Source organism: Arachis hypogaea, chromosome 17 (genome assembly GCF_003086295.3).
Source record: "Arachis hypogaea cultivar Tifrunner chromosome 17, arahy.Tifrunner.gnm2.J5K5, whole genome shotgun sequence".
In the NCBI taxonomy this organism is placed as follows: domain Eukaryota; kingdom Viridiplantae; phylum Streptophyta; class Magnoliopsida; order Fabales; family Fabaceae; genus Arachis; species Arachis hypogaea.
The window spans coordinates 23,436,255-23,508,343 of record NC_092052.1 but is presented as its reverse complement, the minus strand read 5'-3'; the positions used below and the strand labels follow the sequence as shown (position 1 = coordinate 23,508,343).

Below are 72,089 nucleotides of genomic sequence, written 5' to 3'. Positions count from 1 at the left end.
AGAAAACATGAAAAATAAGAATTAGATAAACATTGGGTTGCCTCCCAACAAGCGCTTCTTTAATGTCAATAGCTTGACAGTGGGCTCTCATGGAGCCTCACAGATGTGCAGAGCTTTGTTGAGACTCTCCAACACCAAACTTAGAGTTTGACTGTGGGGGCTCGGGTTGACTCTGCTTGGAGAGAAGCTTTTCCTGCTTCCTCTCCATGGTTGCAGAGGGGGATCCTTGAGTTTTAAACACAAGGGAGTTTTCATTCCATTGAAGGACTATTTCACCTCTGTCAACATCAATCACAGCTCTTGCTGTGGCCAGGAAAGGTCTTCCTAGGATGATGGATTCATCCTCTTCCTTTCTAGTATCCAGGACTATGAAATCAGCAGGGATGTAAAGGCCCTCAACCTTTACTAATACATCTTCTACTTGTCCATAAGCCTGTTTTCTTGAGCTGTCTGCCATCTCCAGTGAGATTTTAGCAGCTTGCACCCCATAGATTCCCAGTTTCTCTATTACAGAGAGGGGCATGAGGTTTATCCCTGAACCAAGGTCACACAGAGCCTTAAAGATCATGGTGCCTATGGTACAAGGGATTATGAACTTTCCAGGATCCTGTCTCTTCTGAGGCAATGTCAGTTGATCTAGATCACTTAGTTCATTGATGAACAAGGGAGGTTCAACTTCCCAAGTATCAATGCCAAATAATTTGGCATTCAGCTTCATGATTGCACCAAGAAACTTGGCAGTTTGCTCTTCAGTAACATCCTCATTCTCTTCAGAAGAGGAATACTCATCAGAGCTCATGAAGGGTATAAGGATGTTCAATGGAATCTCTATGGTCTCTAGATGAGCCTCAGAGTCCTTTGGTTCCTCAGAGGGAAGCTCCTTATTGGTCACTGGACGTCCCAGGAGGTCTTCCTCCTTGGGATTCACGTCCTCTCCTCTCCTCACAGGTTCGGCCATGGCACTTATGTCAATGGCCTTGCACTCTCCTTTTGGGTTCTCTTCTGTATTACTTGGGAGAGTACTAGGAGGGATTTCAGTGATTCTTTTACTCAGCTGGCCCACTTGTGCTTCCAAATTTCTAATGGAAGACCTAGTTTCATTCATGAAACTTACAGTGGCCTTAGATAGATCAGAGACTAGATTTGCTAAATTAGAAGCATTTTGTTCAGAGTTCTCTGTCTGTTGCTGAGTGGATGATGGAAAAGGCTTGCTATTGCTAAACCTGTTTCTTCCACCATTATTAAAGCCTTGTTGGGGCTTTTGATCCTTTCATGAGAAATTTGGATGATTTCTCCATGTTGAGTTATAGGTGTTTCCATAAGGTTCACCTAAGTAATTTACCTCTGCTATTGCAGGGTTCTCATGATCATAAGCTTCTTCTTCAGAAGATGCCTCTTGAGTACTGTTGGATGCAGCTTGCATTCCATGCAGACTCTGAGAAATCATATTGACTTGCTGAGTCAATAGTTTATTCTGAGCCAATATGGCATTCAGAGTATCAACCTCAAGAACTCCTTTCTTCATAGGCGTCCCATTACTCACAGGATTCCTTTCAGAAGTGTACATGAACTGGTTATTAGCAACCATGTCAATGAGTTCTTGAGCTTCTGCAGGCGTTTTCTTTAGGTGAATGGATCCACCTGCAGAAGTGTCCAGTGACATCTTTGATAGCTCAGATAAACCATCATAGAATATATCCAGGATGGTCCATTCTGAAAGCATGTCAGAAGGGCACTTTTTGGTCAACTGTTTGTATCTTTCCCAAGCTTCATAGAGGGATTCACCTTCTTTCTGTCTGAAGGTTTGAACATCAGCTCTAAGCTTGCTCAGCTTTTGAGGAGGAAAGTACTTGGCTAAGAAAGCCGTGACCAGCTTATCCCAAGAGTTCAGGCTGTCTTTGGGTTGAGAATCCAACCATAATCTAGCTCTGTCTCTTACAGCAAAAGGGAAAAGCATGAGCCTGTAGACTTCAGGATCTACTCCATTAGTCTTAACAGTATCACATATCTACAAGAATTCAGTTAAGAACTGAAAAGGATCTTCAGATGGAAGTCCATGAAACTTGCAGTTTTGCTGCATCAGAGAAACTAATTGAGGTTTCAGCTCAAAGTTGTTTGCTCCAATGGCAGGAATTGAGATGCTTCTTCCATGTAAATTGGAATTAGGTGCAGTAAAGTCACCAAGCATTTTCCTTACATTATTATTATTTTCGGTTGCCATCTCCTCTGCCTGTTCAAAAATTTCTGAAAGGTTATCTCTGGATTGTTGTAATTTAGATTCTCTTAATTTTCTTTTTAGAGTCCTTTCAGGTTCTGGATCTGCTTCCACAAGAATGTTCTTATCCTTGCTCCTGCTCATATGACAAAGAAGAAGGCACAGAAAAGTAATAATAATAATAGAGATCCTTTATACCACAGTATGGGGATCCCTGTGTGAGTGGAAGAAGAGGGGGGGACAAAGAATGTAATATAATGGAAGAAACACAACTGTGAGGTTGGAAGAGATGTGAGATGAGATGTTAGGATATGAATGAATAAATAAATAGAATAAGATGAGAGAGAAGGAGAGAATTTTCGAAAATTATTTTTGAAAAGGAGTTAGTGATTTTTGAAAATAGTTTTTGAAAAAATGTTAGTGATTTTCGAAAATTAAGATTTAAAAATTTGAAAATTAAATTAATTACTAAATTAAAAGAAATTTTGAAAAAAGGGGGAGGATATTTTCGAAAAATGAGAGAGAGAGAGAGTTAGTTAGGTAGTTTTGAAAAAGTTAAGAAACAAACAAAAAGTTAGTTAGTTAGTTGGAACAAATTTTAAAAAGATGAGAAGTTAGGAAGTTAGAAAAGATATTTTGAAAAGATATTTTTGAAAAAGATAAGATAAGAAGATGTTTTTGAAAAGATATGATAGGAATTAGTTTTGAAAAAGATTTGATTTTTAAAATCACAATTAATGACTTGATTCATAAGAAATCACAAGATATGATTCTAGAACTTAAAGTTTGAATCTTTCTTAACAAGCAAGTAACAAACTTCAAATTTTTTGAATCCAAACATTAATTGTTTATGTTATTTTCGAAAATTTGGTATAAAAATAAGAAAAAGATTTTTGAAAAATATTTTTGGAATTTTCGAAAATAACTAATAATTTTGAAAAAGATTTGATTTTTGAAAAAGATTTTGAAAAAGATAAGATTTTCAAATTGAAAATTTGATTTGACTCATGAGAAACAATTTGATTTTCAAAAATTTTTGAAAAAGTCAATCCAAATTTTCGAATTTGATGAGAGAAAAGAGGAGAGATATTTTTTGATTTTTTGAATTTTTTTTTATGAAAACATGAAAATTATGCAATGCATGAAATTTTAAGATCAAAACAATGAATGCATGCAAGAATGCTATGAATGTCAAGATGAACACCAAGAACACTATGAAGATCATGATGAACATCAAGAACATATTTTTGAAAAATTTTTAATGCAAAGAAAACATGCAAGACACCAAACTTAGAATTCTTTAATGCTTACGCACTAAGAATTCAAGAATGCATATGATAAACATGAAAAGACACATAACAAAAAAAAATCATCAAGATCATACAAGAAGACTTACCAAGAACAACTTGAAGATCATGAAGAACACTATGAATGCATGATATTTTCGAAAAATGCAAGATGCATATGCAAGTGACACCAAACTTATAATGTGACTCAAGACTCAAACAAGAAACAGAAAATATTTTTGATTTTTATGATTTTCTAATTTTTTTTGGATTTTTTTTTCGAAAATTATATGAAAAAGAAAAATAAGGATTCCAAAATTTTTAATATGAATTCCAGGAATCTTGCATTCTTAGTCTAAAGCTTCAGTCCAGGAATTAGACATGGCTCACTAGCCAGCCAAGCTTTCAAAGAAAGCTCCAGTCCAAAACACTAGACATGGCCAATGGCCAGCCAAGCTTCAGCATTTAACACCAGAGTATATTGCTCTTTATAACAAATTGCAAGCCTCAGTCCAAATAAATTTAGACATGGCTTTACAGCCAGCCAGGCTTTACATGCTCCATGAAACACTAGAATTCATTCTTAAAAATCTTGAATAAAATTTTTGAAAACATTTTTAAATTTTTTTTTTCAAAAACAGATGAAAAATTTCTTTGAAGATATTTTTGAAAAATTTTTGAAAAGAAAACAAAACGAAAAGAAAATTACCTAATCTGAGCAACAAGATGAACCGTCAGTTGTCCAAACTCAAACAATCCCCGGCAACGGCGCCAAAAACTTGATGCACGAAATTGTGATGTCCAGGCTCGAACAATCCCTGGCAACGTGAGCAACTTGGTGCGCGTGATCGTGATTACACACTCATAATTGGTCACAACTTCGATACAACTAACCAGCAAGTGCACTGGGTCGTCCAAGTAATACCTTACGTGAGTAAGGGTCGAATCCCACGGAGATTGTTGGTATGAAGCAAGCTATGGTCACCTTGCAAATCTCAGTTAGGTAGATATAAATGGATAATGGTGTTTTCGAATAATAAATAATAGAATAGGGATAGAGGTACTTATGTAAATCATTGGTAGGAATTTCAGATAAGCGAATAGAGATGCTTTTCGTTCCTCTGAACCTCTGCTTTCCTGCTATCTTCATCCAATCTGTCTTACTCCTTTTCATGGCTGGCTTTATGCAAGGGCATCACCGTTGTCAGTGGCTACATCCCCTCCTCTCAGTGAAAGATATGCTCACATGCTCTGTCACAGCACGGCCAATCATCTGTCGGTTCTCGATCATGCTGGAATAGGATTCACCCTCCTTTTGCGTCTGTCACTAACGCCCAGCACTCGCGAGTTTGAAGCTCGTCACAGTCATTCAGTCATTGAATCCTACTCGGAATACCACAGACAAGGTTTAGACTTTCCGGATTCTCTTGAATGCCGCCATCATTCTAGCTTACGCCACGAAGATTCCGGTTAGGAGATCTAAGAGATATTCATTCTAGCTTATTTCATGTAGAACGGAAGTGTTTGTCAGGCACGTGTTCATAGGGGAGATGGTGATGAGCGTCACACATAATCATCACCTTCATCACGTTCTTGGGTGCGAATGGATATCTTAGAAGCGAAATAAGATGAATTGAATAGAAAACAGTAGTACTTGCATTAATCTTTGAGGAACAGCAGAGCTCCACACCTTAATCTATGGAGTGTAGAAACTCTACCGTTGAAAATACATAAGTGAAAGGTCCAGGCATGGCCGAGATGGCCAGCCCCCTAAACGAGATCAATAGTCTCCTAAGATGAACAATGGATTAAAACTGAGACCAAAGATGCCTAATACAATAGTAAAAGGTCCTATTTATAATAAACTAGCTACTAGGGTTTACATGAGTAAGTAATTGATGCATAAATCCACTTCCGGGGCCCACTTGGTGTGTGTTTGGGCTGAGCCTGAGTGTTGCACGTGCAGAGGCCATTTGTGGAGTTGAACGCCAGTTTCTGTGCCAGTTTGGGCGTTCAACTCTGGTTTTGGATCCTTTTCTGGCGCTGGACGCCAGATTTGGGCAGAAGGCTGGCGTTGAACGCCAGTTTACGTCGTCAATTCTTGGCCAAAGTATAGACTATTATATATTGCTGGAAAGCCCTGGATGTCTACTTTCCAAAGCAATTGGAAGCGCGCCATTTCGAGTTCTGTAGCTCCAGAAAATCCACTTTGAGTGCAGGGAGGTCAGAATCCAACAGCATCAGCAGTCCTTCTTCAACCTCTGAATCTGATTTTTGCTCAAGTCCCTCAATTTTAGCCAGAAAATACCTGAAATCACAGAAAAACATACAAACTCATAGTAAAGTCCAGAAATGTGAATTTAACATAAAAACTAATGAAAACATCCCTAAAAGTAACTAGATCCTACTAAAAACATACTAAAAACAATGTCAAAAAGCGTATAAATTATCCGCTCATCAGGCGCTTTACAGAAACCGAGGTCAAACACATAACTCGGGATCTAAATAGCAGATCAGACGCCCTATCCAAGTTAGCAAGTACCAAGCCAGGAGGGAATAACAGAAGCCTGATCCAAGAAACTCTCCAGGAACCCTCCGTGGTACAAGAAGAAGGCAAGCAAGAAGTCCTTGAGGTAGTCGGACTAAACCTCGGATGGATGAACCCCTTGGTCGAATACATGAAGTTCGACATCCTTCCCAAGGAGGAAAAAGAGGCTAAGAAAATCTGTAGGGAAGCACAATACTACACCTTGGTGAAAAATATTCTCTACAGGAGGGGGATATCAACACCGTTGTTAAAGTGCGTACCGACCTCAAAAACCACCGAGGTGTTAGAAGAAGTCCATAGTGGGATCTGCGGAAATCATCTCGGAGCAAGGTCATTAGCCAGGAAAGTGATCCGAGCTGGATTCTACTGGCCGATCTTGCAGAAATATGCGACCGAATTTGTGAAAAAGTGTCAACCGTGCCAGATGCACGCAAATTTCCACGTGGCTCCCCCGGAGGAGCTCATCAGCATCACTTCTCTATGGCCCTTTGCGAAATGGGGAATGGATTTGTTAGGTCCTTTTTCCCAGGTGCCAGGACAAGTCAAATACCTGATAGTGGGGATAGATTACTTCACAAAATGGATAGAAGCAGAACCATTGGCCACCATCACCGCACAGAGAAGTCGGAGGTTCCTCTACAAAAATATCATCACAAGATATGGGATACCCTATTCCATTACTACAGATAATGGAACCCAGTTCACCGACTCTACCTTTAGAAGCCTAGTAGCCAGTATGAAAATCAAACACCAGTTCACCTCGGTAGAACACCCGCAAGCCAATGGACAAGCTGAGGCAGCCAACAAAGTCATACTGGCAGGGCTAAAGAAAAGGCTACAAGATGCAAAAGGAGCCTGGGCTGAAGAGCTCCCACAAGTGCTATGGGCCTACAGGACGACCCCCCAATCCGCCACTGGAGAAACACCCTTCCGACTAGTTTATGGGGTAGAAGCCATGATCCCAATAGAAGTCAACGAGCAAAGCCCAAGAGTGATTCTCCATGACGAGATCGGAAATATACAGGGACACAAAGAGGAGCTCGACTTGCTCCCCGAAGTCCGAGAAAAAGCCCAGATAAGAGAAGCAACGTTGAAGCAAAGGATGGCTACAAGATACAACAAAAAAGTCATTCGAAGAGCATTCACCCTAAGTGACTTGGTCTTGATCAGAAATGACATTGGAGTCAACAAATCAGGGGAAGGAAAGCTCGCTGCAAATTGGAAGGGACCATACAAAATCAATGAGGTCTTAGAAAAAGGCTATTATAAAGTGACCGACCTGGACGGCACCGAGTTACCAAGGTCGTGGCATGCTTGTAATATGAAAAGGTACTATAGCTAAAAGCGAACTCTACTCCCTGATGTACTCTTTTTCCCAACTTCATGATTTTTTCCCAAAACCAAAGGGTTTTTTACAAATATCTCTTAAATTCCTTTGTTGTTTTCTCTTTCTACGAAACGCGCCGACTTAAGCTCGACAAAACGTGAAAATTCCATGAACCGACCTAGATGGTCGTCAAGATAAAACGACGAGGTACAAGTCGGTGTAAAGAGGTTATAAAAGGTGATCGTAAGAAACTCGGAAATATTCTGACTCATAAGTCGAAGTGAAAAGACCGAGTAGAAATAGAAAACGAATCGCAAAAATAACCTAAGTCATGAAAACTCAATAAAACAAAATTGAGTGCGAGGAATAAACAAAAGAGATCAAAAAACCCAGGAAAATATCAGAAAACTGTCCTTAAAATCCTTAAAACAAAAAAGGTGCAGAAAGACAGACAAGCCAAAGAAAGGGTTTTTCCTTTAGAAAAAGATCAAGGGGAGTTCGAAAAGTCACTATCAAAAAGCATGCACACATAAAGTAACTTAAAAACCCTTATCCAAAAAAGGGTACTTATTTTAACTTAAACCCTTATCAAAAAGGGGTATTTTTTGTTTACGGCCTTAAAAGGCCAGAAAGAAATTGTTCAACAAACAAACATAAAGAGTTTTAAAAAGGGGGGACCCACAGGCCGGGCCCCCATATAGCCAACGAAATTATTTTTTCAAAGGAAGAAGAGACGGATCACCACCACCAGAGTCAGAAGGAGCACCACCAGGACCAGGAAGAGAGGCATCCATAGGAGAGGAAGTTGGAGGAACATTAGAAGAACTCGGAGCGTCTTTAGGGCGAGGAGGGGACTCTATGATCCTCTGCCCCCGAGTCTTCAATTCTGACTCAGAAATAATTACGGGGACATGGGGATCCACAATGGCACCGTCAATAACAACTTTATCAGGATCTAAAGGAGAAAGGTCCAAGTCAGGAGCAATGACTCCGACCTGCTCCTTAAAGACCATCCAAGCTTCCTCGGCGCCATCAGCAATGGAGTCCTCCAACTCGGCATAGGCCTTCCGAAAATTCAGCAGATCATTCTTCACAGCCACAAGATCTTCAAATAATTTTTGATAGCTGCCCTGCGCTGTCTTCCTCAAGTCTACCTCCATGTTGCATTGGGCTTGCAACTTCCTCCCCTTCTCTCGGAGATTATCTCTCTCCTCCTTCAGTTTGGCGACTTCCTCCTTCAACTCCCTCTCATGCTCTTGATATATACGAAGTCTTCCTTCCAGCTCCTCGACCCTCGAGGTCATTCCTAAAGAGCTGAGAGGAGCCTTCTCAAAAATATCCAAGAGTTTGCCACAAACTCCCGCCGCCTTGAGACTCTCCTCAACCAGAGTGGTAAGGTGGTGACGAACAGACACATCATCCATGCTTATACGAGCATGGGGGTAGATGTTCTTTCGGACGAATGCAAGAGCATCCGCCTTTACCTCACCAGAAGAGCCAGACTCTAAGGTCTTGTGCTTCTTATTCTCTGGCTCAGGAGAAGGTCGGGCAGAGGGGGGCGGCTGAGAGGAAGCAGAAGAAGAAATCACAATGGGCTGGGAAGGAGTCCCAACGTTTCGAAGAGGAGGAGGAGGAGAGATAACCGCCCGGGTGCCACCAGTCCTGGCGCGAGACCTTGCTTTAGCCTCCTGAACTCTCTGGTAAGACTCCTGAGCGTTTGCCTTCGCCATCTCTGAAAAAACAATATATAATAGATTAAGACAAGTCGGGAAGGCCAATCAGACAAGTCGGTAACCTAACAAACAAATAAAAGCTACCTAGCTGCGCCTGGACAAAGGTCGGGGACCCCTGGAGAAACTTTTTAGTGTCCAAATATGGGGCCCTCCCCCACACTTCTCGGAGGAACCCCACAATGGCTGCTTATACCTCGTCCAGGTCGTCCAGACCATATTTCTCGCAGGGGGAGGCCTCCAGCCAGTATAAAGGAAATCGGGGAGAAGAATTATCATCCAGAAAAAAGGGGTGGTGACCCTCTATAGCTTGAACTTTGAAAAAATAATTTTTAAAGTCATGGAAGGATTCGTCAAAAAGGGTAAAAACTCTCCGACCCTGTATGGCTCGGAAAGACACCCACTGTTGCTTATTGTTCAGCCCACTGAAAGGTTTGGTCATATGAAAGAGATAGAAAAAAATCTTCAAAGAGGTCGGGAACTCCAAAGCTTGGCTAATAAATTGATAAATTTTCAAAAAACCCCAAGAGTTGGGGTGAAGCTGGGTAGGGGCAACTCGACAGTGATGCAAAACAGACATCTCAAAGTTTGAAAAAGGAAGAAAAACACTCAAACGGGTGATCATGCACTCATACATAAAGAAAAAATGAGGGGCCGCCTCATTGGCCCTCCCAAAGCAAACCCGGTCTTCAGGACCCGGGACTACCAACTCATACTTCGGCTCGTCCTCCTCAGAAGTGCAAATTCTATGGTGAGTACGAAGATGGGTGATAAAATCAGTATCGACCGAGGGTTCCTCCCCTAGAATCGTGACATCAACCCACTGAGAAAGGACATATACGGAAGCCATTTCTTTTTCTTAAAAAGATAACAAAAACCTACAAGGGAAAAAGAAAAGAAAAATAAAAAACACGGTCTCTAAAGGGAGGGAATGCGGAACTAAAGTCTACAAACCAACCTATCTACAAAATAAAGGCGTGCAAATAGAAAAGCATGTTCCAAAAAGAACTAACCTTTATCTGAAAATGAGGGTTGGAGGAAACGAAAGCCTTCGAAGACACAAGAATGCAGCACGAACGAATGAAGGGAAAATTTGAAAAATCGCAGAAACGAAACAATGAAAAAGAGGGAAAGTATTTATAAGTACGTTAGGGACACAATGGTAAAAACGGGGTAGTCATTAAAGACGCACCGTTACCAAGGCCATTAATCCCTACGCACATCCCTAACGGACACGACGCTTGATTAGACGTAACTGTCAGAACCAAAAGGTCACGAAAAGTCACGTCGGTTTTGGACCATCACGACGGTCCTCTAATAAGTCGGCTACAATCCCGAATAGTATACTCGAACCCAAATCTTAAAGAGAAATTGGGCTCGAGTAGGGGCACTGTTCATACCCTGACCCAACGCTAAGGCCCAGGATCCAAGTAAAAAGGCCCAACCCCAAGGGGTTGGCCTCACCCAGTACCAATCTTCGTCTTAGGAAGTCGGTACTCGTCACGACTTGCTCTAAAGAAGTCGGGAACGAGGGTTAGCTGGCAGATAAGCACTCATTTGAATGAATAACTGCCCCTAGAATCTCTCTACCCACTTCCACAAGCCATATCTTAACTTCCCTAAGATAAAGGGACGGTTAACACCCTAAAAAAGTGGCACTACTCTAACGGTGGTTATTGGTTCACCACTATAAATACACTGACACTTCTCAGGTATCTCTAAGTCCCAATACTCTCTAGACCTGCTAACACTCTTGCTGACTTAGGCATCGGAGTGTCTTTGCAGGTACCACCCCCCACTCTTTCGCACGCGCAAGTCGGACGGAGGACACCGAGTTGCGGATCCACTTGGAATTCTCCTCATTCATCCGTTTGGGCCAACCAGTACCGTTCAGCCCATTAATCTTCGGTTACCCATCGTAACAAATATGTATAACAATTAATATATATTGATATCCGAAAATAATTTTACCAAGATTTTTTATTTAATATCAAAATAATATATATTAATATCATAAAATTAATAGTAAAATATAAAAATAATTGTTAACGCAGATTTTGGTAAAATCATAATTTAATAATTAAAAAAAGTATTGAAGGATATCTTAGAAAAAAATAATTTAATTATTAAATTTTTTTAAAAATATTTTCATAAAAATACAATTTAATTAATAAAAAATAATTTATTAAAGAGTATTTTGGTAAGCAAAATTTACTGAAAAAAAAAATTTTTTGTTAAAGGGTATTTTTGTAAAAAATAATTTATTTTTTCTTAAAAAATAGATAAAGTTAACATTAGTTAATACAAAAAATTTAAAATGGATTAAAGATAAGATTTTTTTTAAAAGTTATAAAAAAGAGGAATGTATATTTTATAAATAAAGGGAAGAAAAATGTCATTTTAGTATCTCTCAATAGAGGAGAGTGAAATTTTCTCATAATTTAAACATATTGTAAAGTAGTATATAAGAGAAGTTTATATCATAAAAGAATTTAAGATTTATTTTTCTAAAAGAATTTATTTTCTGAAAATTCTAAAATTCTGCTTATGCGATCTTTACCTCATTTTCATGCTCTGTGCAATTTGAGACAAATTTGCAAATTATTATTACAAATATGAATATTTTGAAATAATTTTAAAAATACGCTAAATAGGTAAATACAAAGCTCCAACATACTCTACTTTTATAATAATTGTACAAATTAATAGTTGTACATATTAGTTGTTTATGTAACGTATGAAATTGTGATATGATTTGTTATGAGTTTCCCCTATAGAAGATTCGATTTCCTTCAAAGTCAATATTATCGTAGCATTTAAGAGAAAGTTTGGCAGTATTTCGTGCATTTAATTTGCATTTTCAACGTAGGAATAGTGGGTAGGGAGAAGAAATTAGGACGGAATTTGGGGGGAAAAATGGCTTTGTTGCTATTAAATTGATTTAAATTAAATAATTAATGTATAATATGTATGGAAAAATAATGTATCTACTAGAAGATAAAATGTAACGTGACGTATGTGAGACTAGTCTAATAGTACTATTTTTGTGTATGCATATATGTTTATAAATGCTCTTGATTACAACGTAAATATATATGGACAGTGAAACAATAAAAACAAGGTTTAATCATTATATAGTTAATTTCCAAGCTCTAGGTCAGTAAATTTCTTTTGTAGGGTTGGTTTTCGTCAGCACGTGCGTACTTACATGATACTTAATATAGAAGCAATTATATTCACATTAATAATATACTAGCTAGCTATTATTGCATGACAAAAGGTTGTATACCTTATACATATGCGCATCAAGATATTATTGTTATTGTTTTAATAAAAAAACTTTACCTTTGAAAACTTTATCTGCCAAAATTAAACCAGCTATTCTTCTGCAAATTGCAAAAGACAAATTTAGAATAGAGATGGCTAGTTTTTTTTTTTTTTGTATTGATTAAATATGTGCATTATGTTATTAGAAGTTTGGATTTTTTTTATATATAATTATTTTTTTAAATTGATATTAACTAAATCGAATAGTCGGATTTATTTGAAGAGAAAAACAAATTATAAATCGATGGATTTAATTTGTATTTTTAAATTTTTTTATTTTTAGAAACAAAAATTAGAGGATCTAATTTTAATAAAAAAAATTTATTTTTATAAAATACAAATCAGATGTTTCGATTTTAATGTTAAAATTTTTTAAATTTTTAAAAATACAAATCAAACCATAGAATTTATAATTGTTTGTTAACAAAAGTAAACGATATAAAAAAAATCAGAAATACCATTTTTTACATTCAAAACAATATAAATCACATCTATGATACACGAACACTGACACGGACACGGACTCACGACACGACACAGGACACGCCGACACGCGAATTTTAAAATCATACATGACACGAAGACACGTATACATATAAAATATAAAGTATTTTTTAGATAAATCGTAATGATATTTTGATATTTTATTGATATTAAAATATAAATTAAATTTTTAATTATTTTTAATATTTTATTTTAATTATATCTAGTATTTAAAATATTTTTTATTTTAATAAATAATAATATATACTATATCTAAATTTATTTTAACAATATATGTTAAGAATAAGACTGGACACGCTGACACGTGATGGTATTTAGGTGTGTTTAGGCATGTCTGGAGAAGAACTTTTTATTTTTTATTAAGAACACAGCAAACACGCGTGTCAGACGAGTGTCGATAAATGTCATGTCCAAAATATGTTCGACACACAGATACAGCAACTCAGCGAAGTGTTCATGCTTCATAGATCACATCTCTCCTCACATAGTTTTGTGATACACAACTTCCTCCAACATAAGAAAAATAATAAGCGAACAGGGGCTCCTGTATCATATATAAAGTTTCGACTCTATAAAGTAAACAAAATAATTATGAGAAGGAAAGATTATAAAATAACATTTCGATGCTACTTTTGATGAAAAGTGGTTACCTTGTTTACACCGAAGATAGTTGTTTCATTAGAGAAACATTAGTTAATTAAAATTATCTTGCTTACCAACATCAAGGAAACAACTACAACCTGACTACACATAAACTAAGCCTAGGATTACAATTTCCAACCAAAAGGTAAATCGTATGAATTTTCTTGAAATTTAAATTCACCCTTATATTTGTAAGGGAGGTGAATATAGATAATTTAAATCTCACAAAAATTAATATATTTTTTAAATAGAGAAATATCAAGTGTAATATCATTTAATCTAACAAAAGATATACTCTTTTATCAAATATAAAACTGTAATCATTTATAGCTTTTATCACTTTGTTATAATGATATATATTTTTTAACAATAAAACTATGCAATATATATATAAAATAATATTTATATGTGCTATCGATCTCATCCACAATAGTAAGTTAAACACTATAGTGTTTAATTAAGAGGAGTCAATTTCATTAATTCATCAAACAAGCTTATATAAATGAAAATTGTATACATAATAATAATTAAGTGGATCATATATTCACAATTTTTTGTGAACATGACCAAAGAAAAATGAAGTAAATAATTAACCCCATCACGGTATACATTATTGCAATTGTTAGAAACAAGAGACTGAGAGAATAATATGAAAAGTGTATTATTGAATTGTCGTGTTGAGGTACAATATACAAGGGGTATTTATAGGTGCTAAGTGAATCAAAGTAATAAAGACATAGAATCCTACAATTAATGTACAGATATGCTATATAAATATAGACGATGCTAATTGATTTATATTGATTCTCTAACATCCCCCCTCAAACTCAAGTGGGAGCTAAGGATACCAACTTGAGTTTGGATAGCAAAGTCCGAAAGCGAGTCGGGTGATGAGCTTTCGTGAAGATATCAGCAGTCTGATCCAGTGTCCCAACGGCAATGAGACGAACAGCATCAATAAGGATACGTTGTCGAACAAAGTGACAATCAATCTCAATGTGTTTGGTGCGTTCATGAAACACATCATTATGGGCAATCTGAATAGCACTGCGGTTATCACAAAAAACATCAGTAGGAGACGACTGAGGAGCACCCAGATCTTCGAGAAGCCAACGAACCGAGATAACCTCAGCAGTGGTGTCAGCGAGGGCACGGTACTCAGCTTCTGTGCTTGAGCGAGCAGTGAATGTTTGCTTCTTAGCACGCCAAGAGATGAGAGCGTCGCCAAGAAACAAACAGTAACCAGTAGTAGAACGACGATCAGTGGGATCACCAGCCCAATCAGCATCAGAGTATGCCTGAAGGGTCAAAGAGGAATGGGCAGAAAAATGAAGGCCATGAAATAGAGTGCCTTTGACATACCGAAGAATGCGAAGAACTGCCGCATAGTGAGTAGTACGAGGAGCTGACAAGAACTGGCTGAGGACATGAACCGGATAGGCAATGTCTGGTCGGGTGACAGTCAAGTAGACGAGACCTCCAACTAACTGGCGATAAAGTGTCGGATTATCCAAAACAGTGCCATCCATAGGGGTAAATCGAACATTAGGCTCAAGGGGAGTAGACTCAGTGCGACTATCTGTAATCCCAGCGCGAGCAAGAAGATCTGAGGCATACTTAGCCTGAGAGAGATAGATGCCATCATCGGTGGAGATGACCTCGAGACCAAGAAAATAGCTGAGAGAACCAAGATCTTTCATCTCAAAGGTACGGTGAAGTGAGGCCTTGAGATCAGAGATACCATCAACATCATCCCCAGTAATTATCATGTCATCAACATATAGAAGTAGAAGAACAACTCCACGTTCGCTTTTACGAATGAAGAGCGCATTCTCATGAGGGCTAGAAGTAAAACCAAGACTGCATATGGTAGTGCTGAACTTGTCAAACCATTCACGAGGAGCTTGCTTAAGTCCATAAAGTGCCTTGCGAAGGAGACAAACCTTATTAGAAGGACAAGGATATCCCGGAGGTGGTTTCATATAGACTGTCTTTTTCAAATCCCCATTAAGAAATGCATTCTTCACATCCATCTGACTGAGAGTCCATTTTTTAGCCGCGGCGATGGCAAGAAGAGCTCTAACAGACGTAAGACGAGCGACAGGGGCAAAAGTCTCTTCATAATCAATACCATACTCTTGCGTACAACCTTGAGCAACCAAACGGGCCTTATAACGGTCAATAGAGCCATCAGAGCGAGTCTTGATCTTGTAGACCCATCTACTGCCCACAACTTCCTGATCAGAAGGAGGATCAACCAGATCCCAGGTGTGTGCCTTTTCAAGTGCCTGTAATTCTTCTTGCATTGCTTGTTGCCAATTTGGGTTTGATGAGGCTTCTCTGAATGTCTTAGGTTCATGTTGATGAAGAATAGTAGAAAAGCAATGGTAATCAAGAAGATGAGGAGGTGGATTCCTTACCCTAGAAGAACGAGCGGGAGGAGGAGGCATGACGGTAGGAGCAGGATCATCGTCCGGTCTGGAATCATCGGGAGATGGAGAAGGCGGAGGAACAGGAGGCTGTGGAGGGTCACTCGAGATAGAACCTGTAGAATCATCACTAGGAAAAAGATCAACATTGGGGTTAGTGAACAAAGGTGACTGAGTAGTAGGAATCGACTCAAAGGATGAGAACCGAGAAAACATGTGGTGCTCCCAGAAGACAACATGACGAGATATACGAATACGTTTAGAGAGAGGATCCCAACAACGATAACCCTTGTGTTCAGTGCCATAACCAAGAAAACAACACATACGAGCCCGAGGTTCAAGTTTACTATGTTCATGAGGCTGAAGAAGAACAAAACATACACAACCAAAAACTCGAAGAGAACTATAATCTGGGGGGGTATGATAAAGACGCTCAAAGGGAGTAACATTACCAAGAACAGAAGAAGGGAGTCTATTGATAACATGAACAGCAGTAAGAACAGCTTCACCCCAAGTACGCTCAGGACACGAAGAAGAAAGGAGCATTGCACGGACGGAGTCAAGAATGTGACGGTGTTTGCGTTCAGCTCTACCATTTTGTTGAGACGTACCAGGACAAGAAAACTCAGACAGAGTACCCTGTTCTGCAAGAAAGGCTAAGAGTTTGGAATCACGGTATTCCATAGCATTATCACGTCGGAAAACCTTAATGACCTTGGAAAACTGAGTTTTAATCATAGTAGCAAAGTTGATATAGATCTGAGGTAACTCATGGCGATTAGTCATCAAATAAACCCAAGTAAAACGGGAATAATCATCAATGAAAACGACAAAGTATCGAGCTCCGCCCATAGAGGCAGTGGGAGCGGGGCCCCAAACATCAGAGTGAATGATATCAAAAGGAGAGCAAGCAAGAGATGAATTATTGTGAAAAGATAAAGCAGGTTGTTTGGCAGTTTGGCAAGAAATGCAATCAAAAGATTCATTTGGAACCTGACCTAAAACACCTTGAGACACAAGAGGACGCAGTTTTCCTAAGGAGGTGTGGGCAAGACGTTGATGCCATAAGTGAAGGGTAGAGGGAGAAGAAGCAGCACAGAGATTTGGTACAGGAGGAATATGAAGACTTTCGAGTTCAAACAACCTTCCGACCTTACGTCCAGTCCCGATGATTTGTCCCGTCCGAGGATCCTGTACACGACAACCAGAAATAGAAAAGGTGACGTCAAAGCCCAAATCAACAAGTTGACCAACAGAAATAAGATTGAAGTGTAAATTGGGAATGTAGTAAGTATCTGGAAGATTAAGAGATGACTGGGATATAGAACCCTTGTGTGTTGCGTGCAAGAGGGAGCCATTTGCAGTATTGACAGAAGGTCCATTTGTAGTTGTAGACATGGACGAGAAAATATTACGCAACGGAGACATGTGATTAAAGCAACCCGAGTCAAAGTACCATTTAGAATCACCTGGAGGGGTTGATAAAGCAGCAGGAGTATTACCAGAAACAGAGAGAAGACGCCGTAGAAGAGATGCAATATCAGATAGAGAGACAGGAGACGGGTTGAAAGGTGCAGAGGGGGTAGGTGCAGTAGTAGCAGCAACAGTAGAAGCAGGCGCATGACGTGGGGGACGAGTAGGACAGGTAGTAATCAAATGTCCCGAGAGCTTGCAATAACGGCAGAGCAACTGTGAACAATGGTAGCTAATATGCCCTTTCTGGTGGCATGTCCGACATTCAACAGAGGGGCAGACGGAGAAAAGGTGCCCAAAACGGTTGCAGTTTCGACAGAATGTATCCTTTCTGTCTGTGGCAACAAAAACATCCGACTTTTCCATAACAGTAGTCACACAAAGCAAAAAGAGGAGATAAAACTGCAATTTCGAAGCAGAAAATGAGAAAACGGAGCGCGGAATCGGAAAGAGCTCACCAAAAAACCTTAGGGAGGGTCCGCTTGTCAGCCACGTCAGCACCACGTCAGCGCCACGTCAGCGCCACGTCAGAGGGGGGTGAAGACACGTGGCGGCACCGGAGTGGAGCAGAGAAGACACGCTGGCAGGAGAAGGACGCGGGTCAAAGCCGGGTCGAGCCGGATCGCGTGCGGGTCGGGCTAGCGCGCGCGGGTCAAACGAGAAGCTTCTGGCGACACGTGGCAGCGGATGGAACGTCTGATCAGCGCTGAGATCTAACGGCTGCTGAAGCTTCTGGATGAGAAAAGAGTGGTGGTGGACAGCAACGTTCTGGAGGCGCGTGGAGGCGCGTGCGGCGGTCTCTGGAGGAGATCTTGGCGGCGTTGGAAAGCTGACGGAGAGAAGAACACGATGATGCCGGAGGTGACGAACCAAAGCGTCGGAAACAGCTCGAAAATTGCGAGCAAAGTGGCACGGGTGGAAGCTGGAGGGAAGGTCAACCTGGTCGTGGCAGCGTCTTTCGGCGGCGCGTGGAGGCGCGTCCGGAGGCGGATGGCGACGGTTCTGGTTGCGTTGGAATCACGGCGACAAGACGAACAAGATGGTTATGTGGGTGACGAACCAAAGCGTCAAAAAGAGAACGAAAAAGGAGGCCAAAGAACACTGCCGACAAGGAAAAACAAAGGGGCTATGAACTAATATTCATCGGAAAAAAAAACCTAAGCTCTTGATACCATGTTAGAAACAAGAGACTGAGAGAATAATATGAAAAGTGTATTATTGAATTGTCGTGTTGAGGTACAATATACAAGGGGTATTTATAGGTGCTAAGTGAATCAAAGTAATAAAGACATAGAATCCTACAATTAATGTACAGATATGCTATATAAATATAGACGATGCTAATTGATTTATATTGATTCTCTAACAGCAATACTGAATAATACAGATCCTCTTAGAAACATGCATCCATTACAATGAAAAGTTATTTGTCTTGTTTTTTTGTTCCATGTTAAGAGACAAATATCACAGTTTAAAAATGTTTGGTTGTTTATTAATTATTTACATTTAGCTTTTCTTATATTATATTATAGTTTTTTCACCCAAGTAAACGCCCCATGTATATACATGTCATCATCGTCATCGATTTATCTGTGCCAACTTTTGGCACTTTATAAGATCTAGAAGATTGAAACAATGGATATTTAAGGGTAACCAAGTCACTAGATTTTGAATTTTCAAAAGTTGTCTGCTTTTGGTTTTGGAATTTTGCAGCCACAACCAAACGAGTTCAATCGTGCGAGTTGGGAGATAATAAAGATATTATGATATCTAAATGAAGCTTTATACGTAGCTAGATTATTAGGCTATAGATTAAAATTAAAAGTAAACAATAAAATATTTAAAAAAAAATATAAAAATCATATATATGTACAAATATTAAAGACAAAAATATGAAAATTCATTTTACTAAATAAAAAACGCGTCATTAAGACCTTATCAATCCAGATGGATCCAGCGGTACAGTGTGAGAACTGAGAACTATATTTATTTTTTGTGTATTTTAATTGTCAACTTGGTTTTTCTTTTCTTGTCTTTTTTTGCCAATTTTTCTATATTTTCCCATACCTCATGTTCTAAAATTGTAGTATCTTTTGAAGTTTAATAACAAGAATTAAGACTATACTAGCAACAAAAAACATATATGACGTACGACCTTAATTAATTTAACTAATTCTGTTTTCTCTCTCTATTAATTTCTATATACACATAAAAGATAAATACTAAATTAATTTTGATATATTTATGTATATTTATTAGTATTAATTTATATATTTTTAATTAAAAATACATCATATATATTAAAACAATTAAATCTATAATATACTAATAATTAAACTTATTTACACTAATATATTAATTTTTTATGAAATATCAATTAGATATTTTAATACACAATAACTGATTTCAAAAAAATATTATTCGTATACTAAAATTAGTCACTAATGTATTATATATATAAATACATGTGTAGTTTAATTTATTTTCAATATGTATTTCATATACTTTGTATTGTGATTCTATTAATCCTATTAAAAAAATCAAATTAAATAAAGAAACTAAAATAAAAATAATATTAGAATAATAAATAATAAAAAATTATAACTAAAAAAATATTAAGAATACTAAAAAAAGAATATTAGAATTTATTTAAATATCTAAGATAAAATAATAAAATAATAATTTAAAAATTTATATCTTTTTTAATAATTTTTTATCTCAAAATAATTTAAATAATATAATTCAAATAAGATTTTTATTATAATTTATTTTAATATAAAAATTACCAAATATAAATCATATTATCACAAACTCACTTTTAATCAAAATCAAATTTATAAAATCAATTTTATATAAACTCTCGTTTACAAACTTTAAATACATACCCAGAGATTATGAAAAGAAAAAATTAGAAAGCTATGGTTGAAGCTCAATTATATATAGAAATGTGACTAAACAGAAAGGAATTAAAGGAAAAAGGGTTGAAGTGTGAGAGTATTTTAATCTTGTTGAAATATGCATAAGTGCTTAGCATAAAGGAAAATGATTTGATAGTGTCCCTTCCATTGCCTTCGTTGGATTCGTTTTCTTTAATTTGACCGTTCATGGTACTTTGTAAAATTTGTCGTATTTAGGACGTGAGGACATGCCATCAGTTTATTCCTCTTCATCGCCATACCTAACAGGATAAGAGAGAATGAGAATTTCATGGAAAAGCTTTTATTTATAAAATGTGTTTTTTGTTATATATGTTTATTAACTTTTTTAAATTTTTAATATTTAAATTTAATATTTTTTATTATAGAAATTATTTATCATTTTAATCAATTACAATTTTTTAATTTTGATATATTTAATAAATAAAAAGGTGAATTAATGCTTGTTAATGCATTAATAAATTATACATTTAATAAGAATAAGAATAAGAATAAGAATGAGTCAAATTGATTTTTTTTTAAATCATCTTGAATTTGTACAGTAGTTAACTCACTAATCTGTTTAAACAAGTATCGCAAATTTAAATTCCACTTTGTGCATACTCTAACTCAATAAAATTCAGATTTACGACAAATTAATTCTTAACTTGTTATTTAATTCAAACTTAATTAGTTCATACTTAATACAATTATATATAATTAATTATGTGCTTAACAGAAATAATTTTAGGATAAAATATCAAACACAGTATAACAAAAAATTTTAGAGTTATTGGTTCTTATTGTCCCAATTATTTTAAATAAAGATAAAATTTTAAGATAAATAAACAAATCTATAGATAATTCACTCTTCAATTTTATTATTATTATTATTATTATTATTATTATTATTATTATTATTATTATTATTATTATTATTATTATTATTATTTGCATTAAGGGTGTGTTATCTAATTTTTTTGGAGAGATAATTTCATAGTAAAAACAAATATATAACGAGAAAAGTTCAAGAATTTTCACTAGTGTAATGTAAACTATGGAGTATTCTGAATTTCATTAATTAAACTCAAACATACAGTAACATTCATCTTATAGTAACATAATATACATGCTTTTCTTTCTGGATATTGATAGGTAACTAAATAATTCTCTTGGAGGGTTTGCACAGTTTCTGAATAACTTTGCTTTTCCAACTTCGATCTCTATTTTTGTTTTATATTAATTGTTTCCACACTGTTAATTTCAATGAAGATGTGCATTAAGTTAAGGTTTATGCATTATTATTTATTAGCATTAACTAATAATATAAGAAAAAAATATAATAAAACAATATATAAAAATAACCAGTAATCAATAATCAACATAAATTTTGGATATATAACTTTTAAATTTTTTAATGTTGTAATTTTTTATTGTCTGATTATTAACTAATTTTTGCTATTCCTCTGGCAAAATGATTATGATAATTTCCGACTATAATTAACTATTATAAACAGAGAGTGAATCTATAATTTGCTTTAACATCCATATAGTGCTGTGAAATATCAATATGAAAACAATGTTATGCATAAACTTAGTCAAAAAAGATTAGTAACTTTTAAAAAGTAACAGTAATACTGAGATGAATTCACTGAGCCAATATCCGAAAAATCCCGGTATTGAAAGCATAATATCTGAAAAAGAATTTTATAAGATTTTGGAACTCTTCTATTGTAATAGTTAATTTTTGTGGTGATATATAATTTTCTTAACATCTTATAATTCATGCTACTTATAATTTGTTTGAGGGTTGACCAACCAAAAAAAATACCTGTTACATGAAATTAGTACCTGAATAAGAATCTTACATCAAAGATCAATAACTGAAAAAGAGTCTTTTAAAATTTTGGTATTTTCTTATTATAATAGTAAATTTTTTATTTTGTGGTGATGATTTTCTCAATTTTTTAACTAGTTACAAATAATAATCCAATTTTTAATTGAAGGGTTCGGTTTAGTTAATATGTATAATTAACTTCGTGATAAGATTATTATTAATAAAAGTTTTAAATTTTTTAATAAATATAAAATAAATGCATTAAAATTTGAGAGTGCGTTTAGTTTATATTTTTATTTTCAGTGTTTTTTATTTTCTGGATTTTGTGAAAGAAAAAATAAAAACAAGAAGTGATGAAAACAAAAATCAGGATTTTATTGTTTTCACTGTTTTTATTTTTTTCTTTCACAAAATCTAAAAATAGAAAACACTGAAAATGAAAATAGAAATGAAAACGCAAACCAAACGCACGCTAAACTATTATGTATTTGTGTATAAATATAAGTGTTTATTAATTTATTTTAATATATATTTTGTATTTGAACATATATTCTATACAAGTAATTGATTTAATTAAGGGTATTTATGGATCGGATCCGATCCGCATATCTCCAGTATTTATCCGAATTCAATCTGAAAATTGTGATATCGTTCTGATCTGCGGATCCGCAAAAAATAAATAAATAAATATGTAAATATTCTCTTTATATTTTATTTCAACTAATAATTATCATAGATGTTGTATTATTTTATTTTTATTATTTAAAAAAAAGTATGTTTAATAATATTTTAAGAGTAAACATGTTTAAAAGAGTAGAAAAATAGTATTTTATTGACATTTTTAATAAAAATAAGCTTTTAAAAATATTTATATGTTTTGCGGATATATCCGAGATCCGATCCGCAAATGTGCGGATTGGATCCAAGCTTAAAAATCGTGGATATTGGATTCGATCCGATGATTTTAGTGCGAATCAGATCGAAATTTTAGTCATACCCAGTCCGATCCGCGTCCACTCCTAGATTTAATAACTTATTTTTTGTGTTCATCTGGTATACAACAAAGGGTGGAGCTATGAAGGCTATTGCGGAGATGAACAGAATGAGGCTACGAGGGAAGGTTGTTTCAGTCGGAGAAGCTAGGTAACGACGTACGAATGAAGTGGAGAACAGTAAGAGACTTCAGGAGGCGGGTGATACCCAGAATATTGTGAAAATTCAAACTCAACATGAGGAAAGCACAAGGTTCTGAGGAAGAATGTGAAAGAGATGAGAAAGGAGGGAAAAAAAAGAAGATCCACATGGCAATGGGTGGACGAAGAAGATGAAAATTCCGGTGGCAAAAGAGAACTTGGACTGACTACAGAGGAGCCTCATAGGCGGGACGCAAAAAGCTATTGACTTCTCATCTCTGAAGTCTATGATTGGGAAGAATCTGCCTCAAGTGGTGCAAGTACGAGAACTAAGAGCGTACAAGGCTCTCATGACTTTTGATAGTGTCTTGAGTGCAGAAGAAGGCTACACGTTCAAAATAAACAACATGTTGTAATTTTTTCACAGCGTATAGAGATGGGATGAGGAGGAGCGTAGTGAACTCGGAAGATTTGGATAGAATGCTTTGGGGTTCCTTTGCATACATGGTCAGCGAAAACGTTCAAGGTAATAGGAAGCCAATGGGGAGAAGTGATTGGGTGTGACAAAGTCACAGAATCTTGCCTCTCATTTAGCGTGGGACGGGTGTAAATTGATACTTGTATCATGGACATCATCAACGAATGAATTCACGTCACAGTTGGCACTAGCGGTTTCGATGTCCTGGTTAAAGAGGTTAGTCGTGAGAATTATGGTGGGGAGTACAAGTTTGAAGAGGTAGGTGATCCTTGTCTCCCAAAAGCATGCGAGATGGTGGCTAGTAGTTCGAGAGCCATGATGCCAGTGGAAAGCATAGATCCGGTGGTTAAATTGGTGATGGCGGTGCCAAGGGAGGAAGAAATGAATAACGGTAGAGTCATAATTCCAGAGGATATTTTTAATGAATGGATTAATTGCAATTCAATTCAGATGGGTGCAGTAAAGGAAACAGCTGATTCTGATTTAGAGGGAAGTGAGAATTTTATGGGATATAATGATTTGTTTGTTAATGATGCTGAATCAGAAAAAATAATTAGCTGGGATTATAATAACAATGAACTGAAGAAAAATGACACTTGGAGAAAAAAAGAAACCCAAAGTAAGCTTCTTAGTAGGCCCAATAAGGTTTTTTGTGAAAGTTGTGCCAAAAGAGTGAGTGTGAGCTTCATCCCCTCAGCTAGTAGCCCAATTCATGCTACCCATGCTGATGATGCTAGAAGAGGTGGGCTGGCGAGCCTGGGTCGGGTAGGGGCGCATCGGGTTGAAGCCGCTCCATTTCCTGCACTATGTGCCGTGATGCCACATCAAGTTGAAGGGAAGTCCTCTCGGCTGGACGGCGTGACAAATCCACGGAGCATGGGCATGATCGCATCCGGCGAGGAGTGAGTTGTTAGTGGTTGACATGGTGCTATCAAATCTGCAACGGTGATAGCTACCCACGGTCAACAACTGTTGGGATGCCCTCCTATGGAGGCGGTGTCATTGCCTGGCCTCCGTCCAACACCAGCAATGGCATGGTAGCACTCTCCCATGGACGGCAAGCCTGACCAGGAAGCAGAGGTGCGCTGTTTAGTGCCTCAGAAGTTTGCTGCAGGTTCGCAAGTTGGCTTGGTGAGATATGGAGATGACATACCTGGGGATTGTTTAACCTTGAATGCTGTGGGGGTTGACAGAGGCAGTGTCGGGGCTGGACTTGCTGTGGGCATTAGTGCCGGTAATCCGGGAAACAATGACGAGAAGGATAAGGAAAGGGAGGAGCAGATGCTAGAGAATAGGAAGACGTGGGAGCTGGCTATTGAATTAGGAGCCGTGCAGTATAACGATGAAGATGATATCATGGCAATTCTTCAAGAACAGAATGAGGCCTTAACTCAGAAGAGATTAGCAAAGCAGAAAGAGAAGGAACGACGATGTAGACCTAAAAATCTCAAAAAGGTGTGTAGAACAGTTTTAAAATGATTTTTAGCGCTTGGAATATTAGGGGGTTAAGGGGTGTTGGGAAATTGATTATGGTGAAAGATCTAAAAAAGAAGCAAAAAGTGAACATGTTAGGGTTGGTTGAAACTAAGATGCAAGTCGTGACTAAGTTTGATGTAGTACGTATTTGGGGGAGCGATACTATAGGGTGGGAGTTTGTAGGGTCGGAAGGCACATCTGGGAGTCTGTTATTAATGTGGGATGACATGCAATTTAAAATGAATAATTGTTATAAAGGAGAAAGATGGATATGTGTTGAAGGAGTGCTTTTAAAAACTAAGTTCAACTGTGCATTCTATTTGGTATATGGTGCTCATACTAGAATGGAGAAACTGGATGTGTGGGAGGAACTGAGGTTTATAGCTGGGTTATGTCAAGTTCCAATATGTTATATGAGAGACTTTAATGAGGTCATACAGATTGAGGAGAGGAAAGGTCAAGACAGGCTAACAGCGTCGACAGCAGAATTCAAGGATTGGGTCCAAGATATGCAACTAGTAGACTTACCATTGAATGATCAGAAATTTACTTGGTTCAGAGGCTGCTCCTGTAGTCGCATTGATAGGGTTCTTTTGAGTGTAGAATGGCTTGAGGAATTTCTGGAAATTCGATTAAAAGGTGGGCCGAGAGGTTTGTCTGATCACTACCTGATTATAGTGGAGGATTCCAAATTCAGAGGTGGCCCATGTCCTTTTCGGAGTTTAGATTCTTGGTTTACACATGAAGGCTGGTTAGGGAGGAGTGGAGGAATATTGGAGAACTGGAGTTTATAGAAAAATTGAAGGCTTTAACGTTGCCTTTGGGGAGATGGAATAAGGACAAATTTGGTAACATGGATAAGAAAATTCAACGCTTTGAGGAGGAGATAAAGAAGCTAGATGAGATGGTTAGCAATGGAGTTTATGATGGTACAGTTGAGGCTAGAAGAAAGGCTCTGGTAAGTTGTTGCAAGCGGTGGTATGTGAGAAAAGAAATACACTGGAAGCAAATATCGTGGTCCAGGCATGCGAAGGATATGGATAAAAACACAAGGTACTTTCATAACTTGGCGTCGGCAAGAATGAGGAATAATAGAATTGATGCTTTGGTAATAAATGGAAGGCTGATAAGAAATCAAGATCGGATTAAGATTTCTAGCAGAGAGTTTTACAAGGATTTGTATCGTCAGGAGAGATCGCCGATTGTGGAGTTTAGGGATGGTTTGGTAAATCGGATCAATGAAGAAGAGGCAACAGCATTGGAGAGGGTGCCGATAATGGAGGAGGTTAGAGAGGCGTTCTGGGACTGTGAATCATATAAAGCTCCAGGAAGCGATGGTTACAACATGAACTTTATAAAAAAGTACTGAGACGAGATCGGTGCAGAGTTTACGTCAACTGTACTGGATTTTTTTCATTCATCAAGGCTGCCTTCTGATTCGAATATCACTTGGGTGGCCCTAGCACCAAAGTTTACTGGAGCCAAGGAGATCAAGGACCTCAGGCCGATTAGCATGGTCGGTTGCGTATATAAAGTAATTTCTAAAGTGATGGTCCGAAGGATGAGAGCAGTGATGCCAGGACTAGTAGGTGAAACTCAGAGTGCATTTGTAAAAGGTCAAAAAATACACGATGGGGGCACTTATTGTATGCAAAACAGTGCAATGGTTAAAGACGAGGAAAAAAAGCAGCGATCATCAAATTGGACTTTCAGAAGGCGTATGACCGGGTTAAGTGGAGCTTTGTGGATATTATGCTTCAGAAGATAGGGTTTGGTTGGAGGTGGAGGGAATGGATGAAGGAGTGTGTTGGTACAGCTTCAATGTCGATTTTGATAAATGGCTCACCAACAACACCGTTTAAGATGGAAAGAGGTTTAAAACAAGGTGATCTACTGTCTCCATTTCTATTTGTTCTTGTGGTTGATGTCCTACATAGGATGGTAGGGGAGGCAGTCAGGAATAGACGTATTTCGCCCTTGCTGGTTGATAAGGATAATATAGAGTTATCACATCTCTAGTTTACAGATGACACTATATTTTTCTATCCACCAGAAGAGGAGACCATCAGAAACTATGTCAGGCTGCTAAGGTGTTTTGAGCTAATGTCGGGGTTAAGCATCAATTTTGATAAGTCAAGTTTAATTCCAATCAATTGCGAACAGCCATGGACCTACGACATGTGCCATTTATTGGGATGTAAGGAGGCTAACCTTCCAGTCGGATATCTTGGTATTTCTTTAGGAGCAAACCCAAGGCGAGTAAGCACTTGGAAACTGATAATCGATAAAGTGGAGGAGAAGCTTAGCTTGTGGAAGGCGAAAGTGCTCAATAAAGCAGGTAAGCTAGTTCTTATTAAAGCTATTCTGAATAGCCTACTGATTTACTGTTTGAGCCTATATAAGATGCCAAAGGCAGTGGCAGAAAAGCTGATTTTGCTACAGAGAAAATTCCTATGGAGTAAGGAGGAAGGTAGGAATGGTTTGGCGTTGGTTAAGTGGAAAGTGGTCCAGACTCCTAAAAAGTTGGATGGACTGGGAGTGGGTGATGCCGTGGTTAGGAACATAGCCCTTCTCTTCAAGTGGTGGTGGCGGTTCTCAAAAGAGGAGTGTCCATTATGGTAGAAGGTTGTTTGCTCCTGTCACAACTTGAACCCCAATGTGATGTTATCATCTCAGACACTGCCTAATCGAGGGGTCCATGGAAAAATATCTGTCAGTTGCAGTTCAAAGATTGCAATGTGAGAGATAAGATGGTTGCTGGGTTGTCTATGGAGGTGGGTGATGGAAGGCGGACCTGGTTATGGGAAGACACTTGGCTACAAAGTGGTTTGTCAAAGTCAAGTTTTCCGAGGCTCTTCTCTGTTTCAAACCATAAAGGATCTGTCATAGGGGACTGTGGGTTTTGGGACGGGCTAGAGTGGATTTGGAACTTTCAGTGGAGGCGAGAATTATTCCAGTGAGAGTTGGAACTAGTGGATCGATTGCATTAGACCTTACGGCCTGTAAAGTTAGCATGTGTTACCCAAGATAGAGTTATTTGAAAGTTTGACAAGGAATGTATTTTTTCAACTAACTCCTTTGTACAGGTGATGCAGTCAGAAATACTTTCGGAAGACATCTCCAGCTACAGTTTCATCAAAACATTATGGAAAAGCTTGGTTTCGCCACGAGTGGAGTTATTTGTCTGGTTTGTTTAATAGGCAGAGTGAATACCAAATAAAGGTTGTTTAGGCTAGGAATTATTAGTCATGGTGATAACATATGTGTATTATGTAAAAAAGATGTCGAACATATGTATCACTTGTTTCTTGATTGTGAGTTCACCTGGCAGGTATGGTGTGATTGGCTATCTGACTTTGGGAGGCTGTGGTCTATTCCGGATTTACCGAAAGAACATTTTGAGAGTTGGACAGGAGTTGCTAATAGGAAAGAGGAGCGGAACAAGTGGTTCATATGTTTCTTTGTAGTTATTTGGAATGTGTGACTAGAGAGAAATGGGCGGATCTTTAATAACAAGAAATCCATAGTAGAAGAGGTGTTTCAGAGATCTTTGACCAATTACAGAGAATGGTATAACTTGGATCCCTTTTGTTGTTGATGGCAATACCGGAGATAACACTAGGAATTGTTTTCAGGCTTTCATTCTTTGTTTCTTGGTGTTTTGAGACTTTGTTTGAGTCTTTGTCGTTTCACTTTATTGTGTTGAATTCATTTGTTTAAAAAAAAATAATTATTTTTTGTGTTTAAAAAAAACCTTATTTTTTGTGTGCACGTAATGGAGTGGCTGATAAAATAGTTATCCCTTTAAATTATGGTTTATTAGGTTAAATAAATTTTAAAAGTGACTTCCGTGTATTGGTTATGAGCACATTACACATAATGCTCATAAACACTTCAGAATCTCTTGGCCTCGATGTTAACTTCAAAGCTACACGCACTAATAATTAATTGTAATTGCCAATAGATCCTTGTCTTTGACTTTTAGGCAGAGTGAGTTTTATTGAATGAGTCAAAATACTAAAATATTTGGATATTGAGGGCCTATAATGTTCATATTCGCTTCTTGACTACTATGTATTTTGAAAAGGCAGCATGGAAAATTTTGACTCAGCTTTATGTCCCTCTTCTTCTCCCTATCTTCCTCCAATAATGCGACATGCCTAAGACTTGGTCTTATTTTGTTGTTGCTGATGTCATACGGGCCCAAAAAATTGGGGATACCATTTTTTTGAGAGCCCAAAATCTTAAGATTTATACTTCTTGACTAATATGCAACGCCACAAAATATTTAATATTTATATACAATATCATTTTCTGAAGTCAAATGTAAACTTAATTATCTATCTGAACCTTTGCATTTACTAAATTTGTATTTGATGAAAATTTGTTCATAGTAGTCACTGAATACTACTAAGAGGCCGAACTTTTAATTATGAAAGCATGCTGTTTAGAATATTAGTTAGAAAGTGTATGGCTAGCTAGTTGGATTACCAATAAGATAGCAAGAATATTAGTTAAAAAGAATGTTTAGAATTTATACTTTTATTTCTAAATAATATTAATAATAAGAAAAGCTTTCAAGGTTATAGTGGACAGTGGAGGAACAATGAAGTTTTGTATTAAACAGGTGCACATTAGATGATCTTATTATTGTATATTGTAGCATTTGTCAAAATCAGTGACTGACTTTTACTTCGTTAGTTATGCAGCAATGAACATATTCTGAGTTCAGTACTCTTACATTCTCTTCCAAACATTTCCCAAAATGAAATAAAGAACTGATTTCATATCCCTGATTAAAGTTGGATAAACTATAAAACTTAGGTGTGTAAAATTTAATTATAGCAGAGCAAGAAACTGATAAGGAGGTCACTAATACAATAGTGTATATATATATATACCACTCTCTCATCTATACCTTTGAATTATCTTCATACATGATACACCACCACATTCACATCCAAGACATTTCCCAAAATTTAACAAAGATTTGCCCCTTACAAGAACCTTAAATTGGAGTTTAATATAGGCTCATTTCAAGATGTCAAATTGTAAATAGAACCTTGACTAAGAATTAAATAAGAACCAGTTTTACTAGAATTCGAAAAACCACAAACAATCAATAGACATTAAACCAGCACAATCTTAATCTTACAAATATGGTTGAATTCTCAAATTGAGTTTTGCTGGTTTCTTATACTTCCTGTAAACTTACAACTCCTGCAATTAGTTTTTGATTTCTCCAAGATCTACATGAGTACAATATAGAAAGGCCAAAAAATAAAAATAAAAAAGAATCTCTTTTTAAGTACCCGTTTTCCACTAGTACATGCTAAAGTTGGAAAAACTTGATAGCTGAAAATCAAACATCTACTTCTTGGCAAAGGTTATGATCATGGGATTTTGAGGGGTGATTTTGAAGCCGTTAAGTGCCTGCATGGCCATGGACGATTGCACCTCGTCGTCGAAGTCTACAAATGCAATACCTGGCTTTGCTTCAATCAAGCGCACTTCCTTAAAACCCGGGTATTGTTCGAAGAGCATCTCCAGCATCCTTCCAGTAGTTTCATGAGGCAAATTCTCTATGAACAAAATATTGTTAGGAGGCACAGCTTCTTGGGTGCTAGGACCTTGACGGAACGAGGGCTACGAAAAACAATAGCACACAAAATGTTTTAGTGCAAGTTATATCAGAAAGTATTCAATTGGAGAGTTTGAAATTACTGCAGATAACATAAATGGATGCTTTTCTTTCATGATCAAGAAACAGTGAGATGCAGGTATTCATCTGATAAGAATTAATAAACTGACAGTTAAACAACCAAACTTGTAGGCCCATAAGATGCATTTTTATTTGCGACAAAATAGGCATCGTACATTGCACTTTTAGAGAAACTTACCGTCGGGCCACCATTACTTGCACCATGTGTTCCATTAGGCACCGCAGATTGCTGTGCTTCGTCAGCACGCCGCTTTCTTTCAGCTGCTGAGCAGGCAAAACTATATCAGCTAAACTCAGCAATAAGAAATAAGTACCGAGTCAATAGATGAATTAACATTGAGTTGCATGCAACAAGTTCAAAGAACGGTGGTGGAACGTAAGGTAAATTAGGTCATTTTTTGCATATATAATACCAAGTTCAAACTTGAAAGCTCATCATACATTAACAACAAACATAATACAATCCACTGCTAGGGCCTTAAATTTGCAGTAAGCAATTACTGTACAATAGAGTTCCAATAATATTTTTCTTTATGTCAATAAAATTTGAGAATGATAGAATTGCTGAAATCCCAAGACCAGTGAGGATACGCCTAAAAAGGCTTTTTGCATGTTTTCTACTTTATACTTTCAAGGAATACTCTCAATCCTTTAAAACTTTATTTTATGTTCGTTTTTATTTATTTTTATTCTTTCAAGAAGACAAAACTGTCATGTTATGGTATAATTAAGTAAAATGAATGACTCTCTCGATAACCTCATTGTGGGTGACTCTTAACTAGTTTCGAATGACTAATATTCTAATTATACAATCCTATTGTAAATGATGGTAAAGCTACAACCATTTTAAAACCATCGTCAATGCTTTAACGAGATGAATGTTTTCAGGTACCAAATCATTCATGATGAAAGAGTTCTAAGGTGCGAATTCAAAAAAATAGGAATCGTTTTTAAGTATAAAGGAATATATAAATGACTCTAGTTCACCTTTCTCCTCTTGTTTCTTTTTCTTTTCCCTTGGAACATAACTTCCCTCTTCTTTAGCAATACAATCTGACTTTGTTTTTGCATATTGAATTCGCTGCATAATTATTGACACAAAATGCTATTATATGCACACTATATATATAGACAAACCAATATAACAAGTAACTTTAGGAAATGCAGGAAATTCTTTCTCGATCTTGATTATTTAAAAAATGCCTACCAGACAATGATGCTGTGGCTCAACAAAACTTAGAATTGCATAGTTCAATTAAAAATTCGACCAATAAATTTTATTTCGCCTGAACAAAAGATTTAATAAGATTTAATATATAACAGATTAAAGGTAAAAGTCAATTAAATGAGGCAATTAGGAAATGGTTTCAAAATATTTGAATTAGATATAACAAATTTGTGTACATAACAGAAAGAAAATAACCAATAATATTATAACTTGATTACCATAGGTTTGTCATAAAATGGGAAGTTTTGCATTTGTCGGACCGCATTACTAGCAGCAGGGACTTCGCTAAAACAAACCCATGCTTGTCCTCGAAGCTTAGGTGTCTTTAGGGCAACAACATCCAGGATCCTCCCATATTGAGAGAACAGGCAATATAATGATCGCTTTAACTCTGCCAAATTGAAACCAATGCAAAATATAACGTTATATTCTAACGGAAGTCAACAGTGAAATACAACAATAATAAAGCATTTTTCTTTCCCACTAGGTGGAACTGGTTAGGGAAGATCGACTGACTCCATTAGTTCATTGAGAAACCTAGATCTAAATCTGTAGACAATTCACCGAGGGGGGCACCTTTAATGCCTTTCAGTATAATTTCTTTTGGCAGAAGTGCCTATAGTGAGCTCCTTTCACACATTTTACAAACCAAATAATGTCATGTGAGCTCATTAAATAATAAAAAATATGTTTCAAAAGGGAAAAATGGCATTCAAGCATCAACCAATCACTGATTAAAACAGAGGTCAAAGGGAAAAGAAAATGGCTCTCCACAGCATCACAACTCCACTTCTAACATTGCCAAAATATCTATTTTGATTATATAATAGATGGAACCTTTAAACTCATTAAAACGGTACAACTTATCATGATACTTGAATCACAATTCAAAGGCTAATTTTATTTTTTGTCGTCTAACTCTGATGATTCAGTCACAATTCCAGCAAGTTCTGATTAACCATGGTGATTTCAACCATGCGACATATGAACTGTGTAGGATTGTATGATTCACACTTCAGAATCCCATGATTTAATAACCCTGCAAATCATGATTTACCAAGCATTTTAATGTTCTATTTTTTAAATGAATTATTTAATTATATAATAAATTTTTATTTTATTTTAATACTTTCCTTTATTGAGCAGTGCGCTTCTGCAGTAGGAACCCTTAAACCCTAAACCCCAAAAATATTTGCGTTTGGTTACCTTAAACATGCCAACTCCAATTTAATTTTCCGACAAAATAAAAATTAAAATCAAAAAACAAGAAATACAACTATTATGTTCATGGCTCTAAACCAAATCCGCAGAGATACCCAAATTAACCATGAAAGAGTTAAAACTAAAACCTCTTTGATGCTACCTCCGAACTCAAAACTAAATTCACTACATTTCAAAAGTACATCAAACTAAACCCTGAACCCTAAACCAAGCACACGAAACTAAAGTACATAACAATGCAGAGCAGCAGAATCATCTAAAGTAAAACCCGAAAAGAAAAAATAAATAAAACTTTTGTTGGGGCAAGTAAGGAAAAGTTGTGAGAAGAGGAAGTTACCGTCTTTCTTGATCTTCTCGTTGAGGTTCTTGATGTAAATGGTCTGGTTTGGGGGTATGTCCCCTGATAGCATTGTTAATCTCTCTTTGCTTCGGATGCAGAATGAACAACAAGAACGTGCAACGATGGAGCCCTAGTAGCTCCTGTTAGGGACAACGTTTCTTTTTGTTTCGTTTTTCCGGGCTTTACATGGAAATTCAATTTGGACAAGACGGGCCTGGCCCAACTTGTCTCTCATAGTAAACTGTGAACTAGGCCCAATAGCTCTACATTTTCTGAAATTGCGTAAAATAAAAACCTAAAATTAAGGATGGTGCAAACTCACATAGACTTCCATTCATATAAAATTGATAGTTAAAAAATTTTAGATTATAATTTAGTCAAATTTATTAAATTATTTAATAATTTTTAATGATATAAATTATAAATGTATAGTATGAGTAAATATTTTAAAATATTATAAATGTTTGGAGTTAGAAGATGTCTAAACTCATTCTTTTAAAAAAAGGGCCAGATTTTTTTTTTTCATAATATCCCCCAAATCAACAAGTTAAGAATTAATCTTTTGCAGATCAGAATTTTATTGAAGGGTTTACTGCTGATCAATGAGTTGCTGTATGCACAATGTGAGATTTGAACTCTCGATATTTATTTAAGCAAACTAATGAATTAACCATTAGACCAACCCAACTTAGTTAGGGTCAAACTTTAATGGAAATAGGTCTAGTATATATATATATATAGGCCTAAGTATGGTTTGTGGCTTATAGAAATTGTTTTGGTTGTTTGAACTTGATATGTTAAAAAGACCTAGTTTGATTGAAAGTCTATCAACAAATTTATTAATAAATACAAAATTTAAAAATCAAATTGAGTTGTCTAGTGATTAGTTTACTAGTTCGCTTAAATAAGTGTCGGGGGTTCGAATTTCACCTTGGCCATGCAGCAACTCATTCCCAAGCGACAAACCTCTAAATAGAACTCAGTATCGCGACGAATTAGTCATTAGTCTGCTGAATTGAAGGATGTTGTGGAAAACTCAAAAAAAAAAATTTAAATAAACCTAACAAGATACAAATAGAAAACAAATATATATATATATATATATATATATATATATATATATATATATATATATATATATATATATATTCATACAAATTTCATCCCACGCCTTTTAACTAGTTTAAGTTTGATATTTTTATAAGATAAAAAGGTTTTAACACGAGCCTAAGTAAAAGCAGGCTGGTCATAGGACTCCACCTGATCTAATTTCACCCCAACTCAAAATGTAATAAGTTATAACATTCTTGTTCTTTTTATTATTAGAGACATACAAAAATTAGGATATTTAAATTTGTTGGAAAAATGAAAATTTATAAAATTGTATGGTTCTAACAACTGGAACAATCCATACAATTCATTCGATAAATAAATAAATCAATTGAACATGTACAATTTTTTAGATATTAACCAATTTAAGATAATAAGATATAATTTTTTTAAATATATATTTATACATAACTATATTATTTTATTATATTCGACTAAATCTTTAAGTATTTGAACTTTTAATTTTGTTATTTAATTACTGATTCGGTTTTTAAAATTTTAGAATGCTGCAATTTATTAGCACAATTATTGCGAGATGCATAAAATTAAAGAAAATATTAGACTTAAATAAGTTTTTTAATCTATACGAAATATGAAATTAATTTTAATTGTATAAAAAGTTTTGTCATGTCAATGTGTTAAAAATAAATTTATAAAATACAATTGTTTATTTTAGCCTTTATACATATGGATGGAAGTCGAAAGAAAAAGAAATGGAGGAGTTTCAAAGAGATCTCCACATGGTAATTGCTCTCTTCTATATCTATATTGATTAATTTAACTATGTTAGCTATATATCAAAATTCTAGATTTTTTTTTAATTCTAGATTTTTTTAATATAATAAGTAAGGTGGTAATACAAAAAAAAAAGAAAAAGAAAAAAAAGATTTGGATATATATGTAATGCCGAGTTATGAAATGTTATTTTATATTTAATAAAATTGTAAGTAACATTTTAAATTAATTCGTTATTATTAACAATTTCATTGTTGCAAGGAATTGTCTCTATCATTGGATTCAAGATAAAGAGGAAATGTTTTTCGTGAAACATTCTCTCTCTTTGCACTCTCTCATCTTACTCTATGATTCATTCATTCATTCATTCATTCATTATTATCAATGTTCTGAAAACTGGATCGGACCGATCGGTTCAACCGGATTAATCAGAAACCGGTCATCTGGCCAGTCCGGTTGACTTTTGAAACTGTTCTACAAAAAACCAGTAAAAAAACCGATCAAACCGGTGGTTAACCGGTGAATCGGACGAACCGGACAGATTTTTCAGAAGTCCGGTTTTGCCACCCTTATAGAAAACGGCGTCACTTTTTGACGCTTAAAAAAAAAAATTTCAATAACCCACACCCACCCAATCCTTCGAGCCTAACGCCTCTCTCTCCCCTTCCAACCCTAATTTCCTCAATGAGCTGAAGGCTGAAGCCAGCAGGAACGCCTCCACTCCAGCGTCCTTACCACTATCGGCACCGGCAGTGGCCACCAGTCGTTCCCACCATCACCACTCGAAGCTTCTGTCGCCATCGTCGTCGTCGGGTGGTCCGTTTGAAGCTTCTGTCGCCCTCGTCGTCGGAAGGTCGGGGCATAGCTTCTGTCGTCAGCCGCCTCTGTCCTGCCGAGCATCTCTATGCCACTTTAGGTTGTCTGCTTTCTCTGCCTCGTGAGTTTCTTGGTGTTTTAATTATTTTTTTTGATAAACTCATAATGATATGAATTGCTGGCTTGCTGGAGTTGCCAGTTTTTTAATTAATATTTTTTATTCTATTAATTATATGAATCACTGGCTTGTTGGAGTTGCCGCAGAGTTCTTTAGTTTTTCAATTAATTTTTTTATTCTATTAATTCTGCTACAGAGTTGCTGTAATACTGAATACTGAATAGAATTTCAAAACTATTTTTTCAGAACATTACTTCTGCTCCATGATGTGCCGAATATTTGGTACATACCCTTCTATTGAAAGTAATTCTAACATTATTTTCTGTTTCGTTCTTTGGTTTTTGAAGGAACTTGAATTTTTTTTTTTGAATTTATTTTCTGTTAATGGCTGAAAACTAGTGATCACATTATGGAATTCTATATTCTGTAATGTATTCTTCTAATAATCCTCCTAATTTTGATATAATTTCAGATCCTAGATTTTGAATGCTGAATTGAATTTTGGTATAATTTTATAACGCTTGCTGTAATTGCTGTAATGGCTGAGGTTTTATTTTACTGTAATTGCTGTAATGGCTGAAACATGAAGTTTGGTTTTAAGGGGCAGGGGATAGTTTGTTTTGCACATCTTGAAAAAATGTTGCTGCTGAGATTGGTTCATAACTATTTCTAATTAGTAATTTGACATTAACTGAGTGAGTTTTGTCTAATTAAATAATTATTGATATTATTATTGATTATTGGTGATTGTTGATTGAATATGGATATAGTATTTATGCCATGATTTTTTTTAGTTATAAATTATGATTTTTGAATGTAGAATTTTAATGATGATATGAGATATAGTTTAGTTAGTGGGGAGGTTATGAAATTTTAAATTTTATTATCATATGAATGATTGAATTTAAATTTTAAAAGATTTATATTATACTTTTAATAATTTTTATATTTAATGAAATCGGTTCGACTACGGTTCAACCACGGTTGGACCATTGAACCATTAAACCAGTAACTTGACCGGTTTAATGACCGGTTCAATGGCCGATTCGGTTCTCGCAACCTTGATTATTATTATTATTATTATTATTATTATTATTATTATTATTATTATTATTGATGTTGTTGTTGTTGTTAATGTTAATGTATATTGAAAACAAAAATACTTACAAAGACTACAACATTGTTATTATTATGGTTTTTATTATTGTTACAGATTATTATTATTATAACTTTTTATATTATTACTATAATACATATTTTTTTACCGTCGATTGATATTAACAACATACAATAGTGGAAAAATAAAATGATAATACTAAAATATTATTATCATTATTAATATTAACGATGTTATGATGGAAACAGCCATGTTACTGTGTTGAGACATTATTATTATTATTATTATTATTATTATTATTATTATTAAAGTGTTATTTTCATTATTATTACTGTTATTATTATAGAATGGGTTGGAGCTAATTATTAAACTTTTTAGAATAATTTTTATATTAGTTGTTTCATTATATGTTAGTAACATAAAGTGAATTACTTGTTTTATTTTTTTAAAATACTGCCACAATGAAATTGGTAGTACTAATTTATTTTTGGCAGACATTTTCTTGTAAAATTGGTAGTGCCGATTTTTAGCTATAAAGAAATTTGTTTTTTGTTTTAAATTGTTTGTTTCAATTTTAGATAATTTTATGTACGATTTTTTGTGACGATAATTTCTTCCATATCAAGGTATTACACCAAAATTATATAATATACATGTAATACATGTTTAATAATACAATATAAAAAAAATAGCCTCAAAATTAATCAGTAATATAAACACTACAAAAAAAAAAGAGAATTTAAAATGACATTTATATATTACGGCAATTATGTAGAACCGCTGCAATATCTTAGATATTAGGGCGTTTTTTTGTTGGTGCCATAATTGATTTGTATTTGGTAGCGATTTTGATAATTATGCCAGTTTGAACCGCCGTTGTCATCCATATATAAAGAGTGAAAATTGGTAATTTCTAATTTTAGAACCCTTAATTGAAACATTACGACGTGCACATACGTTCTTTCCCTTCTCTTTTTCGTCCTCCTCTTCGTGGCTACCATTTTTACCCTTCACTGCCGTTGCTTCTTCAACGGAATTGAAAGTTCCAAGCCACACGCGTCTTCTTCCATGGATCTCTTATCTCCGTCGTGAATTTTTTCCATAAACCTTGCTAGGTAGATGCATGACTTACCATAATGTTTGGAGGTTGTATTTGTGTTTTTGAAGACTTGTTTCATTCTTATCCTGTTTGAATTGTCACAATGGAATATGAAGAAGTCTAAATTGTTTTGATGAAGACTATTCTTTTCTTAATCTAAAATGTTTTAGGGGTGTTATGTATTCAAAAGATTTAGGAAAATTTGGTCTGTTCTGATATGTATAATGAATACTATTTGCAATTGAAGTTTAAATTTATTTGCAAATAGTGAAAAAACGGTTGAATATTAATTAAATTACATAGTGATAATTGTGTTGATATTTTATTTTAGATAATATATATTAATATACATTTGCATGAATAAGTAAAATTTTATACTTTTTATTATGTTCACAAATTATTTTTTGATGGTAGGTATGGGTGGTAAACGGAAAAGTCCACTCTATTTCGCTAAAAATCCGTCCTGTCTAGTGAGACGATCCTGAATTCCTCTTCCGTCTCGCTTAACAGCGGGCTGGCAGGTTAGCGGGCCAAATCCGCCAAATCTCTTTTTTTTTATATAAACCATTAAATATTAAATAATATATATAATAATTTTACAATTATTTCAATAAATTTATAATTTCTAAAGATATAAAAAAGTATAATTTCTAAATTCATAAACATTAAAATCTTTATAATTATAAATATGTAATAAATATAATCATAAACTAAGTTTTCTGAAATAAAATAATAGAACCAACATTGTACAAAGAAAAACAAATATTGTACAAAACATATAATTAAATATCTTCAAGTTTATAATCAATCAAACATAAAACATAATCCAAAGAGCACCGCTAGGGAGACAATGAGATATGTATACAATGTATACAATGGACTGTTTATTAGGCCCAATTAATATTAATAGAAAGAATTAACCAATTAATAACCCTAATCCTATTATGGCTGTTTAGTTTAACATACCACCCAATTTCTCATATTTACACTTTTTCCCCAAATCACTCAACCCTTTTGTTTCGGCATTTTTTCCCAACCCCCCCCAACCCAAACCCTCCCAATCTTTGCACACACCCAAACCCTTTTGCAACCGAGGAAGGGCACCCATCAACCCATTAATCCTCATCGTTGGCATCAAGGACGGCGCCCTCTTGGTCCTAAACATCCCGCCGTCTCTGCAACGGAGCCGCTGGGCGCGACGCCGCCGACCAGGAACGCAATCAAGGAGCGCTTACCCACGAACCGAGCAGCATCAGAGTTCTCATCGCGTGGGCGCTTTCCTCTCCTATCAACGGAGCAGCTGACCCAGGAAAAAACACCCACCTGCTCGTCAACACACTGTTCACCGGAAACACAAAGAACATCATCTCTAGAAGAATCATAACCATCCAACGTAAGTGGGTTTTGTTGTTCATTTTTGGATTGGTAATCGATGTTGCATGTTTGAATTAAATATATTTTGTTGATTAAATCACTGATGACCCATGGTGAAAAAGCAGTGGTTGCTGTTTATTATCGCAGAGACTGTAGAGTATGTAGTTAGTTTATGATCTTGATATGCTTGTTGATTTAATTTTGGCACGGGAAAGGTCAGAAATATTTGGGATCGTGTTTATATAGTAGTCAAATTTAAATCTTTTTTGTCCCTTTCCGTGTGGACAATGTGCATGCAACGTATACAGGCTGACCATTGTTGAAAATGGGTTGATATTTGTTGGATGGTTACTTTAATAATATGTTGGATGGTTACTTTAATAGTATATTGGATGGTTATTCTTCAAATTTTTTTATAGTGTCGTCAATTTCTAATTATTGATGTGTTCCTATTGCCACTGCAACCAAAGAATTAGCTGAAACTGTTGTAATTGGTTTGTAATAAAGTTAAAGTAATTTTCATAACAGGCCTGGACCGTTAGATTTTTAAATCCGGACAACAAAATTATATTTAGGACACTCTAACAAGGTATTATATGTTGTATGGATCTAAGGAAAGGTTTGATGCACTTGAGGTGCAACTTGTGTGGTGTGCTGTTGTTATAGCTTTTTATCTCATTTATAGATGGTGACAAAGGAAAAATTGTGAGGTTTGATCTTTGTATGAAACATGCTATAATCTTTGTGTCCAATATTTTCCTAAATGAACTCATTTTCTGTTATTTGTTTTAATTAAAGCAAGATAGTATCCCATAATTCAACTGATTATCATGATTATATGTTGGAAGAGAACCTGCTATTTAACCATTCGTATATGCTTCTTTGGCCATTTGTGGCCTTGTTTTTACATTATAGAAGATGATATTTTTTACATAAAATAACTATTTTGCATAGATACCTAATTCACTCTTTATTAATAGGAATTTTCTAGTTTCATGCAAAAGAACTAGTGCTTCTTTATGCTAGTATATGCACCTACATATTTTATTCATTCCGGGTCAATTTAAAACTAATAGGATTCTGCACTATTTTGTTAACTACTTTACTGTAATCTCTGAAGATATTATACCTTTGTGTAGATGATGATGAATCAACCCATCATTAATGTGAATGTTAACTAAAATGGTAGGGAACATGAAAGAAGCATGATGAACTTGAATTGGGCTGAACTGAAGTGATTACTATTCAACAAACTTAATTAGTAAACAATTTTTTTATAAAAGTAAAGCTAATACTACCATTTCTTTGTTGGATTGGTGGAATTTTACCAGATTTAATTATGCACAAGATTATCCCAAGCATCTAAGTCAGCAGGGTTTTGTATTCTATTATACTTCTGCTACCCAAGATTTTCTTTATATGAAAAATGCTATAATCTTGGTGTCCAATATTTTCTTATTTGTCTGGATACATAAGTATGATATTGTCGTGTCATATTTTCTTATTTCTTATTTCCATTGCTACTAGCTGTACATACACTGAATCTAGTTGACGTGTTTGATTGTTCATAGTGAAGAACTCCGTTGTTGTAATGTCATTGTGTTGGAACTTGTAGAATAAATTGTTATTATAGATGGTTGCAATGAATTTAGCATGTTCTTGGATGTTTGGTTTCTTTTGAAATTATTCAGTTGTTTTTGCTTTAGATATGAGTATCATAACTGCATACCTATATTATAATTCTATGTTTTCAATAATATTAGGCACTGAACTTGAACCCCAACAACAATTTGACACATCCAATGTAAGATCCAGAAATTTCAAAAAAATCTTATTAAGAACTAATTTTGATTTATTTATTCATTACATGCCTTAACCTCAGAAATTATTTTATTAAAGATAATTAAAACAAATTTTGATGGATTGAGTTTAAAGTAATTTAAAGTTTATCTGATTTTATAATTATCGAATTATTTTTTATATTTAAATAATAAAGTTTAGCAAATTGATAGTTAAATATATTTCTAAGTAATTTTAAGGGATTAAATTGGATTTCAAATTAATATGATATACTCTAATTTTATTAAAATTATTATCAAATTCCAATTTAATCCCAAATTCTCAAATCAAACCCTAACTAAACAAAATCCTAATTTTTCTACCTTAATAAGATAACGGATACAAAATTGTTTTCTTCTATATATTTATATAAATTTTAACTAAATAAATATTTAATATAAATACTATATGCTATGTGTATTAAACAAAAAGACTACTAACCTTTAAACTGTTAAAGAGAAAATAAAGATTAATAAACTATTAAACCATGCTTCTTTTGAATGTCAATTCTCTTCTTTGACCTCATCATTAATTTTCTTTCTTTTCCTTGCTTATTGTACCTGCCGCCACTAACCCTTTTTTTCCCAAAAACCAATTACTATCAGCTTCAGAAAAAAAAAACTAAAGAAAGAAAAGAAAGGGAAGAGAGGGGAAGGGAGACGCAGGAGAGGGAGAAGGGGGAAGGAAAGGAAGGCGGTGCGGTGGGTGTCACCGCCACCGCCGCCGCCGCTATTGGTAAGGGAGAAGGAGATCTGAGAGGAAGAGGGTGCCGGGGATGAGGGAACTGCAACAGAAAGAGAGATCCGCGAGAAGAGGAGGAAGAAGACCACACCTAACCACGTTCATCCCGCCGACGCGCCGCCACTGCACAGCGTCGCCGCCATGCCTTCGTTGCCATCGAACGCCGTCAAGCACGAAGGGAGGCAGACACCGCGGGGAAGAAGTTGCTCGTCGCGTCATAGTCACCGTTGCTGGGGCTGTGAATCGCCGCTATGAACCGCGCGAGAGCCAGTGGAGGAGGGAGCCTCTGCTGTGTCACCGTTGAGCTTCCATCAGCGCCGAACCGCCATGCCGTCGCCGCCATCGTTCAGACTGTCGGAGACCATTACCGAGCTCCTCGCCGCTAGAGGATGCCCCTGCAGCTGCCAAACCCCATCGCACTCTAGTTTGGGTTCCGGCTCTGGTTCGTTTATGCTGGGTTTTGTTCTCCCGAGTGCCGGAGCCGCCATTTTCTTGGTAAGTTTTAGCCTTGTTTCAGATTTCTTTCCTTATCCGTTGAAATCCTTATTACCGTAAGAGTAGTCGCTTAAGTCGTATTGATTGATGATGGTGTCGCAGTGAGTTTTTCCGCTGCTGGTTGAAGCCGCCGCTGTTGGAGCTTGCCGGAGTTAACTGCTGGAGCTGCGGCTGTGCTGTACTTAGTTTCTTGTCGGTACAGTAAGTCGCTCTTGCTCTGAAACTCTTTTAATTGCTGTTCTGTTATATGTGGCTGAGGTTTTGCGATATTATTTGCTATTTGATTGAGTTTCGGTTATTTCTTATTACGATTAGAGTAGCTGTGGTTGCCGCAAAAGTGGTTTAGAGCTGAGGATGAGACTGCCGCGTTGTGGGCCGAGAGAAAAACTGAGTTTATCGTGTAGCTAAGTCGTAAACTGAGGTAGGGGTTTTTCTTAATATCTAATTTATATTACAGAGTTGTGATAAATAGATATTAATGTGAGAGAACATATGCCTGTGATTATAATTGTCTTCTAAATGTGGTTGTTTGCTGGACTGAATGCTTGATTGATTGAGTAGCTTGTAATTGCTGAAAAGAAGTTAGTTTAAAAGGTTATTTAGCTGATTATTATGAAAAATGGTTTTTCTTGGTTTTGAAGCTATTTTTGATGATGTAAAGGAATTGGCTTTGGAAATGGTTTAATTTTGAGTTAGTGACTTTATAAATGACTTTATAAATGATTTAGTATTTGAGCTGGTTTGATTTTAAAAAGAGATTTATTATGGGCACTGATTCGCTTGAAAATAATTTGATATTGGAACTAGCTGAATCTTGGAAAATGATTGAGGTTTTGGAAAGGTTTGAGAAATGTTTGGATGGGACCCGAAAAGGGTGGCAAAATCCGAATTTTAGAGGAGATGCTGCCGAAATTTTATAAAATTAGAAGTTTCATTTGAAGTAGTTATTTTAAAAGGTTTAATTTTAAACATCATATGATTTAAGATTATTTCATTTATCAAAGAAAAAGTTATGTTTTGGATTGAGAATTGTTAGTGAACGAAACGGAAAGAAGGATGATGATGATTGATTTGAAATATGATTTTTGAATGAATTTGGAAATGGGATATGGATTGACGAATGATGATGATATTGAGAATGGCTTAGATATTGATGAATGATGAATGAATTATTTATATGGCTTATGAATTTGAAATATCTGAGATACGAGGTTCCCTGGATTAAGTGCCGTGGCTTGCCACCACGTGTACCAGGTTGAAAACTCGATATTCTGTTGACCCTACGACGTAAGTGTGACCGGGCACTATATAAATTCCCGGGAATGTTACCCCCATTGAGCAATATTGATTATTTGAGAAAAAGCTATGCATAGACTCTTGGGGATGCACGTCGGGGGACAGTCTAAGGACAATTCAGACTTGTCGGGTCGGCTGGATAACCGACAGATGAGCCTCATCAGCCATAGGACAGGCATGCATCATATGCATTTGTATGCTTTGCTTGGGTTTGAACTTGTTTTGGTTTGCCTAATTGCTAAACTGTTCTTAACTGCTACTTGAACTATTTGCTATAACTGCTACCTACTTGTGTTTTCCTTGTCTGTCTTGCCTGTGTTTGTCCTGGCGGGCTACATTTGAGAATGAATTTTGGTGCTAAATTAATGATTGTGTTGTTTGATTGCGTGGTTGGTTTCTGATTGAGATTTTCTTATAAGAAAGGAAAAGTTTCGGATTTCTAAAAAAATAAACATTGTTTTTTTGAAAAGGTTTTGAACGATTACCTATTGGTTTTTTAAAAGATTCATAAGGCAAAGGTAATCACTGAGCTTGAAAACAGTTTTCTTATAAAATATCTTCTTATGACAACTTTGAAACTTTGTGGTGAGACCGTGTGGTTAGGTTCTCACCCCCCTACAGTTTTACCTTTTCAGGAACCGGATGAAGAAGCATTAAGAAGAGTTATACTACGTTTGGTTTATATGTTATTGTATTAATTAGATTATTTTCTTCCCTCGCCTTTGTTATTACAATTTTGTAAGAGGGATAGGAGTTGTATGTTATATATATATATATATATATATATATATATATATATATATATATATATTGAATTATAAGATATTATGTAAGAAGTCTTGTATATGAATCTATGTCTGCTTGTTTTTTTTAAGATAAGGTATTTACTTCCAGTTTTTAAAGAAATCAGCAATACAGTGTCGAGTCACAGGCTTCTATTTTAATATTTAGTATGTAAAGTAGTCGTAATACTTCTTGCTATCAGAGTAGCGCAGCCGGAAGCGTGACTTCTGATAGTGAGGGTGTTACATTTTGGTATCAGAGCGGTCCTTCCTGTAGAGCCTTGGTAATGGACTGATTATGCTTCAATTGCATACTCTGAGATTCTGTCATGTAGTAGGTCTTGTTTAAATAACGAGAATTAGAGCTTTATGCACATGACGGTCTATTGATTAATGCCGTTAGTCGTGCATTGCATAATTCCTGGTATTAAGTTTGGCCGGCTTAACACTAGTGAATTATATATATGCATGTGAGCACTAATGGGTTGTCATAGACGATATGTGAGTCATAGATAACGCGAGTTGCGGGTTTTGGGAACGTTAGAAACTAAGTTCTAGAGATTAGTTCTGTTTCGACGTATAACCTTTGCTCGTGCTTGATGTTATCTTCTTCTTTATCAATTGTATTCGAATCTCTAGTTCTTGATTTCTTCTTGGAATGTGTTTTGGATATTTTTCTACCATATTTTGTCATTCATATATATCCTTGCTTGATTATGTTCCTAATTGTTGCTTGAATCTTTAAGGAACATTCAACCTTAACACTATTAATAAATTTGGTATTTGTTGATTTGATTTCGAATTAGTTTTGGTGTAACGTATGATCCTTTATTCCTAAATCATTTAAAATCTTAAGAGTCGCGATTCGTAGTAAACTAATTATGCGATTTAGTTCTCCTGTTTCGTGTTCTGCAACTATTGTGTGTCCTGCTCGGATTACAATCTTTGGTTTTGTGTTTTTTCGTAAAGATGATAAAAGCTGACCTTGTTTTGATAAAATGTATCAATTCTAGTAATTTTCTTTTACAACTCTTATCTTGGAATCTCTTTTGAAAATAGTTCTATTTTAGTCCTTTTCTGTTTGATTATGATTGTAACTATTATTTGAATTCTGAATATGACAACCTTAGATTTTATAAATATTTTCCTACAAAAAAATAATAAATTCTTTATATAGTTACAACATGCTTTTATTTAAAAGTACTACCTAGTCTTTATTTATTTTTACAAGAATACTTTATGTTAGATTTTCTCATTTGAACATAATTTGATTCTCTTGCAACATTATTCGAATTTTTATGCATATACATATATATTTACTTAATTGTGTATCTACGAACTCTTCAAATTTTCTAAAGCAAGATTTCTATTTTCATTTCAATTAATCTTCATTAATAAACTTCACACAAATCATTTTAATTTGAATTTGATCTAGTATAATATAATATTTACCTTTATTTAGTTTTTTTGAAAAATATTGTATTTATATACTTTCTTCAAAAAAAAAAAAAAAAAAAGATGAACAAATTCCCTTAGGTTCAATTTGAAGTTGTTCTAAATTGTTGTATTCTCTTTCCTATTATTGCCCATGTCGAAGCTCTTTGATTCAGAATTCCTTCTTAAGCTTTCGAATTAACTCCCTTTACACTACACTTGATTGCTTATATATATATACTTGTCTGTTGATAATCTCACGTATTCTTTCAAATCCTTGCGAAGTACCATCCTTGTTCAACTGTCAACCTGAATATTCTCCCGATTTCTTGCAAATACCATTTGTGTCTTTTGTAATCTTCTCAAGTTTAGTAGTTCTTATATGTTAGTTTTTAGGGACGCGATTTGTGCATGCAGAAAGCGAATTTGGTAAGTGTACGAGGTTATAAGGAGTCGCGGAGTTTCGAGGTAATGCAAACATCTATACTTTGTTCAGTTCCCTCAATTGTTTATTTCATATCTTCTCTTTTTCCTAGATAAGATGATCTTCCTCTTAAGTTTATCTATTCCTTGTGGACCTTTCATTTGATTGCGTTCCTACATATTCCTTTGGATTTTGTAAATGACATCCTTGACTCTGGTCACTTCCTTGCGAATCTTGTACTTTGATTTAGCTTGAATTCAATTCTAACGAATGTACCGTTCTCTTTTCATCGTCTCCATTGAAGTTCTTTAATCTCTCCATATGTTCATCTCTTATTTGTAAACTGCTATTTGAATCCTTAAGAACGTCTATCCTTGTCATTATACTTCTCTTTATGAATTTTGTACTCTTTGACAAAATATTGGAATTGTTTTGGGTACGATGCCGACCCTTAAATCTTTGAAAATGTAAAGTACCCCTTTTTATTATATTGTATTGGCTTATGTGTTCTAAATTGTGCCACTCAATTTGATGTATCGTTCCTCCTCTTTTCTTGAAATGTAATTTAAATTCCCTTGCTTCGCCATTTGTACCTTACGCATATCTTGACTGGTTACACTTCTGACTATGATAAAATTTTTGCAATACGGCTATTGATTCCATACTTCTCCACGAACTATGAAACCCCCGTGATTATTTGAAGTTTTTCGCAGTAATGCGTCACCATAGTCTTTAATCATTCCTTTTCTATGAAATCTCATACTTCTTCAACTCAGCTTGGATGTGTTTTAAACTAATGCGCTGATTTTCTTCTTATTGATCCTGTTGAATTTCTTTGATCTAAAGGTTATCCTTGAAGTTGTCAATTGATTTCTTTCTGGTAAACTTCATTGCTTGAATATCCTTGTTTACCTGCAATTTCATTCATTCTTTCAAATTCTCGCGAACGCGGTCCTTGTCACTTCTCTTTCTTTTCTATGGTCTACTATCCTTCTGAGTATACTCGAGATTAGTTTTGGTATCTTGTGCGACCGTTAGACTTAGTAAACAACACATTAGTCCTTTAGGACACGTTTGATGAACGTAAAAGGTAAAATTCGTAGGTGTATGACATCACAGGGAGTTGTGAAACCTTGTTTTACGGGAAAGAGTTCTATTGATGTGGGACTTATGACCAATAGTAAGGTTTGCAAAGTGTTTAACAAAGTTTAAGACCTTCGGATAAGTTACTCATTGAAGTATGGTTATGAATGGTGGAGATAAGTTAAGTTGAAGTTTGTATAATTGAATCTCTGAAGTTGGTATGAGATTAGTATGCGAACATTAAGCACATCGTTTTAACCCCAGCTTGTTTTATAACCTTTTGCCGTCTTGCTTTACCATCACATATTTGAAACATATCATCTTGTACATCAAGCCTATCTTGTAACTTTTGTTTCGCATCACACTTATATCCTTTATAACTTTATGGCATATGAAAATCTTGGTATTTGAAACTACATGTATATATATATATATATATATATATATATATATATATATATATATTGAGGACTTTTTGCCATTTCTTTAAATAAGTTCAAGAGTGAAGTAATATAAGAATCTCTTTTATTTTACATCAATTTTCGAGGACGAAAATTTTTTATAAGGTGGGTAGGATGTAAGATCCAGAAATTTCAAAAAAATCTTATTAAGAACTAATTTTGATTTATTTATTCATTACATGCCTTAACCTCAGAAATTATTTTATTAAAGATAATTAAAACAAATTTTGATGGATTGAGTTTAAAGTAATTTAAAGTTTTATCTGATTTTATAATTATCGAATTATTTTTTATATTTAAATAATAAAGTTTAGCAAATTGATAGTTAAATATATTTCTAAGTAATTTTAAGGGATTAAATTGGATTTCAAATTAATATGATATACTCTAATTTTATTAAAATTATTATCAAATTCCAATTTAATCCCAAATTCTCAAATCAAACCCTAACTAAACAAAATCCTAATTTTTCTACCTTAATAAGATAACGGATACAAAATTGTTTTCTTCTATATATTTATATAAATTTTAACTAAATAAATATTTAATATAAATACTATATGCTATTTGTATTAAACAAAAAGACTACTAACCTTTAAACTGTTAAAGAGAAAATAAAGATTAATAAACTATTAAACCATGCTTCTTTTGAATGTCAATTCTCTTCTTTGACCTCATCATTAATTTTCTTTCTTTTCCTTGCTTATTGTACCTGCCGCCACTAACCCTTTTTTTCCCAAAAACCAATTACTATCAGCTTCAGAAAAAAAAACTAAAGAAAGAAAAGAAAGGGAAGAGAGGGGAAGGGAGACGCAGGAGAGGGAGAAGGGGGAAGGAAAGGAAGGCGGTGCGGTGGGTGTCACCGCCACCGCCGCCGCCGCTATTGGTAAGGGAAAAGGAGATCTGAGAGGAAGAGGGTGCCGGGGATGAGGGAACTGCAACAGAAAGAGAGATCCGCGAGAAGAGGAGGAAGAAGACCACACCTAACCACGTTCATCCCGCCGACGCGCCGCCACTGCACAGCGTCGCCGCCATGCCTTCGTTGCCATCGAACGCCGTCAAGCACGAAGGGAGCCAGACACCGCGGGGAAGAAGTTGCTCGTCGCGTCATAGTCACCGTTGCTGGGGCTGTGAATCGCCGCTGTGAACCGCGCGAGAGCCAGTGGAGGAGGGAGCCTCTGCTGTGTCACCGTTGAGCTTCCATCAGCGCCGAACCGCCATGCCGTCGCTGCCATCGTTCAGACTGTCGGAGACCATTACCGAGCTCCTCGCCGCTAGAGGATGCCCCTGCAGCTGCCAAACCCCATCGCACTCTAGTTTGGGTTCCGGCTCTGGTTCGTTTATGCTGGATTTTGTTCTCCCGAGTGCCGGAGCCGCCATTTTCTTGGTAAGTTTTAGCCTTGTTTCAGATTTCTTTCCTTATCCGTTGAAATCCTTATTACCGTAAGAGTAGTCACTTAAGTCGTATTGATTGATGATGGTGTCGCAGTGAGTTTTTCCGCTGCTGGTTGAAGCCGCCGCTGTTGGAGCTTGCCGGAGTTAACTGCTGGAGCTGCGGCTGTGCTGTACTTAGTTTCTTGTCGGTACAGTAAGTCGCTCTTGCTCTGAAACTCTTTTAATTGCTGTTCTGTTATATGTGGCTGAGGTTTTGCGATATTATTTGCTATTTGATTGAGTTTCGGTTATTTCTTATTACGATTAGAGTAGCTGTGGTTGCCGCAAAAGTGGTTTAGAGCTGAGGATGAGACTGCCGCGTTGTGGGCCGAGAGAAAAACTGAGTTTATCGTGTAGCTAAGTCGTAAACTGAGGTAGGGGTTTTTCTTAATATCTAATTTATATTACAGAGTTGTGATAAATAGATATTAATGTGAGAGAACATATGCCTGTGATTATAATTGTCTTCTAAATGTGGTTGTTTGCTGGACTGAATGCTTGATTGCTTGATTGCTTGAGTAGCTTGTAATTGCTGAAAAGAAGTTAGTTTAAAAGGTTATTTAGCTGATTATTATGAAAAATGGTTTTTCTTGGTTTTGAAGCTATTTTTGATGATGTAAAGGAATTGGCTTTGGAAATGGTTTAATTTTGAGTTAGTGACTTTATAAATGACTTTATAAATGATTTAGTATTTGAGCTGGTTTGATTTTAAAAAGAGATTTATTATGGGCACTGATTCGCTTGAAAATAATTTGATATTGGAACTAGCTGAATCTTGGAAAATGATTGAGGTTTTGGAAAGGTTTGAGAAATGTTTGGATGGGACCCGAAAAGGGTGGCAAAATCCGAATTTTAGAGGAGATGCTGCCGAAATTTTATAAAATTAGAAGTTTCATTTGAAGTAGTTATTTTAAAAGGTTTAATTTTAAACATCATATGATTTAAGATTATTTCATTTATCAAAGAAAAAGTTATGTTTTGGATTGAGAATTGTTAGTGAACGAAACGGAAAGAAGGATGATGATGATTGATTTGAAATATGATTTTTGAATGAATTTGGAAATGGGATATGGATTGACGAATGATGATGATATTGAGAATGGCTTAGATATTGATGAATGATGAATGAATTATTTATATGGCTTATGAATTTGAAATATCTGAGATACGAGGTTCCCTGGATTAAGTGCCGTGGCTTGCCACCACGTGTACCAGGTTGAAAACTCGATATTCTGTTGACCCTACGACGTAAGTGTGACCGGGCACTATATAAATTCCCGGGAATGTTACCCCCATTGAGCAATATTGATTATTTGAGAAAAAGCTATGCATAGACTCTTGGGGATGCACGTCGGGGGACAGTCTAAGGACAATTCAGACTTGTCGGGTCGGCTGGATAACCGACAGATGAGCCTCATCAGCCATAGGACAGGCATGCATCATATGCATTTGTATGCTTTGCTTGGGTTTGAACTTGTTTTGGTTTGCCTAATTGCTAAACTGTTCTTAACTGCTACTTGAACTATTTGCTGTAACTGCTACCTACTTGTGTTTTCCTTGTCTGTCTTGCCTGTGTTTGTCCTGGCGTGCTACATTTGAGAATGAATTTTGGTGCTAAATTAATGATTATGTTGTTTGATTGCGTGGTTGGTTTCTGATTGAGATTTTCTTATAAGAAAGGAAAAGTTTCGGATTTCTAAAAAAATAAACATTGTTTTTTTGAAAAGGTTTTGAACGATTACCTATTGGTTTTTTAAAAGATTCATAAGGCAAAGGTAATCACTGAGCTTGAAAACAGTTTTCTTATAAAATATCTTCTTATGACAACTTTGAAACTTTGTGGTGAGACCGTGTGGTTAGGTTCTCACCCCCCTACAGTTTTACCTTTTCAGGAACCGGATGAAGAAGCATTAAGAAGAGTTATACTACGTTTGGTTTATATGTTATTGTATTAATTAGATTATTTTCTTCCCTCGCCTTTGTTATTACAATTTTGTAAGAGGGATAGGAGTTGTATGTTATATATATATATATATATATATATATATATATATATATATATATATTGAATTATAAGATATTATGTAAGAAGTCTTGTATATGAATCTATGTCTGCTTGTTTTTTTTAAGATAAGGTATTTACTTCCAGTTTTTAAAGAAATCAGCAATACAGTGTCGAGTCACAGGCTTCTATTTTAATATTTAGTATGTAAAGTAGTCGTAATACTTCTTGCTATCAGAGTAGCGCAGCCGGAAGCGTGACTTCTGATAGTGAGGGTGTTACATCCAACAAGTTAATCAAATCCTTAAAACAACATAATTTCACTCTTGATTTGGTGAATGGCGGGAAAGCTATACCTGATGAAGAGACTCTACTTTTTGGCTTCATGTAACTATGAAACTAACACTAAATGGGGTCAAGAGGTAATAAAGATTAAGAATATCTATGTTTTTTTTTCCATTAACACAGTGCCTATTAGTGTGCTTATTCCTTATTGCATATTGGATTCTTGTATGGTACTATATGTGAAGATGTTCACACTGGATTCATGTTGAATTGCAATGGTTGAAATTCAGTTTTTTGTGATCCAGCTAAGCCACAGTTCCTTCGAAACAGTACAACTAACCTGAATAAATTGCTAATTCAAGGAATAAGATAGGGTTCTAGTCTGCTTGACATTGGTTGAAGCAGGTTCTGACCTCTTATATATGGATTTTAATCAAGAATGTAATAATTGAATAAAAGTTCTTAATTTATTAGATGTTTATTATCAACTAAAGTGGATGTTCATTTTACTATGTATGTAGATGGTTCGTTTATTTGAAAAGTCGATGTTTATTTTATTTATAATATTGATCTTTTGCTTGATTTGTTGAATTTTGCATGTACATGCTCCATTAGTTTCTTTTGTTAAATAGTTTTAGAGTAATGGAGAAAAATTGGATTAGACTTAGTTTTATGTTTTCTTGAATTGAAGTTGGGTTTGAGTTAGGCTATTTAAACATGGTGCACGGATGAAAGTTTGGTTAATTTGTTAGATGTTTATTATCAACTAAAGTGAATGTTCATTTTACTATGTATACATATGTTCATTTTATTTTGTGTTGAAATTGAGTTTCACTTAGTTATGCTTTTTTTATTGGTTATAGTGAAAGTAATTATTTAATTAATCACTTAGTTATGCTTTTTTTAAGTTAAGATTTTTTCCATAGATTGTTGATTATCTTCTAAAGCTTGGAGTTGATGAATTCTTGTTACACACTAGTAATTGATATGCATGCGTAAAAATTGAGCTGTGTTCCTGTTTTTCAGTGCACATCGACTATTGTACGGGTTACAAAATTGAAGAGCAAGGAAGAGTAAGAAGGATCATAGGTACAATATCTGGCATCCAAAAATGTTGGAGAAAGATTACAAGTAGAGAGCTTCTGACAAACTTCCTTAAGTTAGCCTTGAAGAGCTTAATACTGTCATCATGTTGCAGCATTTCTTGAAGATTCTTCTTATGTTAACACACTTTTAAATATTGATGACTAACTGTTGGCTTTCTAGTATTTCTCTAAACTATAAATTATATATCTCGTGTAAATGTTATGTAATAAAAAAATTTCTTTTAATTTCAAATTAAGACTTTATTTGTTTTAAAGTTAATATCAATGTTTAGAAGAATCATATTTTAATCTGTAATTCCCAAACCATAAAACAAAAGAAACACGCGGAGAATTCGGATGCAAAAATCAGAAAATTAAGTAAAGGACAAATGGTATACTCAAAATAAACATCCACTCTAAAATGAAAGGAACAATTCACATACACAGTAAAATAAACATCCGCATTAATTGATAAGAAACAACAAAACAATCGACCAAAAATATCACTCGTGCATCATGTTTAAATGGCATAACTAAAATCCAGCTTGAATTCAATCAAAATAAACTAAATCTAATTCAACCCACATAATAAAAAAACTTGCAGGGCATGTGCAAACAAAATGCACGAAATCAAGTAAAGGACAAATAATATACCGAAAATAACCATCTACTTTAGAATGGAAAGAACCATCTGCGATTATAGTAAAATGAACATCCGACTTAGTTTAAATGGCTAAAGAAAAATACAATCTAGTATTTGTTTTACAAATCTAAATGTCACATAACCCTGTTATAACTTAATCACTTATATCTAACTGCAACAACTCCAAGCATACTTGAACTCAGTGAATGGTACACTAAATCCAATTCTACAATATGACTAAGTTTTGTCTTATCAGTTTATAGCTCAGTCACGTCCGTCACGTCCACGACCTGCAATCGAACACAAACAAAAAACCAACCAAAGGAATTAAGTGACGTATGGTACTACGACATAAATATCAGCAATATAAACCACCAAGAAAATGACTAACTTAAACAGGATTAACCGTGTTAGTAAAATTTTAATTTATAATAGACACCATGTTCACAATATTTTTTTTAACAAATTCTTCTAATTAGGCAAAATTATATTAAATTCAATCCAAATCAAATAAACATCCAAATTAGAATGAAAATAACTATCGACCTACCTAGTAAAATGAACATCCAATCTATATTAAAACAACTTTACACTGAGAGTGCATCAAAATTAAATTCTAGAACATATATCTATGCTTTTCTTAATGAAAAAGAACCATTGGAACTCCAAGCCATAGAAACAAAAACAGAAAATGGATATATACAAAATACTATTCTCTCTAGAACTATGCCAACCGTAACAGATGTGTGCTTGAATTTTGATGTACTTTGGCACCGAGTTCTATTGCAAGGCAACTTTACATTTGCAGTTTCTAGAATATCTCTAGATAGACCATTAACTCCTGCCCCATAGGGTTCATGTCTATTGGGGTTGACATGATCCGAATCATTGCAAGCTCTCAAGGATGAAAAACCCAACTCCACATAACCCCGCATTTGATTCATACACAAATCCATATTCTAGTCTCTTAAGAGCTTCATTAAAGTAAAGAAAGAAAATAAGCATACTTTAGAGATAAATAAAAACAATTTAACAAGGAAAATAACATCACCAACAAATTAAGATAACCATCAGCAAATCATTGTTACCAGGAGGTACATTCCCAGAGAGCGTATTGTTGTGAACATCCAGAACTTGCAGTGAAGTAACATCAGCTAGTCTAGAGGGAATGGAACCAAATAGCTGATTAGAGCTCAAATCTAGTCTCATCAACATTCCCAAATCACCAAGACTAGCAGGGATTGCACCCGTTAACTCGTTCGATTGCAAAGCAAGAACACTAAGCTTTTTCAAATCACCAAGCTGTGTAGGTATGCTTCCTATCAACTGATTGTAACAAAGCTGCAAAACTACAAAGCAGAAAAAACATATGCAAGATAAGCACACTCCCAAGTTTGAATCACCAACAGAGAGCTATTCACATCTAAAAAAAAAACAGCAGAAAACATCAACTTTTTATTGCAAGAAAAAGCTTGTAAGACTCAACAACAGAGTTGAAGGGGATTGTTTCCCATATCAATATCACAATATGTTTAATTTTTTGTGTACATTAGCAAAATGCAGGAAAAATTTTTTTTGGGTGTCTGAGAAAACAATGAAACACGCTAAAGAGCTAAGCTATCCTTCACAACAAAATTGAGGAAAAAATATGGCGAATAAAGGATTTATTTTAACGGTTTAAATAGTAATAATTTTGTTCTCTATTCATGGTCAAATTCATATTTATGTTTAGGCAGAAACAAGAACTTATTTGTTGCAAATACAATAATGATAAAAATAATATACAAAGAGATAGATAGATACAGAGACTTACAGAGCCATTAGTAAGAGAGTTGTGATCAGTTGGTCCTTGAGTTCCCATGACTAATCAGAATAATGATAAAAAAAACCCACAAAATATCCAACAAAATTTTATTCAAATCTGGAAAATCAATGACACTATAAACATACAAATTGAAACAGCACTGTAGATAGGAGATTATTGTGTTGGTGGGCGTCAGTCGCGGAGAGCAGAATTGCAACAAGCCTAGTGGTGCGCAGGGGGAGGCCGTTGGGCAGAAAACGGTGGCGAGCTTCAACGGCCGTGCTAACGATAGTCGGGGTCGCTGTATCTTGGTGGAGGGAGACATGAGGAAGGACGCGCCCGCTGGGGCGCGATTGAGGAGGGCGACGCGAGGGGAACTTGGTGCGGTGGATGATGGCAGCATGAGGGAGGAAGAAGGGATGCCGGTGCTGAAAGGAAAGAAGAAGAAGAACGGCGATGAGAGGAAATTAGAATTAGGGCTGCCGTCTGTGTTGAGGTCAGTGAGGAGAATCCTAATTTTGTTTAAATTTTAAATATGAAACAATTAATTAGTTACCCATAATTTAATTTTAATTTCAATTAAACTCCCATTGTATACATTGTACAATAAGAATATTGGCTCCTCATACTTTTCCTAATCGAAAATATAACTTAAAACATCTTCAATTATCATTTTCATCCTCTTGTAGATCAATAATATTATAGAAATTTGTAAACAAATGGTCTTGATAAAAAAAATGCCTAGCTTGCTGGGGAAGCCGCTCCATTCCACCCCCACCGAAGCCCGCCAAAACCCACGAATTAGGTGGTGTGGATTAGGCAGGCTTTTTAAGTTTCGCAGTTTCAAAGTTCTAGTCCAACCCGCCTTTTTTGGCGGGCTACACAGGCCGATCTGATGGGTTTTGGCCCGTTTGCCACCCCTAGTTGTAAGAATTAGATCAAGAGAGTGAGATTCCATCGTCAAAAGAGTTAAGAAGTAGGTCTTTTGGAGCAAGCAACAAGAAACTGTAATCTCGCATGATGAAATATTATGTATTAAGGACCATATATTTATATATGTATAACTGAAAAATCATGATATCTTTAATGCTTTGTTTACTAGTTATGACTTTTGATTTTCGATGATTATGAATGAATTAAAAATGTTATGATGTGTGGTTTATGATATTTTTTATTATTACGAAATTTTAAAGTTTTGAATTTCAAAACATGGCACTTCAAATAAAAAATAATTATTTTAATATGGTCTAAATGACTTTAAAATATATAAAAAAAACTATCATTATAATTAGATAAAAATAACATTTAAAAATCGTCATTTTAAAGGCATAAATTGTCATTTTATTTAGGTAAAAAAGACAGTTAAAAATAGCTATTTTTAAATGTATAAAAAATTCATCTGATTCAAATACTAATTTTATTTACGGTGCGATTTAGATTGGATAATTTTCTCTAAACAATCCAATCCAATTTTAAGCGGTTTGAATTGGATTGGATTGGCAATTCTGTAAATTAAAAAAAATGAATATACATAACAAGTCTTAATATTAAATTTTAAATAACTAACAATGATATAAGAAGTCTCAATATATAGTATATTAAAAAACTAATAATAACATGAATAGAAATAAAATTATAAATTAGTTAAAATAAAAAAATAAATTCCTTTTTAAATTCATAAAATATTAACTAAATAATAATAATACATGAATAAGATAAAAAATATAACAATGAATATATTATAGTTAAAATTTTAAATATAATAATAAAAAATAATATTATATCACATTGTAGGATTTGAATGGGATTGGATTGATTTTGAAAAGTAGATTTAAAATTCAATCAGATTCAATTCATACTCTAATCAAATTTAAATTAGTGCAAGTTTTAGTCCGTTTTCGATTTGAATTGAATCGAATTGAATGAATGATTTAATTTGAACACCTATAAATAAAAACATGAAACTCAATTATTGAATGAAATCACAACAATAATAAATACAAATATTATGGAATTTGGAGATGACAATTGGTAGGGTAGGATAGGGTTTAGACATAATTCTATTCTTACTCGTAGATTGATTTTTCGCTAAAACTCAACCTTACCTTACCTGTGAATTTATAACATGTCAACCCTAACTCTACCCGCACTTAATCCGCGAATTATAAAATAATACAATATTCAATAATCTAATAAAATCTTGAAATTGTAATTTAGTATTTACATATCTCTAATAAATAGATTTAGTTTTTATAAAAAAAATGTTAAACTTTTGACTGAAAGTTCTTGATTTAGTAATTAAAAGGTTTTTGGTTATATATATATATATCCTCAACCGTACCGGTTGGGCAACCATAGATAGGGTTGCTGCTGCAACCCCTAGCGGAGTTAGTGAGTTACCGCTATATTGCAAGAATAATTCCAGGCACAGAGTCATCAACGAGCTTGCTCTTCCAAACGCAATGACCCATGGAAGAGTAACAAGCATCATCATCATCAGCATCCAAATGCTTCCTAAGCTTAGTGACAATCACCGAAGTGTTGAGATACTCTCTGATCTGAGTAATGACCCCGTCAACGGTAATAGTCCATGCATGCACCCACCACACGTTGTTCACCTTATCGTACCCTTCAGCGATAATCACCAATCCAAACTCTTCTATGAGATGAGGAACAAAAGGGTTTGATGATGATGCTGAAGAAGAAGTGCATGTTAGCAACGGAATCAAATGGTGGCGATGACGTTGTGGGCCATGGAACCACCATTCTAAGTTTGGGGCAAGAAGGAGATGCAATTTGTCCGCGTCTTTGGAGATTATGGCTTTGTATAAGTCTCTGATGATTCTCTTGTTGCGCTCTTTTTCCTCTATTATTTCAGGCACCACCATGTTAATCAGTTTCTCTTCAGCTTTTGAATCCCAACTGCTAAATGTGTTATTAAACTTTCTTGCTAATGCTTTCCCAAACCACAAGAGCAATGTGTCTTTTGAGAGATACGGGAATGAAAGAAAATAATGGGGTGTTTTATATATATTGTGGTGGAGCTGAGATGATCATTTGAACAACCTTAATGGATATATAGATATATTAAAACGTTAAATAATCTTTGGCATTGTTGTATATTTCTTATGTATATTTTCCTTTTTAGAAAAATAATTATAGTACTAGCTTTATGTATACATGTATATTTTTTATTTTTTGTATTAAAAGTGATTGATAAAACTAAAATTTGACTAAATTAACTCCAATCTTTCTTCGAGAAAAGTGCATGAACAAGAGCAATCAATATTTCTATGAGGTGAAGGACACTGTAATGTACATGAATGGATTAGAGGGAAAAAGATTTTTTAAAATGACAACATTAGTACAGTAAGAAAGTATCCGTTTAATTATTGTTAATTTTGTAATTTACACCATGGATTCTATTATCTTAATTCAAGAGTGACTAAACTTTTAATTTTTTATCTTACTAACTTTCCCACTTTAGAGCACTTTAAAGGAGAGTGATTCAGATTGGATTAAGAAGTCATGGCGCACATTATATCATCTATTATTGGCAAAGTTTGTCATGTTATATTCTTCAATTTTTTCATCTAACCTAAATAATAGTTATATTTAAAGCCATTTATATTGGGCAATGCCAATGATTAAAAGTGGCAAATTATATGCATGAGTTTACTTATATCGATGTTATGAATATAAATCATAAATATCAGCAAGAATAGGTTAAATACCAGACGGAATGACCTCTACAACGCTAGGAATTCTGGTCTTGAGTCTTACACGTCATATGTCAATCATATTGTATGGATCTAATTTTGTTTGTATATGCCAATTTTTACCGGAATTCGGTAGGATTCCATATCTTAAATATAGTATTATAAGCTGGCAGACGTTAGAGAATTGATAGTTTATGGGTGAGGAGATGAATACAGATATTGTGAATATTTATAGAGATTAAGTGATTAACATTTCTAGCAGTGTAAAATGTTCAACCAAATTAACTAATCTTATGTCAACTAATGATTTATTAAGCTAAAATATTCTCCATCGTTTTGCTTCCATTTATTTTCACTTGATAGCCATATAGTAAAATTGACACTATATTTGAACTTCCAATCTTTGCAATCATTGAAAATACCAAATGGTTGTAAATTACAAGTCAATGACCAATATAAAGACTGATACAGGCAAATGCATATTGGATAACAGGCTATATCGGTCGAGTTTTTGTACTTAAAAAAGTTCCCATGGCTCATTGGTGAATATAGATAACTGAATAATATGTACATATACAACTGTTCTTGTTCAAACAAATCTTTGATCACATGTTAATTCTCTAGATTACAAAAATGTTATTGTCTGTACTCTGTAGAACCTCCACTGTTTTGGAACCGACCCTATTCTAGACATAACCAACACACAACAAAACTATTATTACTGTGGTGGCGAAAAACTAATCAAGACAAGAAATTTGAAAAGATGGTATCTGATAAGTCAGAGGGGAGAATGATATCTTTCTCTAGCCTTAGTAGTAGAGATGTCATCCCTGTTAGTTGTCGCTGAAAAATCACAGACAAGCTTCCTCCTCGGCTCACCGAGTTCAACACACTGCTTGAAGAAAAGCTTAATGGAAAGGAGTTGGATTCATAAAATTATAAGCTTTGCGAACTAGTTTCCATATGCAAGGCGCAGCCATAATTCGGATGTTCACACATAAGGGATGATTCTGTGGCATCTACACATTCTGACCATATATGCAGCATGCAAAATCGGCGATATTCATCACTGCAGTAGTAGTAAACTCAGAAGGGAGACTGACACAATGGGCAAGACGATTTGTGAGAAGTTGAAAACCATTTATAAAGACAAGCAGAATGAAATTTGTGTTTGCACGTCTTGCAAGCAAGGCGAGGAAGGCTGTGGTTGGTAGTGTGGATGACACTGTAACAGATTGGGCACTCCTCAACACCTTCAAATTCTTTATCAAAATTGCGCTTCCAAATTCCTATAGCTTCTGCTAAAGCTCCATTCTACAGGAACAGAAAAAGGAATTGTCAGCTTTGGTGCAAATATGCTCTGATAAGTACTAATACATTGATTTCAGTTTCCACCATATATCACAATGTAAGGTGTATAAAGTTCAGCAACAACTAGTAAAATGTAGCCAACAAAAATATATGAATTACCTGTGAACTACATAAAATTGCAAAATATTTGAGGTTTTGACACTACAATTCAATTGGTAATTCTAGGCATTTTTCAGAATAGAGCAACATAAACAGAAGGCAAAGACATGATGTAAAACTTAACCACAGTCCATAACAAATTACCTGATTACGAACAAATAGCATCATTGACATCAACCATTTCCTTTGCTTGGTCTCACTTATCCCTAGGCTCCTTGTACAATCAACGTCTACAGGCCTTAGCGGATAAGATGCTGGCAGGCGAATGACTAAATCCATTCCCGTTTCATCCTTTGTGTAAGTAGCAACCACCTCATTTGCTGCTTTGCTTACACTAACTGAGAAATTCTCATCAGAATAGTTTTCCCTCTTAATCTGTATTTAAGATAACATGTATATATCAGAACTCAGATTATTTATAAACTAATTGCATGCTTAACCAAATAAGTATAAATGTTCAAAGCACAAAATCAGATTCCCAATTGTACCCTAAAATATATCCAATCAGAAGTTTAGATCTACCCAAGTAAGCTCCTTCATAGTGCGTGCAAAACATATCTTGTAACTTGGATATGACTATATGACATTAGTGATCTGACTATAGCACTACTACATCATTCCACTAATGTATTACTTTCCTATCATTTATTTCTTATAACAAACGTGTTGATTATATCATGTGACACAGGGAAAAGGAGTTTCTACACTTAGTTAACACTAAAAGCTTTTCTATCATCAAAATAAAATAAAATCATCACACAGCAGACTACTTTTTGTGGAGAAGAAACTAAAGCATACCAATGACAATTCATTTGCAATGAGAGGAGGGCTACAGCAAGTCCTCGTAAAGGATTCAATAGCAGCTGAAGTGTTACGATCACGCAAATCACTGAACCAACCACGTACATATGCAGGAAGAACACGAAGCATCAAGCCATACATTGCACCAGCAAGAGATGAAATTTTCACCAATTCAACAGGCCAGAGAGATTCCACAGAAGTAAACAACGAACCAGTTGTTATGGCACGGGTGGCAGCACTTGCAGCTTCTGATAAACCACCAGAAAGCTCTGCATCTTTCTTTTTCAAACTCTGAATCATGGAAATATCTAGAGGAATATGCTGAAAAAGACAATCTAAGATAACTGAAGTAGCAGAGTCTTGTATGTACTGGATCAGTCTCTCCCTCAAAGATGATGATGAAGGCAATGAACATAGATGTGATATCAACATTGACCAAGCAAGGAAGAGGTTTACCTGCAGATTTTGTTGGATAGAATGAATATCAGAGATGAAATGGAAAACCCAAGAAAACCTATAAATAGACATTAAAAAGAAATGCTTCACATATGAAGCTAAGTGTCCTTACTCGTTGTTGTGCAAGTAAGTCCATTTCAAGAACCTCAAAAGGTGCCTTTTCAACCATGGAAGATATTTCCTGTTTCAAATGGACCTTTTCTTCTATGGTTAATTCCTGGTCACTACCCGCGTACATATCTGAGTTACTAACATTATCTTCGACGACAGCCATGCTTATAACGGGCTCATTTGAAAGAACAAAATATGCAGCAAACTGCAATAAAGGAATTGGCTTCGAAGTGAAAAGTATAGCATACAACGAGCTAATGGGACCTTCACTTAATCCCCAAAATTCCACTGATTTCACAGCTCTATCCCTAGCTTGTGATGAGGAGTTAATAACACAAGAAGCTACCAATTCCCAGAAGTAGGTGTATTCAACACGTGATGATGCAATAACTGATGCAGCTTCTTTGAAACATGCATTTACAATAGCCTCAGAAATGCCAGTACAAAATAATAGGCGAAGGATACCCTCTAAAATTCGATCTTTAACAGATTCCAATTTTTCTGATTTCATTGTATTCAAATTATCTCCTTCTTCAGCTTGTTGAAGTTTACACTGCTTAAGGAGAAGTGAAAATGACAACAGAGCATTTTCACAAATCTTTATAGGAAATGGATCTGAAATCAAAACTGTTTCCTCAATTTTCTTATACATCAGATCTAAATTATCCGATGAACTGTCAACAAGACCATTTACATTTTCAGCTACATCCTCCATCTTAACAACTGTTGATTGAATCCAAGACCTTAGGTTAGAAAACAGGAAGTCCCAATCTTCATCACTAAATTCATTCAAGCAATAGCCTACTGAAACAACCATTAGTTCTGATAGCAGCATCTGGACCACTGGAAGCTGGTTGACAAATGCAGATTCACCAGCAACATTCCTTTGCTTCTGGAATAATTCATACAAAAGTTTCCTCTCATCAGCACTGACACTTCTTGCTGGCTTTATCGCTTGAGGACCACCTATTGCACTGAATGGGTAACATGCTATAACCAACTGAAGCCAATTTTCCATATCTGCAGGAGTCATGAACATTTTCATCAGAAACATGTATTTAATTCTGGTACTAAGTTTTCTCATTCGGGATAAAAATTATTCGGAGCAATTAAAAATTGCACAAGCCCATAGATGCATTTATGCACAAAACAAATGTGTAACTTTTGTTTAACCCTGTCCTGCCAAATATAAAGTCTCTTTAGAGAGATTTGAACTAACGTGTGTTTATAGATTGGAAGGAAAAGGAATTCACCTTGTCCTGTTTTCCACGTGACCAAAGGTGGGAGCCTTAGAGTCCTCTCCAGCCAGTCTATCATAGTATTTTGGACAAAATTTTCTTCTGAAGAACAAGGTTGAGCATCTCTGCCAGGCTCCATATCATTGTACAATGGTTCTAGAAGTATACTTATAAGCAAAGGAAGAATGTTAAGACAATTTGTATTAACAGCTTCACCAATGAAAAGCTTATTTACAAGGAGCTCAAGTAGACTCAATGCCTTCTCTGCCCCCCATATCTTCTCTTTGAACAAAGTAGACAGAAAGGCAACAAGAGCTCTTAAGAATGGTGCTTGAATGCCTTCCACTTCATCAACTGGTACTGGCCACATAGTAACATAACTCTTTGTATCATTGCATCCATAAACAAGAGCGCCATCAAGCAAGATACTCAATGTTTCATCTAACAGGCTTGCCTGGGGAGAAATAGTTCTTTTGGCATATGCAGCAAGTGAAGGTAAGAAAGAAGACACAGCACTGTTCCCTGGCCATCTCCATGTACATAGTATTTCAGCAGCTAGACAAGCAGGAGAGGCACCCTCTTGACTTACTTCAAGTGTAGATTGCTTGTGCATTGAATATCCCAGGATAAACTTATCAATCCCAATCGTCGTGATTAACTTGTCAATTAATGCTACAAACTTCTGATGTCCTGAAGCCTGCATTTGGTATAATTGGTGGTCAAATTTTCATTGTATATTGGGCTTAACTTTTACTATATGTTCAAACCACATAGTTCCCTATACACAGTTAAATTCATCAATGCATGCAGCACCTTTTGGTACAAGGAATTAATAATTATTTGAGCACTTACATATAAAATTTGCCAATTAACAGATGAAAAGCACTGAAAAACATTCGACATGAATTAATAAATATCATGGGTTGTCTCCATGGTGAAGCCTATGTCCAACCAAATGTGACTTACAATGCATTGCACCACCAATATGTCCAGAAAAATAAACCAGTAACACATACAATTCATTCTATAATGCAAACAAGTAAATATGAATGGGTGGCCCAGCACATGAGGTTTCTTAAGGATGGTAGATTAATGCAATCTTATACCCCAGAAATGGAGATAAACAAAGTAACAGAAGCATGTGGTCAAGGTTCACCATCTAAAACAGTACACATCTAAAAAATAAAAAATAAAAAAAGATAACACTGACATAATAGAGAGTACCATTAATCAAATATTCCAATACCTTTGTCAAGCTGAAACTTGGAACCACAAACACAGGCCACATTTCACCCTTGCTAAGCAGCAGATGTAGCAGAGTTTGTTCCTCATCTTCATTCAAACAGACGTACTCAAGAATTTGAAGCACCCAGGTAAAGCACAATGATATGATTCTCTCATTTATTAGTTCGTCTTCAACAAACACTGCAGACCTTACTGATTGAATTAAGATATTCAACAACCTCTTGCGGCTATCTAAGCAAAGGCTTTTCATAAATTGAACATTTAACTTATTGCGGAAAGCGCACACAAATTCACCAAATGACAACCTGGCTTTCGTTTTAATCATTGATTTGTCATCAAGCGAATCATCAAGAGCTTTAATTAAATTAGACTCCCACTCAATGACAAAGATTGCAGACAGAATTCCTGATACAAGTCCACTTTCCCCATCAAGTGTCTTTAGGCAAAAGAAACTACCATCAAGTATCTCGAGAGCAAACTTAGCAATCTCAACAATGTTGAGAGAACTATCATCTTCCACACATAACTTTGCATCATCGCTTAACACAGAAGCTGTATTCTGTACCCAAAGAAAAGGTGAAACCTGAATAAAACTTATTAATTTCCGGAGGATGTCCTTGTAGATGAGAATCAATGAACTTCTCGACAGAAAAGCTGTAGAATTTCCTTCTGTCGAACCACCAATAAGAGAGCTGCAAAAGATATGCGATCAAAGAGTCAACGATATTATCAATCTTATATTTCTCTTTTACAGGCGTTTGAAATACAATAAGAGCACAATAAATATAGACTTCGCATGCATTTTGTAAAATCAACAATGCATGGAAGATGAAAAATATAAGCTGCCATGTCATCACCACAAAATCCTTTATCCACTCAAGAGGCAAGAAAACAAAAGACTCCACCAGTTCAATTTGTCACTTCCCCTTATTCCTCATCCCCTAAAAACGATAAAAACACACAAGGTTGAACCACTTCAACCCATAATACTATCTTAATTTATAAATGGAAAATACTTATAACGTAATAGTCACATTATTGGATCATTTCGTCTTATTTAACAAGTAAACTTATAATGTATATTACGACAACATGCTTCAGATTAAATAACTGACTTACCACATAAATTGCACATGAGAAGCACTAAAAGGAGGCAAAGAACGGCAAATAGAAATAGCAAATGATTCCAAGTGTTCATGATGCCAATCTTCAGCATGAGTGCCCTTTTTATGACCTGAATAATCTCTCTTTTTCCTATTCATAATCTCATTCCTTGCTTTTTCAAGGAGCATAGCCAACATTGCAGCATGGGTGGCATCCACCACCCCAGGTTGGCATCCAGGAGAACTTCGGTTAACAACATAGTCGATAATGAAAGACCATTGTTCAGAAAAATATTCATCATCTAGTAGTGCCAACAACAAATCCAGTCTGGCTTTGGTAGAGGTTTTATTTTCCTGTAGACACCAAGGAACAAAAATACTCTTGAAGATTTGCATAAAATCCTCAGCTTCCAATTCATCATTTGAAAGCTGACTAGAACAGTACCCTCTGTTTTGAATAAAAACTTCTTGGACTATCTTTTGTGGTCCAAATATGGAGACAGGAACAGATAGAAGTCCCACAGTACATGGAGTATCCTGATATATTAAAGCAAAGTGAGTTCAGGAGTATTGGGAGAAAACATTTTTTCTTCATCAAGTGATCCCATAGAAATCTAATAACTTAACAATTCCAAAATCCTATGCAACTTTTTAACCCCTATTTTTAATGGGTCAACAACAATGGCAATATTGTTTTAGTGAGAGAGAGGAGGAGGAGGAGGATTTTAAAACAAAAAATAGAGAATAACTTCAACGTATATTTTAGTTTTCACTAGCAAACATATATAAATGAATTTAAAAAAGTAAGAGAAGACCACATAAAGTGCCACAAGTTACTAATATCAACTTACGGATGATCTAATAATCGAGAAAGACTTTGCCAACAATGGTCCAACAATATAGACCAACGGCCAACTTGCACCTTTAACCACTGCATGTTGCTCCAGCAATGACATGAACAAGATGATCCGTTCAATGAGCTCCACATTACTTGCTTGCTGAAGAATGCCCATGTAATTCTTTTCAAGTTCCAAAACAAAAACAGTCATAAAATTCCTATCTAACACATAAATTCCTGAAAGGATTTCAATAAGGCTTTTTCCCAACTCTTGCAAATAGGGCATTGGATCCTTCGTATTCAGCACTGTCTTCTTGTTAAGAGTTTCCTCAGATGAATCTGCAGCTTTTCCTGAATTGATTATGTCATAAGCTTCCATGTTTCCAGCTGTAAGGAAATCCTGCCATAAATGCTTTACTAGGACTTTATCAACAAGAGTGACTTGGAAATTCCTGATTGAGTCCACTCCATCATTAAATCTGATACAAACAGAAGAGAGTTGGGTTACAGAAAGAAATTATTGCATCAATATTCCTTTTTTTTTGTTAAAGTGAGGGCCAGGGACAGGCACAAAAATGAATATATCTTCTAAATGCAGATGGCCACAATGAATGGGATAATTTGTACCTTGACGCATTTTTCAGTGACCAAAGAAAACATTCTTTGAAAGCCTGGAAAAATGCTGTTCTATCTGTAGATAGAGAAGTTCTCTTTCCTATCCACAAGTTCTTGAAAAACTCGGGAAAAAATTTATCCCCTTCTATAGACTTAGGAGGCACACTATCCAAGAATAAAACCAAAGCTGGATATGAAATCTGCTGGGAACCAAAGCACCCATTTCTAAGGAAATTCCAAAATGGATTCAGTATGCCTTTCTGAACATTCATGGAGGTCCAACCATCAGGGAATCCTCTAGAGAAAAGTAATATTACATCCCACATCGAGCGATGACAAGTTGTCTCCTTCTCATTGAAAGCACCAAGAATTGCAGTGGCAAGAGTTTTTATATTTCCATCATTAATCACCTGTGGTATATTTTTTATTAAGCTCTTCAACAAGTTATAAGTAGCTGATCGGATAGCAGGTCTTTGTGACTTCAGGAAGTCTAGAAAATTTTTATGATCCATTAATAGCTTTTCAGCAAAAGAAACAGCAGTCACCCTGGCTTTTGCAGCATGTTTAGGTTCAGCAGTTACGTTCTCAAAGCCAGGTCGTTCTTGCTGGCAAATTAGAACATCAAGAAGTGTGGCCAATGCTAGCAATGTTGATGATATCACCTGTAAAACCAAAATGGAGAAGCCTCAGGAAATAAAAATTAATGGTCTAACAAAGAAAATTCAAATATGTAAAATACTGAAAATACTGAATATCCAAACTGCAAAGTAAAAGAAAACAGGTGAGATAACAGTAATAATAGTAAGAATGGTGCAGAAAAGGGGATGAAAAGAAAACAATAAGTATGTGCCACTCAAATCAGGTACAATTTAGTTGGGGCTACAGGCACATATACTCAGTTCTTGTGATTCATCAACATGGGTCTAGTTTAAAAAAAATAATAAATCACTCCGAGAGGATAAAACTTCTAGACGCATCAGGATGTACTTATATCCTCAACCATTCATTACTTTGGACGAATATTAACAGACCCAGAATATATTGATGCATAATAAGTGAAATACTCCTCTTATCTATTTATCAGTGCCTTTTAAGGATTTTGCATAAGATTAAGGGTGTTACTAAACAGGCAAAGATATAGAATAAATATGGCTTTTACAATTTATGACTGGATTGACAAAACAGAGATGCATTGTACTTTGGATGTTCAATGAAATCAAAAGTCTGTTTATTTCTTCCTGGTTCCAGGTAAATCCTCTCTCCGTGATGATTTCTATGGCTTCTGGATAATCTGACTAATTTGAACACAAGATAATCTCAAAAACACCAAAATAGGTCTCTGCATATAAACAGATTCTAATTGTATATCCAACCATACCATGGAAGCAAAATAGAAAACAAGCCTGAAGTGAAGGTGTCCACTGTTATTTTAAATTTTTTTCAAAAACATACCCAAGAAAACACTTATCTAGAACCTGCTATGCCAAAAAGGGGACTTGCATCCTTACAATTTACAACTCAGGATACTATCTATCCTAGTCAATAAAAAAGATGAAGCAGTGTTAACCAATAAAACTGAAAGTTCAACTTAAAATGTTTTATATATAGAAAGGTGATTTTTGCTATACACCTGCTGGTAAATCTCTTCCAGCTCATCCGAAGCTACAGCCTTGTCAGATAAATTTTGTGGTGTGAGTTTTAGGTTTTCTTCTAAATACATGAATATCTCTGTTGTGCATAAAATCAAAGCATCAAGTCTTTTTTCGTGTGCGGGGAAGGCTGCCTGCCAAAATTAAACAAAGAATCAACCACATATATCACAAAACATAATTGAGGATCATTGCAAATCATTTTGAACACCAAACCATAGTTCATAAATATCTTTTACATATATATGAGGACTTTACAAAGTTAAGTGCAACTTTACAGGTTAGAGTATTCAGTATATGACGGTGACAATACTATCCAGAAAACCTTTCCTCCATCATAGAACTTCATCTGAGAGCAGTGGAGGGGAAAAATAAACAAATAAAAGATTTTATATTTCAACCAAAACAAGAACTACAATCTAGGATTTAATGAATATATCAATCAACTGGAAAATCAAAAGGAGTTGAGTCTTTTCTAATGTAAAATCACTAATCATAGAAGAAGATTCTCCTTGTGGCTCCCTCCTCAATTCCACAAAAACTGTAATATAAAAATTAAAGTGAACACTAGAAGTTCTGAGCAATAGCTAGCCATTAATCCTTCTACACATAATACTCAAGTAAATATTCGACAGATCATTTGTGTTACCCACAGAACGAAGTTGAAAGCACATGCATGAATGAAACAAGCAACAGATTCATAAAAAATATAGCTAATCTTTTCTACTTCCAACAATGAAATGGGATCATTTAAAACAAACAGTAGTTAGATAAAAACCAATGTAGCAAACCTGCAAAGACCTTTTTGCTGCCTGAGAAACTTCATAGGCTGGATCAAATTGCGCAAACCACCATGGTCCCATCAAAGTCTTCAGATGTGGAGCCAAATCTCTCCTGAGAAAGGGGTGAGAAGTCAAATATAAAATCTCTGTGAATGATGTCCACTCCAGCATATTCAGATAAGGATCAGGTATTGATGGACAAATAATATAAATAAATAACTAACAATAAAATTCATTCAAAAAAAATTTAGTTGTTGGGTACACCTAAAGAAAAGATATCCACTCCAGCATATTCAGATGTATTAATGGACAAATAACACAAATAAATAACTAACAATAAAATTCATTCAAATAAAATTTAGATGCTAGGTACACCTAAATAAAAGGATATCTGGTTACTAAAAGCTCCCACCTAGTCAGAAAAGCTTTTGTAGATGTTGGTAGACTACATAGATGTTTGGCTTCTCAGAAGCTATTGATGAAAGCATTCAAATGGCAGAATTAAAACTAGAAGTTCAGTGAGTATCACACCTACTAACATCCAGCAATGAAGTGTGAAAATAACTTACATTAATATTACTTAAGAAGGGTAAAAAATACCAATATACTTTTTAAACTTGCATGCATTCAGATAGCATAAAGTTATACAGTAGAAAAAGCAAGATGTGCCTGGAAAAAGTTCTAACCCAATAGAGACAACAAGAGTGGTCATTGTATCATGAGTGGCCCGCCGAACCTCCCTATTGTAGTCCATCAATAGCTTTTTATATTCAAATGCCTACATAAGAGCAATTTACATAGCATGATATCAAAATAAGTGTCTTTGACACATGAGATGAGCACATTTATAATTTTTAATAAGGTCATAAAGCCATTTGATGGCACAAATGAATTATCATCATATTAAAATTGCATACCCATTGGGGAACAATTAGAAGAACGTCCTTTGCAGATTTTTGTTGAAGCAGCACAGATAAAGCTCCCAACGCCTTAAGCTGCAAATAAAGAATAAAAATAAAAAAGGGGGACAGATAAAGGGCAAAAACAGCAAAATCAATGAGATACTGGTACCATATAACATAAGAATAGATTCATGACCAGACCAACCACAATGATCACTGGAGACACTGAATAAATCATTAAGCCAAATTAGAAGCATCTCAACAACAGATAGCAAAATAGTAATAGACACAAGTGGCAGTGGCACCATCATCTTTAAAGGGAGCAAACATCAAAATCTATACAGTTCCATTACCTTTAAGCATGCTTTATTTTTTATCATCTATGATTGGCTAATTCATAAAGCTGGAAAGTTGCAAGCTCAAAGAGGAACAGGACAAGGTGCACCAAAAGATGCACAAAGAATATCATAACTAGTTCACATGACATTGTCATCAAATAGTACCCCAAGTTGATCCAAAAATTACCTTAGTAGTGGGATCCTTCCTGCCTAGCCTCTTCAAGTGCACCGCGATTTCGCTATCTACATCCTGCATATCAAGACAAAAACAATTTAGATATTAAAGAAAGGTATAAAGCATTAATGACAACGTTATTTCATTAAGAGAATGGTCATGACCCAACCAAGAAACTTGGATCCTCTAAAGTGTAGAAGGTAAAGGGTGACATTTAAACCATTGATGGGAAAACTAAAACCATTGATGAAAAAATTGAATTTTCGAGATATAATTAGACATAAGATCATGCACAACCAATCATGTATTCTGTGCCATTAAATTTTTTAAATCGACAGTTCAAATATTACACTTTACTCTTTAAAGTACACACTTCAGAGGAGCCTGATCATTGATTAATAACTGAGATTAAAGCTACTAACATTAATCACAATAGCAATATGCTTATTTGATATACACAAAACAATCATGGTTAATTCAAACTCAGCTCGTACAGTTAAGAATCTAGAATGCTAAATAAAGAGAGAGAAAGAATCCGTAGGGACATACGGGAAATGGGAGAGAGTCGTCGGTAGAAGGAGAAGGATCAAGGCGTGAACTGCCGACATAACCACCGAATCCGACGGCGGCTGCGGCTGC

The 72,089-nt window shown here is 35.1% G+C and overlaps 3 protein-coding genes, 1 long non-coding RNA gene and 1 other non-coding gene across 9 annotated transcripts in view; 2 read left to right on the top strand and 3 right to left on the bottom strand.

The window, feature by feature from the left end:
• Nucleotides 1-1,717: 1,717 nt before the first annotated feature.
• On the top strand, nucleotides 1,718-1,825 carry LOC112768840 (small nucleolar RNA R71). The gene has a single exon (XR_003186223.1). It is a non-coding gene; the product is annotated as a small nucleolar RNA R71 (small nucleolar RNA).
• Nucleotides 1,826-30,388: 28,563 nt separating this feature from the next.
• On the bottom strand, nucleotides 30,389-33,995 carry LOC112765068 (U2 small nuclear ribonucleoprotein B'' 2). Of its 3 annotated transcripts, none has more exons than XM_025810933.3 (5): nucleotides 33,829-33,995; nucleotides 32,489-32,661; nucleotides 32,030-32,123; nucleotides 31,221-31,306; nucleotides 30,389-30,966 (listed from the first exon to the last, which is right to left on the bottom strand). In XM_025810933.3, the coding sequence occupies exons 1-5, from the start codon at nucleotides 33,899-33,901 to the stop codon at nucleotides 30,691-30,693; spliced, it is 702 nt and encodes a 233-aa protein (XP_025666718.1). In that variant the 5' UTR covers nucleotides 33,902-33,995; the 3' UTR covers nucleotides 30,389-30,690. The 3 variants fall into 3 exon arrangements, with proteins under 3 accessions (XP_025666718.1, XP_029150445.1, XP_025666719.1); XM_029294612.2 differs by having other exon boundaries at nucleotides 31,221-31,303; nucleotides 32,489-33,309; nucleotides 33,829-33,994; XM_025810934.3 differs by having other exon boundaries at nucleotides 31,221-31,303; nucleotides 33,829-33,984.
• Nucleotides 33,996-42,548: 8,553 nt separating this feature from the next.
• LOC112767114 (uncharacterized) lies at nucleotides 42,549-53,814 on the top strand. 2 transcript variants are annotated; one of them, XR_003184739.3, is made up of 7 exons: nucleotides 42,549-43,275; nucleotides 43,378-43,476; nucleotides 43,591-43,696; nucleotides 49,513-50,142; nucleotides 50,245-50,343; nucleotides 50,458-50,563; nucleotides 53,503-53,814. It is a non-coding gene; the product is annotated as an uncharacterized lncRNA (long non-coding RNA). The 2 variants fall into 2 exon arrangements; XR_003184740.2 differs by lacking the exon at nucleotides 53,503-53,814 and adding an exon at nucleotides 52,068-52,206.
• Nucleotides 53,815-58,410: 4,596 nt separating this feature from the next.
• LOC112765881 (wound-induced protein 1-like) lies at nucleotides 58,411-58,896 on the bottom strand. The gene has a single exon (XM_025811744.2). The coding sequence runs from the start codon at nucleotides 58,894-58,896 to the stop codon at nucleotides 58,411-58,413; it is 486 nt and encodes a 161-aa protein (XP_025667529.1).
• Nucleotides 58,897-60,235: 1,339 nt separating this feature from the next.
• Nucleotides 60,236-72,089, bottom strand: part of LOC112765736 (E3 ubiquitin-protein ligase listerin) — a 12,254-nt gene continuing 400 nt past the window's right edge. The window contains exons 2-16 of one of the 2 annotated variants that reach the window (XM_025811597.2): nucleotides 72,000-72,089; nucleotides 71,463-71,525; nucleotides 70,953-71,030; nucleotides 70,722-70,813; nucleotides 70,045-70,147; nucleotides 69,235-69,387; nucleotides 67,617-68,266; nucleotides 67,003-67,468; nucleotides 66,168-66,688; nucleotides 65,050-65,740; nucleotides 63,819-64,500; nucleotides 62,567-63,585; nucleotides 61,996-62,454; nucleotides 61,342-61,572; nucleotides 60,236-61,041 (exon numbers count right to left, since the gene is read on the bottom strand). The exon at nucleotides 72,000-72,089 is cut by the window's right edge and continues 43 nt beyond it. In XM_025811597.2, the coding sequence (XP_025667382.1) occupies nucleotides 60,814-61,041; nucleotides 61,342-61,572; nucleotides 61,996-62,454; nucleotides 62,567-63,585; nucleotides 63,819-64,500; nucleotides 65,050-65,740; nucleotides 66,168-66,688; nucleotides 67,003-67,468; nucleotides 67,617-68,266; nucleotides 69,235-69,387; nucleotides 70,045-70,147; nucleotides 70,722-70,813; nucleotides 70,953-71,030; nucleotides 71,463-71,525; nucleotides 72,000-72,089 (5,526 nt within the window). In that variant the 3' untranslated portion in view covers nucleotides 60,236-60,813. Of the gene's footprint in view, nucleotides 61,042-61,341; nucleotides 61,573-61,995; nucleotides 62,455-62,566; nucleotides 63,586-63,818; nucleotides 64,501-65,049; nucleotides 65,741-66,167; nucleotides 66,689-67,002; nucleotides 67,469-67,616; nucleotides 68,267-69,234; nucleotides 69,388-70,044; nucleotides 70,148-70,721; nucleotides 70,814-70,952; nucleotides 71,031-71,462; nucleotides 71,526-71,999 lie in introns of those variants that run through there. The other variant, XM_025811598.1, reaches the window with a different exon arrangement.

Excerpts from the sequence above, each read along its gene's own strand:
- LOC112765068 (XM_025810933.3), bottom strand. The coding sequence starts at position 33,901 with ATGCTATCAGGGGACATACCCCCAAACCAGACCATTTACATCAAGAAC. Across the intron at positions 32,124-32,488 it reads CATTTTATGACAAACCTATG|CGAATTCAATATGCAAAAAC; the intron begins GTAATCAAGTTA and ends ATAATTATGCAG. Across the intron at positions 31,307-32,029 it reads AAAGAAACAAGAGGAGAAAG|CAGCTGAAAGAAAGCGGCGT; the intron begins GTGAACTAGAGT and ends TTGCCTGCTCAG.
- LOC112765881 (XM_025811744.2), bottom strand. The coding sequence starts at position 58,896 with ATGGTGGTGCCTGAAATAATAGAGGAAAAAGAGCGCAACAAGAGAATC.